Here is a 72089-nt window from a genome sequence, read left to right as displayed (position 1 = left end):
GACGCTGGGTGATTATAACGTGTCAGTGTAGGTTGATCCATTGTAACAAACATGCTGCTGTGGTGGGGAATACTGATAATGGGGGAGCAGTGAGGGGAGAGGAATATGAGAGATCTCTGTACCTTTCCCTCAATTTTGCTTTGAACTTAAAACTGCTCTATTAAAAGTCTTAAAAAAAAAAAAAAAGCCAAGAAATCAACCAATCCCATGCTTACCTTCTCCAGGGGATCTTCCCAACCCAGGGATCAAACCCAGGTCTCCTTCATCACAGGCAGATTCTTTACCAGCTGAGCCACCAGGGAACCCCAAGAATGCTGGAGTGGGTAGCCTATCCCTTCTCCAGGGGATCTTGCCAAACCAGGAATTAAACTAGAGTCTCCTGCATTGCAGGCAGATTTTTTACCACTGAGCTACCAGGGAAGCCCTTAAAACTGCTCTAAAAAGTCTTTAAAAAGAAAGTAAAAAATCCAACCAGTCTCATGCTCATCGCTTTCCCCTCTAAAATAAAGCAATTGCACAAAATAATGTTAGAAAAATGTTGAAAGTATCCTTAAATAGTGGTCCTGAAGCCTCGGCATATTCTCTGTTCATCACTCCTATTTGCTTGTTCTGTGAAAGTTAGCTGCTGCCACTGCTAAGTAGCTTCAGTCGTGTCCGACTCTGTGCGACCTCTTAGACGGCAGCCCACCAGGCTCCCCCATCCCTGAGATTCTCCAGGCAAGAACACTGGAGTGGGTTGCCATTTCCTTCTCCAGTGCATGAAAGTGAAAAGTGAAAGTGAAGTCGCTCAGTTGTGTCTGACTCTTTGTGACCCCATGGACTACAGCCTACCAGGCTGCTCTGTCCATGGGATTTTCCAGGCAAGAGTACTGGAGTGAGGTGCCATTGCCTTCTCCACTGTGAAAGTTAGACTGGTTCCTAATTCATGTAAAGAGTTAAAAAGAAAAAGCTAAACTAATAATTGGTACATTATGTAACTTCTTAGTTATTATTGTAAGTATTATATACTTAAGTATATATTGTAAGTATTATATACTTCTTATTGTGTAACTTCTTAGAGGCTTTTAAGGACAACTTGACAGGGCCTATCAAACCTTGAATAGACTATCTTTGACTCAGAAATCCCTTTTGTAGAAACCTGCCCCTACTAATAATCATACTAAGTGGATAAATATAAGTGGGCTACGATTTCACTATAGCATGGTTTGGAATAGGAGCAAATTGGAGACACTTTACATGTCTATCGGTAGGGGAATGGTTACATAATTAAGGCACATCTACATTAACAAATATTGTGCAGCTGTTGAAAGTATAAAATTACGTGTCTCTGAGATAGTTGTGTGTGAAAGAAGCAGGCTACAGAACAATATGATCCCAGTTCTGTAAAAATAACTCCCTCCCTTCTCTCTCGGTTTCTCTCCTTCGTTTTTTTTTTTTTTGTAAATGCATAGAAAACGCCCTGATGGATACACATCAAACTATTATCAGTGGTTACCACCTGGAGAGAGGTGGGTGGAGAGACGGCAAGTGAGAACTTTCATCTTTTTAAAGCGAGAAAATGCAGAAAGGAAAACAGTCAAGGAAGACAAAATGATATTAGGTTAGCCATTAAACAAAGTCAAGGGCTATTGATAATGTTCTAAGCCATACCCTTTGAGCTGTTTTGCAGATACTGAAACCCCCACCAGGTGGAAGAAGTTACTACCACATGTAAAATAGCGGGAGGCAGGGAGCTCAGCTAAGTGCTCTGTGATGACCTAGGGGGTGGAATGGGGGTTGACGGGTGGAAGGGAGGCTCCAGAGGAAGGGGATATTTGTATGCTGCTGCTGCTGCTAAGTTGCTTCAGTCGTGTCCAACTCTTAGCGACCCCATGGACTGCAGCCCACCAGGCTGCTCCGTCCATGGGACTCTCCAGGCAAGAACACTGGAGTGGGTTGCCATTTTCCTTCTCCAATGCATGAAAATGGAAAGTGAAAGTGAAGTCGCTCAGTCGTGTCCGACTCTTAGCGACCCCATGGACTGCAGCCCACCAGGCTCCTCCATCCATGGGATTTTCCAGGCAACAGTACTGGAGTGGGGTGCCATTGCCTTCTCCAGATTCTAATTCTCTCTGTTGTACAACAGAAAGTAACACAATATTGTAAAGCAATTATACTCCAATTAAAAAATAAACTTTGTACAAGCCTTTCGGTGTATGTGTTTAGTGTCTGAGTTGTGCCAACTCTTTGTGACTCTTTGGACTGTAGCATGCCTAGTTTCCTCTGTCCATGGGGTTTTTCAGGCAAGAATACTGGAGTGGGTTGCCATTTCTTCCTCCAGGGAATCTTCCTGACCCAGAAATCGAACCTGTGTCTCCTGGGTCTCCTGCATTGCAAGCAGAATTTTTACCCATTAAGCCATCAGGGAAGCCCATACTGTTTAATTTTTTTCTCAATGAACGTATTGTTTTGTAATTAAAAATGTTTTTTCAGTTTTCTTGAGATGAAATTGGCACATACCATTGTACTAGTTAGATGGTTGGATGGCATCACTGACTCAATGGACATGAGTTTGAGCAAACTCTGGGAGACGGGGAAGCCACTGAACTGAACTGTACAACATAATGATTTGATATATGTTTGTACTGCAAAATGACCACAACAGTAAGTTTAGTTAACATCTACCACCTCCTATAGTTGCAAATTGTTCTCCTTGTGATGAGAACTTTTACAATTACTCTTTTAGCAACGTTCAAGTATACAATAGCATATTACTAAGTATAGTCACCATGCTCTACCTTACATCCCAAGGACTTACTTATTTCATAACTAAAAGTTTGTACCTTTTGACCCCCCCACCCATTTCTACTGTGTGGATCATGACAAACTGTGGAAAATCCTTAAGAGATGAGAATACCAGACTGTCCTCCTGAGAAATCTATATGCAGGTCAAGAAGAAACAGTTAGAACTGGACATGGAACAACGGACTGGTTCCAAATTGGGAAAGGAGTACGTCAAGGATGTATATTGTCATCCTGCTTATTTAACTTATATGCAGAGTACATAATGCGAAATGCTGGGCTGGATAAAGCACAAGCTGGAATCAAAATTGCTGGGAGAAATGTCAAAACCTCAGATACGCAGATGATACCACCCTTATGGCAGAAAGTGAGGAAGAACTAAAGAGCCTCTTGATGAAAGTGAAAGAGGAGAGTGAAAAGCTGACTTAAAACTCAGCATTCAGAAAACTAAGATCATGGCGTCTGGTCCCATCACTTCATGGCAGATAGATGGGGAAACAATAGAAACAGTGGCAGACTTTATTTTCTTGGGCTCCAAAATCAGTGCAGATGGTGACTGCAGCCATGAAATTAAAAGACACTTGTTCTTTGGAAGAAAAACTATGACCAACCTAGACAGCATATTAAAAACAGCAGAGACATTACTTTGCCAACAAAGGTCCATCTAGTCAAAGCTATGGTTTTTCCAGTAGTCCTGTATAGATGTGAGAGTTGGACCATAAAGCAAGCTGAGCACCGAATAATTGATGCTTTTGAACTGTGGTGTTGGAGAAGACTCTTGAGAGTCCCATGGACTTCAAGGAGATTAAACCAGTCCATCCTAAAGGAAATCAGTCCTAAATATTCATTGGAAGGACTGATGCTGAAGCTGAAGCTCTAATACTTTGGCCACCTGATGAAAAGAACTGACTCTTTAGAAAAGACCCTGATGCTGGGAAAGATTGAAGGCAGGAGGAGAAGGGAACAACAGAGGATGAGATGGTTGGATGGCATCACTGACTCAATGGTCGTAAGTTTGAGTAAGCTCCAGGAGTTGTTAGACAGGCAGTGCGTGGGGTTGCAAAGAGTTGGACACCACTGAGCGACTGAACTGACTGACCCATTTCTATCTCCCCACCCTACCCCTACCTCACCTCTGATTGTTTCAAGAAAGAAAGGAAGAGGAGAAAAGAAAGGCAAAAGGAAAGGAAGAAAAGGAAAAAAGGAGAGGAGGAAATGAAGAAGGAAGAGAAGGACAGAGGGAGAAAACAGGTGTCTGCACTGCAGAGGCAGAAACCACGTAATCAATGTTCAGAATTGGTCAGGACTTACTTGGAAGTTGGTAAATAACCCACCTGCCAATGCAGGAGATGGAAGAGACAGGAGTTTGATCCCTGGTTGGAAAGATACCCTAGAAGAGGGCATGGCAACCCACTCCAGTATTCTTGCCTGGAAAATCCCATGGACAGAGGAGCCTGCCGTGGTACAGCCCATGGGGCAGCAGAAAGTCAGACACGACTGAGTACGCACACATAGACATATTTGGAAGAATGATTCCTTCTAGTGCACTCTCTGAGTTCAGGTAGGGCCAGATTTGACACCCGAGACGATTATTTTTTACTTTTAAAGACAGAGCAGAAGATTCCTCAACTTCACTTGATTGAGAATGGACTGATGTTGAAGCTGAAACTCCAATGCTTTGGCCACATGATGCGAAGAGCTGACTCATTTGAAAAGACCCTGGTGCTGGGAAAGATTGAGGGCAGGAGGAGAAGGGGACAACAGAGGATGGGATGGTTGGATGGCATCACCGACTCAACGGACATGAGTTTGGGTGAACTCCGCGAGTTGGTGATGGACAAGGAGGCCTGGCGTGCTGCAGTTCATGGGGTCGCAAAGAGTCAGACACAATTGAGCGACTGAACTGAACGTGCTTCCCAGGTGGCTCAGTAGGAAAGAACCCGCCTGCCAATGCGGGAGACTCTAGAGACTCTGGTTCAATCCCTGAGTCACGAAGATCCTCTGAAGGAGGAAATGGCAACCCACTCCAGTATTCTTGCCTGGAGAATCCCATGGACAGAGGAGCCTTGTGGACTTCAGTCTGCAGGATTGCAAAGAGTTGGACATGACTGAAGCAACTGAGCATGCACGCATATCCCTAATGTAGAAACTGAACAGCTGATCATCGAATACTAACACACACGTTTTTAGCTTTCAATCACCCAACTTGAAGTTAAGAGAGGAGCAGTGGCTTGGATGGGGGATGCCCTTCTACACTCCTATTTCTATGATTCTGTTTTTAGAGCCCATCACTGTGAAGTTTAAGAACATGAAGAACAAGAGGTCTGTTCCCAGGCTGTACCTCCACGGCCTGGGAATCATATAGAACTCGAAGCTCAGCTCTGTCACCTACCAGCTTCTGGGCAATGTAATTAACCTTCCTGAGCCTCAGTTTCTTTCTTTGGAAATGGTTGTAATCATCCTACCTTGCAGGCCTGTTGTAAGGACTGTTTTAAGAATAGATGAAACCTGAAGAATTGATTAAAAACCTTGTTCCTAGCAGGTGCTCCATCATGATCGTATTTAATCCGACCTCCTAAAATAACCCAGAAAGCTAGTGGAGCCCAGTGGAGATAAGAACACCTATTGCTTTACTTCTAGGTCAGGCCTCTTTACATTACAAAAGGCTTTTTGTGAGTCTTTTAACACAATAACTTTGGGTCTATTAAGACTTTACCTGACTTTGCAATGCTGCTGCCTCCTCCCTTGTTGAGATCTACTTTGTAGCTCAGGAGAGACTTGTAGGCACAAATTCCAGGATGTGAAGGGTTATTCCCCACGTGAAGATTGTGGGCAGTTTATTCCTTCATCCTCAACTGGAAAGGGTCACGCTAGAGGAAATGGGATTACATTTCACCAGGAAGGAATTAGATTAGAGGGGAAGAAGAACTTCCTGACTGATGATTTCCTTCCCTGCAGTCTTTAAAAATAGAATAGTTCCCCATTTGTCAGTGTTTAAGATGCAGGAAGTTAGAATAGATAGCTTCTCGAGATCTTTTTCAATGTTAGCATTACTGCTGTCACAGGGCTGTATTGCTAAGAGGAATGTACAAATACGAATTGACGACAACTTAGAGGGATGTTCCCCCCCCACCAAAATAGGAAATGCTTACTCAAAAGGCTTCCCTTTGTCTCTCAAAAGGCTTAGAAAACTATACAAAACTGCTTTAGCAAGCTAAATTAATAATTCAGGGAAAATCACTGAAAGAGATCTAGGAAACTATTTTATGATATTTACATTTATATATAGCACATTAAAATTTGTCACTATAGGTATTATTATTTCTGTATTATTAGATACTTGAATCAAACCTAAAAGGGCTGGAACTGGGTCTGAGATCTAACTCGTTGGACTGGGTGGTCTTGGGTGTAATTCGACGTCAACATGTGGGCAAATAAGAATGAACGTAAAGTAATACTGACATCTAGTGGATATCTTGTGTTACTGCCACTATTTTAGGTAGAGCTTAAACTCAAAGAGCTAACTTTATTATTTTTTTTTCAGTTTAATGCTATTTTTTATTTGTCATAAAAATATAAACTGGACAGCTTTTTGGATCTTTTAAAAATCGAGATTAATATTTTTGTATGAGTAACTGAGTCATTTATATCTTTAAATTTATATCAACATAAAGAATTCAGACTGTCCTTTTAGAAAATCAAATGCCTCTTAAAGCTTTAAAATCAAGAGGTTTCTTATCTCACTTTGGCTAATAATATAGAAAAAGAAATATAAAAATATGGAACGCTACACGAATTTGCGTGTCATCCTTGTGCAGGGGCCATGCTAACCTTCTCTGTATCGTTCCAATTTTAGTATATGTATATGTGCTGCCAAGCAAGCACAGAGCTAACTTTAGTATTCTACAAATCAGAGAGGACAAACCTAAAAGCCCTTTCTCCTTATTTTAAGAGTATATATATATATATATATATATAAGTTTGCAAACATTTGTTACTACTTAAAATTATCATTTTATGTTTTCTAATTTAATTTTACTGTGGTAATGGAACATGATCTATGTGACCATTTGGAATTTATTGAGACTCGAAAGCTAACTAAACTGTGCTAGCTTTTTGTCTTTGTTTTATGTGCATTTCTAAAGAACATATACTCTCTATTTTTGTTCGTTTGTTTCGCTTTGCTTTTTGCAGGATTCTGTATATACCTGCGAAGTCTAAATCCTGACTTGTTTGTTCGAGTTACTCAATTTATCATATTCTGATACAGATTAGATAAAATCTTCCTCCATGACTGTGGTTTGTCAATACCATATTACATTTTAATGAGTTTTTTGCTTTTTGTATATACTTTAAATGCACACAAGTTCATGGCTGTTGAATCTTCTTAGTGAAATGTTCTTTTTAATTGTGCATTTCTCTTTTTATCCACATTGTTGTCTTTTGCCTTAAATTCTGTTTTATCTAACATTAATATTGCTATAATCACTTAGGAAAAAATTTGCTTGTATTTTTAAAATCTCTTTTAATGTCTCTAACCTTTTAGTGTCCTTTCGTTTGAAGTATGTCTCTCATAAACCATATATGGCTAACTTAAAAAAAAACTGAGGGTCTTTGTATTTTAATAGTGAGTTCATTCTCTTTACATATATTGTGATGGTTGATCTATTTAATCTTACTTCCAGTACATAATTTACAGTTATTTATTGTTTATTTTTTATAGTTTCTTTTTCCTTAAGATCTATTGGATTGATTGTTTTTTTTAGTTTTTTGAATGTTGAGTTTTTTAAAAATTTTATTTATTTATTTTAATTGGAGGCTAATTACTTTACAATATTGTAGTGGTTTTTGCCAAACATCGACATGAATCAGCCATGGGTGTACATGTGTTCCCCATCCTGGACCCCCCTCCCACTTCCTTCCCATCCCATCCCCTGGGGTCATCCCAGTGCACCAGCCCTGAGCACCCTGTCTCATGCATCGAACCTGGACTGGTGATCCACTTCACATATGATAATATACATGTTTCAACGCTACCCTCTCAAATCATCATACCCTCGCTTTCTCCCACAGAGTCCAAAAGTCTGTTCTTTACATCTGTGTCTTTTTTGCTGTCTTGCATATAGGGTCATGGGAAATAGATGGGGAAACAGTGGAAACAGTGTCAGACTTTATTTTTGGGGGCTCCCAAATCACTGCAGATGGTGACTGCAGCCATGAAATTAAAAGACGCTTACTCCTTGGAAGGAAAGTTTGACCAACCTAGATAGCATATTCAAAAGCTATTACTTTGACATTACTTTGCCAACAAAGGTCTGTTTAGTCAAGGCTATGGTTTTTCCAGTGGTCATGTATGGATGTGAGAGTCAGACTGAAGAAAGCTGAGTGCCAAAGAATTGATGCTTTTGAACTGTGGTGTTGGAGAAGATTCTTGAGAGTCCCTTGGACTGCAAGGAGATCCAACCAGTCCATCCTAAAGGAGATCAGCCCTGGGTGTTCATTGGAAGGACTGATTCTAAAGCTGAAACTCCAATACTTTGGCCACCTCATGCAAAGAGTTGACTCATTGGAAAAGACTCTGATGCTGGGAGAGATTGGGGGCAGAAGGAAAAGGGGACGACAGAGGATGAGATGGCTGGATGGCATCACCGACTCAATGGACGTGAGTTTGAGGGAACTCCGGGAGTTGGTGATGGACAGGGAGACCTGGTGTGTTGTGGTTCATGGGGTCTCAAAGAGTCGGACACCACTGAGCGACTGAACTGAACTGAACTGAAATAGGGTCATCGTTACCATCTTTCTAAATTCCATATATATGTGTTAGTATGCGGTATTGGTGTTTTTCTTTCTTACTTATTTCACTCTTATAATAGGCTCCAGTTTCATCGACCTCATTAGAACTGATTCAAATGCATTCTTTTTAACGGCTGAGTAATACTCCATTGTATATATGTACCACAGCTTTCTTATCCATTCGTCTGCTGATGGACATCTAGGTTGCTTCCATGTCCTGGCTATTATAAACAGTTCTGCGATGAACATTGGGGTGCATGTGTCTATTTCAATTCTGGTTTCCTCAGTGTGTATGCCCAGCAGTGGGGTTGCTGGGTCATATGGCAGTTCTATTTCCAGTTTTTTAAAGAATCTCCACACTGTTCTCCATAGTGGCTATACTAGTTTTCATTCCCACCAACAGTGTAAGAGGGTTCCCTTTTCTCCACACCCTCTCCAGCATTTATTGTTTGTAGAATTTTTGCTAGCAGCCATTCTGACTGGTGTGAGATGGTACCTCACTGTGGCTTTGATTTGCATTTCTCTGATAATGAGTGATGTTGAGCATCTTTTCAAGTGTTTGTTAGCCATCTGTTTGTCTTCTTTGGAGAAATGTCTGTTTAGTTCTTTGGCCCATTTTTTGATTGGGTCTTTTATTTTTCTGGAGTTGAGCTGCAGGAGCTGCTTGTGTATTTTTGAGATTAATTCTTTGTCAGTTGCTTCATTTGCTGTTATTTTCTCCCATTCTGAAGGCTGTCTTTTCACTTTGCTTATAGTTTCCTTCGTTGTGCAGAAGCTTTTAAGTTTAATTAGATCCCATTTGTTTATTTTTGCTTTTATTTCCATTACTCTGGGAGGTGGGTCATAGAGGATCCTGCTGTGATTTATGGGATTGACATATTTTTTAAATTCTTCTCTCTACCGTTTTAGGATACATTGTATTCCTGTTTTTCTTTTACAAATTGTCTTTTAGCTATTTTTTATTAGGGAAAATCATTCAAATATACAAATAAATAGATAATGATCTGTATGCCCACCTCCCAGTTTTAGGAAGTTTTAACAACCCTAACATTCAGCTGGAACTGCTTTGGATTTATTAAATAAGAAAGAAAATTATAGATTCAGGTGAGGCCCCAGTGTACCCCTCAACCTCATTTTACTCTCTCTCCCTCTTGACAGTAAATCTCTACCATGAATATTGGTATTTCATTTGATATTTATTAATTTGATATTTATTAATTCCACATATGTTTTAAAATTTTATTCTATATTTTCTGGCTAAACAATATAGTTCAATAGTTTTAAATGTTTTTCTGGTTAGAACGTTTATATAAATAATATTACTTTCTTATCAACATTATGCTTTTGACATTCATTCACACTGATTCATATATATCTGGTTCATCCTTTTAATTTCCGTATTCCATTGACATCTCTGTCTATTTTTTTCCTTTTTCCAACCCATTCTCCTATTGATGGATAGTAAATTTTTTCCTCAGTTTCCCTTATTTCAAGCAACATTAGAATAGTGTTCTTTTATATTCCTCCATGTGCATATAAGAATGTCTTCAAAGCAACTTTGAATTTTTGTTTTCATATCCAGTATTCTTGCCTGGAGAATCCTATGGACAGAGGAACCTTGTGGGCTACAGTCCATGGGGTTGCAAGAGTCAGACACGACTGAGTGACTTTCACTTTCGCATCCCCTAATACATTCTTGACAAATGATGTCATTCCTTGCACATTTGAAAGATAATATTTAATCAGAAATCAATATAACATTGTAAAACAATTCAGTTAAACATTAAAATAAAATTTTAAAAATATAACATTTTTTTCATTTTAAGTTTGAATAGTGACAAATTATGTGATTTCTGGTTCATTGTAAATATTATTTTAAAATGCAGCTACTTGTTCAGTTGAAGGAAAGAAGGGAATTCCAGACAGAAGTTGCTGGCACATGTTGATATTTCTTTTTGGATAAAGCCTAATATTCAAGTCGATTTTTGTGGGTTGAAACTAGTAAAGAAAGAAAACAAAATTGCCTGAAGCAAAAGACCAAAACAGTCTTTTGATGATCCCACATCCGGAGAGATCCTACTCTTCAGAGAATGCAGAATGTACAAATAAATGAAAAGTATCTCTGGACAGGTAGAAAGCTCACTGTTGTGAGAACTTCCTTCCAAACAGAGATGAGCTTGGAATCTTGGAGAACTAAAGCAAAATCAATGGGTTTCTACCCTTCTGCCCAGAATGCTCCCCACTCACAATGGGGAAGCCATTGAGAAGACAAAAGAAAGGAAATTATTGTGGAGATTCATCTTGATTCAAAGGTGGGTGCCTTATTTATAGATACAGTGCCCTTCTTGCAGCTGAGTGGTTTACTTTCTGACAAGACACATTTAGGATCATCATTTGCTCAAATTTACTAGCAGACATTATGCAGAAATTATTTCTGGCTATAAAAACATGCCTGATTTATGTACATAGCAGAGCCCCATAAGAATAACTATTACAATGGCGATAGACAGTGTTTAAGTTCTAATAGTCTCCCTATGAGCATTTATGAACATCATTCATTTTAAAACAGACAGAGAAGAATTAGTGAATTGGAAGATGTCAGATAGAAGAAGAATTTTTTTATTTTGCTTTCCACACCAAAGAGTTTGCTTATAACACATCTCATCAAACATTTCAGCATGGGAAGTGGAAGAGCTGTGACTTAGTGGCATTTGGATTCCAGTGGGCTTGAGGGGGCATTTGTTTTTGTCTCTTCCTTATCTTGGGGGCAGCTGTCATTCAGAGCCCCAGTGTTTTCATCAGAAAAATGTGGATGCTATTTTAAAGCTCAAATAAGATATTTTGGGTTGTGCTTTGTGAATGGTAAAGTTGACAGGCACCATCATCAATATAAAGAAACACACAAAGCTCTTATATAGTAGTCTGAAATTAGACATTGTTCTTTTTTTCTCCTTGAACTCATATTTCCATTCCACTCCACAGAAATTTATCCTAATACATTTTTGATGTTTGAAAAATATTTTCTCAATTGCCTTATCATATTTCTCTACAATAAAATATGTCTCAAAAATGTTAAACTTTTTTTTTTACTCTGGGACCAAAAGACTCAGAAAATTAGAACATTTTATTCTGAGTTATTACAGCTATCATTAGTAGTACACAATTGGCCAAGGCATATAATTATTTTGGCAAATAGTTATTAAGCATAAATGTTAAATTTTTATTAGAAATGTATTTGATAAAATATACTTGACTGTTTCTTCAGTTTATATAGCCATCAAAAAAGAATAGTTATTGCTAGAAATATGTGAATTCAGCCTCAATTTTGCCCCTGATTTTTATTGTTATGGGTCTCCCTTGTGGCTCAGCTGGTAAAGAGTCCGCCTGCAATGCGGGAGACTTGGGTTCGATCCCTGGGTTGAGAAGATCCCCTGGAGAAGGGAAAGGCTACCAGTATTCTGGCCTGGAGAATTCCATGGACTGTATAGTCCATAGGGTCTCAAAGAGTTGAACACGACTGAGCAACTTTCACTTCACTTTATTGTTATAGTTGAAGCTGCTGAAAAATCTTGTTCACATTTTAAAAATGAATGGCAATGGAGTATTTTGCTAAAACTATGTCAATTATTTGAACCTATGATGAGTTATACTATAAAAATAATGTAATCATCTATCATAAAAGTTAATGATCTGGCAACTTGATTATGTCTGTATTCAATTTTATTGAATGCAAAGACTTGGAAACGACTTGCAAAATATTTTTTTATATGATATTATATTATAGTCAGTCACTTTCTCAGTTACTGGGAAATGTACCAAAAAGGTTAGCAGTCCAATGGAAAAACTATTAATTTTATTTGTTGCTCTTTCACCTAGAAGCGTCTTATTTGACTCAATACAGTCAGAAAGTTTTGGGAAAATAAATAGATTGTTAATTTCAATACAGCTCTGCTAATTGTGATTTTAGATAAAAAGCTATACTCTTATGTTTTAAAGATTTTCATCAAAATTTTAGAACTATAGATTTATCTAATTCAATTCATTGAAAATGACAACCTGAAATTTAATTTGCAAATCTATCAGCGAAATTAAACTTTCTGTCAGAAAGTGTGACTTCAAATTTTAAAATCAAATATGTGTTAATACACATTTGAAGGTTTATTGTAAAAGCCAATGAAAAATTAAAATGTACCTTGCAAAACAAAGTAATAGAAGAAAAGACAGGGTTAATGTGATGTGGTTCTAATAAAAATTGTTCCTTTTGCATCATAATATAAAATAGGACAATAATGAAGCCTTTCATTCCTTAATTGGAACTAACACAACATAATATGCAGCCAAGCTACATGGTATGTGTGAAGCAAATATAAAGAAAGATGTGATATTTCTTTCAGTAAAAAAGTGTGAGTGTGTGTGTATGTGTATATTAAACTCTGGTTTTTACCTTCTGGAAATAATTAATAATCATGTAAAAAAAATCAGAACTAACTTTAGTAATCTCAATAAACATTTAAACTTTCCCCTCTTGATTTAATAAAAAGGGTATATTTGCTGTAAATATATTGGAGCACATTTTAACAAGAATTAGAAGTAAACATTTTATAAGGTGATATCAGATCATCTTATATAAGCATATATAATTTTTATTATATAATTATGTAAGTGGTATAAATATTCAGAATAGAATTTGCTAAATATGCTTTAGCTATCTCATGGAACATTTATTCACTAATTTCTTTATTGCTTAATAGAAAACAGCTTTTACTCTGGTCCAAGAGCTCAGCTGGTAAAGAATCTGCCTGCAATGCAGGAGACCTGAGTTTGATCCCTGGGTTGGGAAGATCCCCTGGAGAAGGGAAAGGCTCCCCACTCCAGTATTCTGGCCTGGAGAATTCCATGGGCTGTATAGTCCATGGGGTTGCAAAGAGTTGGACATGGCTGAATGACTTTCACTTCACTTTCACTAAGTGCTCTACAAATACGCACTGATTTATTTCCCTCAGAACAACTCTGTCAGGTAGCTACAGTAATTATCCCCATTTTACAGTCAAAGAAACCAGGGCCAGGAGAGGTACCCTGATAGCCACTAAATTGCCATCCCTAAGGTTCATGGAGTATATCTGAAACATTAGGTGGTCCTGAATATTTTCCCAGTTTCTCTTAAATGAAGAAGCATCATTAACTTGTCCTGCTTCAGCTGTTCAAAGACTCATTCTTTTCAGATGTGATGGTACTTCCTACAATTTTGAGACTAGCTTATATGAGTTAATTACACTAAAATATGTAGAAAAGCCTTTTTGGCATTATTTCCTTCTAATGTTCTCCTTGAATTACTCTTATGGGACGTTTTCGCAAGAAGAATTGTTTGGCAGTAGAACTGAAGAGATGAAGTCATTAAATGACTGTTATCTCTCCATCTTCCCTGGTATCTCAGCTGGTAAAGAATCTGCCTGCAATGCAGGAGACCCCAGTTCAATTCCTAGGTTGGGAAGATCTGCTGGAGAAGGGATAGGCTAACCACTCCAGTATTCTTGGGCTTCCCTGGTGGCTCAGCTGGTAAAGAATGCACCTGCAATGCAGGAGATATCTCGCCCATCTTTGTACACCACAATTTAAATTCACAACATCCCAACATGGGCAAAAATATCCTATTCCTAACACCTGGCTTCTCTGTCTTAAAAGAAATACATACAAGCCAGAAAAAAGACTTTGATTTATGGTGCATAGGTCAATCATTAAAGAAGAAACCAATATTTTAAACTGCATTTTTGTTTGGTGCTCTAGAGGCTTCTACACCAGAAGCAAGTCACCATAATAAAATTTAGAGTGAGCAGGGTCATGTCGCTCTATCACTCAGGATAGGCAATTCATGGTATAGTAACAAACAACCCCCAAATTTCAGTAGCTTAAAACAATGAGGGTTAATTATCTCTAACCCTACCTGCCATCTTGGATCAGCTGGGGTTCCGCTGAACATTGTCCCCGCTCTGGTACCCAGGTTGCTTCCACTGGGGTGTTGCTTCCACTGGGGTGTTTCTACCTATTGTAGCAAAGGGAAAAGAGCTCTAGAGTAGTTCCCTCTGGTGATTCAAACTTCTGAGCATTGTAAATTGGAAAGGGTGTTGCTAAAATGGAAGGATGAGCCTAAGAGTGAATGAAGTAGGCATTCTTTTAGGTAGATCGCTTTTAGGAAGAATAGATATAGAGATGGGAAGTCTAAAGCTGATTTCTTTCTCCGTACCCTGTTACACATTGGAAGGATTTCACACACCCTCAGAAAATACAAAGTCTCTGATTTGAAGATCCACAGTTCAACGGAATATAAAAAGTGGAATTTCAGGGTTAGAACATGTGTGCCTTTAACTTTTAATATACTGAGAAGTGACTTTATGAGTTCATTCCAGTTTTCATATCTATTGGCAGTGAATGAGTATTCCCTTTGTACTACATCCTTGCCAATATTTAAAAAAAATTTTTGCCAATCTGATGGGTGTGACTTGTTATCTCTTTATTATATTAAAATTCACATTTTCCTCTTTGCTACTGACCTTGAGCATCTTTTTATACATCTGTTGGCCATTCAGTTTTTCTCTTCTGCAAATCACATGTTGTTTATTTTGTCCTTTTTTCTACTGTTTCCTTATGTGTGTATATATATTTATGTATACACATATACAGACACATACTTTTATCTCTATTACAAATATTTTCTCTAATCCCTTGTTTATTGTCTTTGTTTAAGGTATATTTTTCCTTATTTAGAATCAATACAGTAAAAGCTTCCAAACTTATATCTGCAGCCTAGACATCTCCCGTAGACTCTGGACTCATTTGTCTTCTGTTTATTCAGCATCTTCATGTGGATGTCTAATATGTGTCTTAGACCTACATTAGCCAAAATGGAATACCCTGTCTTCCCTCCATACCACCTCCATTTGAAGTCTTTCCCATTCCAGTTACAGGCAGTTCCATCCTTCCAGTTAGGCTGAAACTCTTGGAGCCATCATTCATTATTCTCATTCTCTCCCAATCCATACTGAATCTGCCAGCAAATTCTGTTGACTATACTTTGAAAGTACACCAGAATCTGGGGACTCTTTGCCATCTCTGCTGTGTTCATTATTTTCAAAGTCACCATCATCTCTGGCCTGGATAATCACAATAGCCCATAGCCCACAGCTTCTCTCCCTGCCTCCTTCCCTGTTCCTGCACTGCCCACCTCCAACCCCAGTCTATTCTTAAAATAAACTTTTGGGACAATAGAAAGATGGTTCATTTCAATAAAGCTTTGTTAACATGATCCTTCATGATAAAAGCACTAGAGAGACACTATGGTCCCCATCTCCCCCTGAGTAGAATCCAGCGTCCTATAACAGCTTCTGAAAACTCAGCAGGTCTGGCCCTGGCTACCTTCTGTTTATGCCCTGTTCTTTCCCCCTTGATTACTCTGCTTCAGCTCTGCTGCTCTCCTTTCTGTACTTCAAATATGCCGATCCTGTACCCACGTTAAGGCCTTTGCATTTGCTGTATCCTTTGCTTGATCAATTCCGTGTGACCTGTTCTCAGGCTTGAGTTCAGAACACTTTAATCACCATTACTCCGAGGCCTTTCCTGAGCACTCTGTTTTAATTGACCCTCCTACTCTCACTCCCTGACATTCCTTGTGTCCCTTTTCTGCTTTATTTTTCCTCCATAGGCCTACACCAGAGATATACTAAGTAATTAGACTTCCACTATTAAAGTCCAAGCTCCAGGAGTGCAGAAAAATTTGTCTTTTGTTCACTGTTATATCTTTAGTATCTAGAATGCAGAGTAGGAACTCAATAATTTTGGTGAAATGGATGAATAAAAAAATCTTTTGCTTGGATATGGACAAATGTAGATAAATATTTATTTTTATGGCTTCCACTTAGAGTGCACTTTAGCCTCATAGATTTGGTTTCAACATTTTTATCATTTTGCAATCCATTTTTTATATATGCACTCAACATCAGAGCACTAAAATATATTGAGCCAATTTAGGGAGAAGTAGGCAACAGTATAGTGATAGTAGGGAATTTCAGTACACTACTTTTAACAACAGGTAATCCAGACAGAAAGTCAGTAGGGAGGCCTTGGTAGGACCTAACAGACATTTGCAGGACATTCTACCTAATAGCGGCAGAAGACACATTCTTCTAAAGTGCACATGGAACATTCTTGAGAATAGGTGATATGTTAGATCACAAAACAAGTCTTAACAAATTTAAGATGACTGAAATCATAACAAGAACCTTTTCCAACCACTATGGTATGAAAACTGGAAATCAATGACAGGAGGAAACTGGAAAATTTACCAGTATACAGAAATTAAACAAAACACCCCTGAACAACCAAGTCAAAGAAGAAATCAAAAAGGGAGATTAAAAAAAAATATCTTGAATGAAAATGGAAACATCTCAAAACTCTTGAGATGCAGCAAAAGCAGTTCTAAGCGGGAGGTTCATAGCAATAAACATCTACACTAATGAAGTAGAAAGAGCTCAAATAAACAATCTAACTTTACATGATTATATATCATGATTAAGTGAAAGTTATTCTTGGGATGCAAGAAAGTTTTGACGTTCACATTATCATTAATAGAATATATCACAATGTCAGAATGAAATAAATATCATATGACCATCTTAATAATAAAGAAAAAGCATCTGAAAGAGTTCAACATCCTTTCATGATAAATATTCTCAACTCATTAGGTATAGAAAGAATGTATCTTAGTATAATAAAGGCCATAATGACAAACCCACCGTGACATCATACTCAGTGTGAAAGGTTTTTCTTCTAAGATCAAGAACAAGAAGAGACGTGCCCACTCTCACTACTTCCGTTCAACACAGTACAGGAAGTTCTACCCTGCTCAATTAGGAAAAAAAAAAAAAAAAGAAGTAATGGCATTGCTATTTTTCTCTTCTGTGTCTCTGCAAATCCTTCCTATATTCATTTACATGTCTTCAAGCATGTAAACCATATTCTCCACTAGAATTTATTTTCCATGAGGGACATGTCTTAATCATCACTTTATCCTGAAGGCCTGGCATAATGTGTGACACAGAGAAAGTGCTCAGTTATATTTGATGAGGGAGTAAATGAATGAAAAGGCAGCATGACCAAGCAGAAAACATACAGGTTTTGATATAAAATCAAATCTCTGCTAAGCCACTTGTGTGATCCTTACAAAATACCAAACCTCTCTGAATGCAGTTTTTCTTGCCTGTAGACTAGGAAGAGAGTACCCACCTTGTGATATTTGAATTTAGATACAAATATAGGACAAGAGACACCCACCTTTGTTAAGGGTTCATGGGAAAAAGATGGGAGTGTTGTAGTTGATTCAGTTATGAGTCAGAATGATGATGATTCGTGTGTGTGTGTGTGTGTGTGTGTGTGTGTGTGTGCGTGCACGCGCGCTCAGTCATGTCTGACTCCAGGGACTATACCCTACCAGGCTCCTCTGTCCATGGAATTTTCCAGGCAAGAATACTGGAATGTGTTGTCATTTCCTCCTTCAGGGGATCTTCCCGACCCAGGGACCAAGTTCATGTCTCTTGCATTGGCAGGCGGGTTCTTCGCTACCAGCGTCATCTGGGAAGCCCTGATGGTGTGTAGTGACTGCCAAACAAGAAGGCAGATACAGACGTGGTGATGTTAATCAGTCTAATGTCTTTAGTAGAATAGCCAGTGGGCTCAACTGGTCAGAACATGTTTCCTGAATTGTGTTCTATAGCGAGCATAAATTTTAAGAATGAAGTGAAAACTGAAGCACAGTCATAAAAGGGCTTCAAGCATGGTGAGGAGTCTGGAAACTATTACATGTCCGCAGAGGAACGGTTTTAGATCTGGTAGTGATGGTTGATTTTTGTGGAGGAACTAAGTAAAAGCATGCATGCTAAGTTGCTTCAGTCGTCCAACTCTTTGCAACCCTATAGACTAGGACCCGCCAGGCTCCTCTGTCCATGGGATTCTCCAGGCAAGAATCCTGCATCCGGTTGCCGTGCCCTCCTCTAGGGGATCTTCCCGAACCAAGGACTGAACCCACATCTCTTATGTCTGCTGCATTAGCAGGTGGGTTCTCTACCACGAGTGCCATGTGGGAAGCCCAAAGACATGATTGCTGCTGCTGCTGCGAAGTCGCTTCAGTCGTGTCCATCTCTGTGCAACCCCAGAGATGGCAGCCCACCAGGCTCCCCCGTCCCTGGGATTCTCCAGGCAAGAACACTGGAGTGGGTTGCCATTGCCTTCTCCAATGCATGAAAGTGAAAAGTGAAAGTGAAGTCGCTCAGTTGTGTCCGACTCCTAGTGACTCCATGGACTGCAGCCTACCAGGCTCCTCCATCCATGGATTTTCCAGGCAAGAGGACTGGAGTGGGGTGCCATTGCCTTCTCCAAAGGCATGATTACTGTTGGCTAATATTTTAAGAACGTTTCTGTAAAAAAGGAGAACGATCCTCTTCTCTACAGGGAATGCTTGACACTAGTTGGTGCCATGCACAGAAACACGCATTTTGACTTAATAGAGGGAAAAACTCTTTTACAAGAGGAGTACCTCATAAAACAGGGCCTTACCTGTTACCTGAAAGCATTCAGATGGCTGAGGCATGACTAGTCAGGGAAAACAGAGCAGGACTTCAGGCAGGGAAGGAATACTAGACCAAGTGACCTTGACAACCCCAACTCTAAGTTTCTGTGATTCCATGACTCACAAATTGGAAGCCACTAAATAATACCAGATGGTAATTGCTGAAGGCTGATTACTGCTTAGCCTGGGAAGAGTTTGTGGAGGAAGATAAAAATAATTAGATAAAGATTGACTCAGCTGGAGATTGGAATTTGTAAATAATAAAGGATGTATCCACTTTGACAAAGAAACAGATCATCAGAGCTTTGGAGTGGCTATTCATAATAAGCAGGTTCTTTTATGGGGCTTAATTTGAAGCACCTCGGACTGGAGTAACCTGACTCTAAATCTGTAACACTGTTACCACTTCTACTTCTGCTGTTACCCGAAGTCCTACCAGTCAAGGTTGCTTTTTGAATCCTAAAGAGTTTTGATTTGTCAGTGGATAGCAAAGTGAATTAAACCAGTAGTCAAAAACTTTTTATTTGTCGGACTGAAATTGCCTTTCAAATAAAATTTCATATGGGACCACAGCATATAAATTTTAAAAATTAAATGAAATGGGTATCAGAAAGCTCTACTGACAGAGATGGTCTTCATTTTTGCTATATTTTCTTCCCCAAAGAACCTCCCAAAGACCTTCCATCAAAATCTGGGGTTCTGCAGGGCAAAGTTTAGAAAACAATCCATAAAATTAACAATCCAAATTAAGTTAAAATTAACAATCCAATCAGTTAAGGAGGAGCTATATGGAGTATCTGACCTGCGGAGCGGGGAGAGGAGAACGAAAAGGACCAGGTGAAAATTTTTATGTTTTCTCATTTTGTGAGGCTAAGGCTCTGGGCTTACTAGTACAGAGAATGAGATGTTTCTTCGAAGTTTGCATCCCTTCTGGAATTGGCTAAGGTCATTCCAAGTTAATCATATCCAGCCCCTAGGAGATGTTTCAGAGCAAAGCGCAGAATACGTACATCAGACAGATCCTAGCAGGGAACAGATTACACATGCAAATTAGAATACTTTGAGGAAGATTAATAAAGGAACACATACAACAGTATGAGTATTAGGGAAACCATAAGTGCTGTGTGGGAGTTAGTGGCAGCAGAGCTCCAACCTTCAACCCATGAAGAAATGAAGACAGGGAGAGGTTTTGGAACCCAAAAGGAAAGAGAGTCTTGTCAAGAAGTCGCACTAGAAAGAAGCTGTTACCGTTAGTCAGGAACACAGCTGGAAAGATGACTTTGCAAAGCAACCAGGCTAATAAATATCCTTACTTTTCTCCTTCCCTCCAGTTTCTTATTGAGACATCCTTAATGGCCACCCCCACCTGGAAGCCAGAGTTCAAAAGGAGGCCTATTAATGTGGTCTATGTAGGTGAGCATCTTGGGCAGAAGAGAGGGCTGGAAAGGGTGGAGAATAGACCCTATGGGGCAAGTGGAAGCTATCAGAACAATAAAAACCTTTGGAGAATGAAATATAATGACCAATAAACATGTTTCAAGCTTCCCCAATGGCTCAGCAGGTTAAGAATCCACCTGCAATGCAGAAGACACAGGAGATGCATGTTTGATTCCTGGGTTGGAAAGATCCCCTGGAAAAGGAAATGGCAACCCACTCTGTATTCTTGCTTGGGAAATCCCATGGACAGAGAAGCCTTGTGGGCTACAGTCCAAAGGGTTGCAAAGAGTCAGACATGACTGATGATTGAGCACAGCACAAACATGTTTCAAATGCTGGCTAATGCAAAATTATGTACTAGATATGGAGTGGAAGAGGAAATGAGTCTTCATTTTTCTAAAGTCTCCAGCAATGATTCAGATTAAATAACTGCCGAGCCTGGGGTGTTGAAACAGTAGAATCCAGCTTCTACAATTCTAGTATGATTTGAGCATGTCATTCTCTGTCTTTATTAATCAATAGAGCCTGGCAACCACCAACTAATTCCACATGCTTCATAGTTTCTATTTTCTGTGTAAACCTCAAAAAGTACAAGTATTGCACAGATTATCTTTCTACTGTATCCCATTCAAATTTACCACAGATGAAAGTCTTAGTAACTGCAGTGCTTTAGCATGTGAGGGGCTACTGATAGATTATTTCAACTCACATGTATTATAGTCTAGTCAAGGCTATGGTTTTTCCTGTGGTCATGTATGGATGTGAGAGTTGGACTGTGAAGAAGGCTGAGCACCGAAGAATTGATGCTTTTGAACTGTGGTGTTGGAGAAGACTCTTGAGAGTCCCTTGGACTGCAAGGAGATCCAACCAGTCCATTCTGAAGGAGATCAGCCCTGGGATTTCTTTGGAGGGAATGATGCTAAAGCTGAAGCTCCAGTACTTTGGCCACCTCATGCGAAGAGTTGACTCATTGGAAAAGACTCTGATGCTGGGAGGGATTGGGGGTAGGAGGAGAAGGGACGACAGAGGATGAGATGGCTGGATGGCATCACTGACTCGATGGATGTGAGTCTGAGTGAACTCCGGGAGTTGGTGATGGACAGGGAGGCCTGGCGTGCTGCGATTCATGGGGTCACAAAGAGTCGGACATGACTGAGTGACTGAACTGAACTGAAGTGTATAATTATTTATGCTATACATGCATATATACACATTTATTCATTTATCCAGTTTACTTAAGTTATAGAAAATTTACATAATTGGATTTAAATAAAAAATAAGTTTGGAAAAGTCCTATTACTATTATGGAAAATTAAACCATGGTTTTAAATCTTCTTACAAAGACAACATAAGTCAGATTATATGAAGAAATACAAATATATGTGAATAAATCTATAAATATGTTAATATGTATGAATTTATTACTTTGTTTTCAAAGTTGTAAGTTTTGGGGAGTATTCTTAACTTTAAAAAGTATTTATTTTTGGCTACTCTGGGTCTTTGTTGCTGTGTGTGGGCTTTTACTAGTTGCAGGAGTCAGGGCTACTACTCTCGAGTTGCAGCACACGGTCTCTAGAGGGAGGGCTCAGCAGCTGGGGGCACAGGCTTAGTTGACCCGTGGTATGTGGGATTTTCCCAGACCAGGATTAGAACCTGTGTGCAACTGCATTGGCAGTGGGTTCTTAACCACGGGACCACCGAGGAAGTCCATCGTATTAATTTTCTTTTTTACTTAAAAAACTCCGGAGGGGAAGATTGTAGATTCCACAAGCAGTTGTAAGAAATAATTCAGAGATTCAGTGTATGCTTTGCCTAGTTCCCCCCAATGGTAACATCTACAGGAGCTACACTATGAAATCACCAGCAGGATATTGACATTGATACAGACACAATACAGAAAATTCCATCCCTACAAGGATCACTTCTATTGCCCTTTTATAGTCATACCCATCTTTCTCCCAGACTTTCTTCTCCAGACTCCTGGCAACCAATAATCTGTTCTCCATTTCTATAATTTTGTTATTTCAAGATTGTGATATGAATGGAAACAGTATGTAAACTTGTGAGACTGGATTTTTTTTACTCAGCCAATTCCAAGTTGTTGAGTGTGTCAGCAGTTTATTTAATTTTATTGCAAAGTAATATGTCATAGCATGGGCATTCTATAGTTTGTTTGGCTATTTACCTTAAAGGACACCTGAGTTGTTTCTGGTTTGGGGATGTTATGAATAAAGGTATTTAAAACGTTATTGTATAAGACTTTGTGTAAACATATCTTTTCATTTCTCTGGGATAAATGCCCAGGGGTGCAACTGCTAGATCATATAATAGCTATCAGTTAGATTTTTAAGAAAATGCCAAACCATCTTCCAGAGCAGCTATATCATATTTTACATCCCATCTACAATGCATATGTTTCTCAGCTCCCTTCCAAAATTTAGTGATGGCACTACTTTTTTATGTTAGCCATTCTGGTAAGCATATACTAGGGCAGAGCATCTTTTCATGTTCTCATTTACCATCTATATATTCTCTTTGATGAAACATCTCAATGTTTTTTTCATGTCATTTGCCCATTTCTTTTTTTCTTAATCTTGCTGGTCTGGAGACCACATTTTTAATTCTTCGCTCACCTCCTTTCTTTTTCCTTTTTTTTTTTTTTTTTTTAACAATTTATCTATTTATTTATTTTTGGTTGTGCTGGCTCTTCTTTGCTGCTCTCAAGCTTTCTCTAGTTGCCCTGAGAGGGGACTTTTCTCCCGTGCAGTAAGCAGGTTTCCCATTGCAGTGACTTCTCCTCATTGCAGAGGACAGTCTCCAGGTACATGAGTTTCACGAGTTGCAGTTTGCAGGCTCCGTGGCCGTGGCTTATGGGCCCTAGAGCACGCCAGCTTCGGTAGTTGCCGCGTGCACCCTTGCCCATTTCTGATGGAGTTGAGTGATTTTAACAGTTGCAATTTTAGGGTTCTTTATATATTCAGAATAATAGTCTTTTGTCAAATATGTGGTTTGCAAATATTTTATTCAGTTCTATATCTGTCTTTTGATCCCCATAATAGGATCTTTGACAGAGCAAAAGTTTTTGTTTTGATTAAGTCCAATTTATTAACTTTTCTTCTATGATGCTTTTGGTGTCAAGTCTTAAGAATTCTTTGCCTAGCCCTGGACACCAAATACTTTCTTCCATGTTTTTTCCTAAACGTTTTATAATTTTATAAAATTGTAAAAACATAATTAAATCTAAACCTGTGATCCATTTTGAGTTAATTTTTGCATTAAACGTGAGGTTTAAGTTCATTTTTAAACCTGTGGATGATCAGTTGATTTAGCACCATTTGTTGAAAAGGCTATTATTCCTCCATTGAATTAATGTTACAACTTTGTAAAAAATCAGTTGAGCATATTTATGTGAGGCTATTTATAAGCTTTCTATTCTGTCCCATTGATCTATGTATCTATTTCTCTGTCATACAGCCTTGACCATTTTATGACTTGAAATCAGGTAAGTCAACTTCTCCCATTTCATTCCTTTAAAAGATTGCTTTAGCTATTCTTTTTTTTGCCTTTCTATATAAATTTTATAATAATTTTGTATATACAAAGAATCTTATTGAAATTTCAATAGGAATTTCACTAAAAATGTATCAGTTTGGGGAGAATGGATATGTTGAGTCTTCTAATCCTTTAACTGGTATATCTCTCCATTTAATCTTTGATTGCTTTCTTTTCATTCTGTAGTTTCCAATATAAGAGTTATGCACATGTTTTGTTAGACTTAAATTGAACTATTTCCCTTTTTTGAGTGATTATAAATAGTATTGATATTTTATATTAGTGTCCATGTGTTTATTGCTCAAATATAGAAAGAAAATTTTTTTTTTGTACGTTCATTTTGTCTACTGTGACCTTGCTGAATTCCCTTATTAATTCTAGGTGTTTTGGGTTTTTTTTTTGTAGATTCCTTAGGATTTTTTATGTAGAAAATTACATAATTTTCAGTTTTTATTTCTTACTTTCTGATCTGTATCTTTTAATTTCCTTTCTTGCTTTCTTACATTAGCTTGAACTTCTAGTACAATGTTGAATAAAAGTGATAAGAGCAGATATCTTAGCCTTGTTCTCATTCTTGGGGTAAAAAGCATTTAGTTTTTTACCATTAAGTATGATTTAATTGCATGTTTTTTTGTAGATGCTCTTTATTAAGTTAAGGAAGCCTCCCTCTATTCCTAGTTTTCTTTTTTTGTAAATTTTTAATTATTATTATTTTTTTTACTTTACAATATTGTATTGGTTTTGCTATACATCAAAATGCACTCGCCACTGGTGTACACGTGTTCCCCATCCTGAACCCCCCTCCCACCTCCCTCCCCATACCATCCCTCTGGGTCAGCCCAGTGCACCAGCCCCAAGCTTCCTGTGTCCTGCATCGAACCTGGACTGGCAATTCATTTCTCATATGATATTATACATGTTTTAATGCCATTCTCCCAAATCATCCCCTGCTCCCACAGAGTCCAAAAGACTGTTCTATACATCTGTGTCTCCTTTGCTGTCTCACATACAGGGTTGTCGTTACCATCTTTCTAAATTTCATATATATGCGTTAGTATACTGTATTGGTGTTTTTCTTTCTGGCTTACTTCGCTCTGTATAATAGGTTCCAGTTTCATCCACTAGATGAACATCCATTAGAACTGATTCAAATGTATTCTTTTTAATGGCTGAGTAATAGTCCATTGTGTATATGTACCACAGCTTTCTTATCCATTCATCTGCTGATGGACATCTAGGTTGCTTCCATGTCCTGGCTATTATAAACAGTGCTGCAATGAACATTGGGGTACACGTGTCTCTTTCAATTCTGATTTCCTCAGTGTGTATGCCCAGCAGTGGGATTGCTGGGTTGTATGGCAGTTCTATTTCCAGTTTTTTAAGGAATCTCCACACTGTTCTCCATAGTGGCTGTACTAGTTTGCATTCCCACCAACAGTGTAAGAGGGTTCCCTTTTCTCCACATCCTCTCCAGCATTTATTGCTTGTAGACTTTTGGATTGCAGCCATTCTGACTGGTGTGAAATGGTACCTCATAGTGGTTTTGATTTGCATTTCTCTGATAATGAGTGATGTTGAGCATCTTTTCATGTGTTTGTTAGCCATCTGTATGTGTTCTTTGGAGAAATGTCTATTTAGTTCTTTGGCCCATTTTTTGATTGGGTCATTTATTTTTCTGGAATTGAGCTGCAGGAGTTGCTTGTATATTTTTGAGATTAGGTGTTTGACAGTTGCTTCATTTGCTATTATTTTCTCCCATTCTGAAGGCTGTCTTTTCACCTTGCTTATAGTTTCTTTTGTTGTGCAGAAGCTCTTAATTTTAATTGGATCCCATTTGTTTATTTTTGCTTTTATTTCCAATATTCTGGGAGGTGGGTCATAGAGGATCCTGCTGTGATGATGTATGTTGGAGAGTGTTTTGCCTATGTTCTCTTCTAAGAGTTTTGTAGTTTCTGGTCTTATGTTTGGATCTTTAATCCATTTTGAGTTTATTTTTGTGTATGGTGTTAGAAAGTGTTCTAGTTTCATTCTTTTACAAGCGGTTGACCAGTTTTCCCAGCACCACTTGTTAAAGAGATTGTCTTTTCTCCATTGTATATTCTTGCCTCCTTTGTTAAAGATAAGGTGTCCATATGTGCGTGGGTTTATCTCTGGGCTTTCTATTTTGTTCCATTGATCTATATTTCTGTCTTTGTGCCAGTACCATACTGTCTTGATGACTGTGGCTTTGTAGTAGAGCCTGAAGTCAGGCAGGTTGATTCCTCCAGTTCCATTCTTCTTTCTCAAGATTGCTTTGGCTATTCGAGGCTTTCTGTATTTCCATACAAATTGTGAAATTATTTGTTCTAGCTCTGTGAAAAATACCGTTGGTAGCTTGATAGGGATTGCATTGAATCTATAGATTGCTTTGGGTAGTATACTCATTTTCACTATATTGATTCTTCCGATCCATGAACATGGTATATTTCTCCATCTATTAGTGTCCTCTTTGATTTCTTTCATCAGTGTTTTATAGTTTTCTATATATAGGTCTATAGTTTCTTCAGGTAGATATATTCCTAAGTATTTTATTCTTTCCGTTGCAATGGTGAATGGAATTGTTTCCTTAATTTCTCTTTCTATTTTCTCATTATTAGTGTATAGGAATGCAAAAGATTTCTGTGTGTTGATTTTATATCCTGCAACTTTCCTATATTCATTGATTAGATGTAGTAATTTTCTGGTGGAGTCTTTAGGGTTTTCTATGTAGAGGATCATGTCATCTGCAAACAGTGAGAGTTTTATTTCTTTTCCAATTTGGATTCCTTTTATTTCTTTTTCTGCTCTGATTGCTGTGGCCAAAACTTCCAAAACTATGTTGAATAGTAGTGGTGAGAGTGAGCACCCTTGTCTTGTTCCTGACTTTAGGGGAAATGCTTTCAATTTTTCACCATTGAGGATAATGTTTGCTGTGGGTTTGTCATATATAGTTTTTATTATGTTGAGGTATGTTCCTTCTATTCCTGCTTTCTGGAGAGTTTTTATCATAAATGGATGTTGAATTTTATCAAAGGCTTTCTATGCATCTACTGAGATAATCATATGGCTTTTATTTTTCAATTTGTTAATGTGGTGTATTACATTGATTGATTTGTGGATATTGAAGAATCCTTGCATCCCTGGGATAAAGCCCACTTGGTCATGGTGTATGATCTTTTTAATGTGTTGTTGGATTCTGATTGCTAGAATTTTATTAAGGATTTTTGCATCTATGTTCATCAGTGATATTGGCCTGTAGTTTTCTTTTTTTGTGGCATCTTTGTCAGGTTTTGGTATTAGGGTGATGGTGGCCTTGTAGAATAAGTTTGGAAGTTTACCTTCCTCTACAATTTTCTGGAAGGGTTTGAGTAGGATAGGTGTCAGGTTTTCTGTAAATTTTTGGTAGAATTCAGCTGTGAAGCCGTCTGGACCTGGGCATTTATTTGCTGGAAGATTTCTGAGTACAGTTTCTATTTCTGTGCTTGTGATGGGTCTGTTAAGATTTTCTATTTCTTCCTGGTTCAGTTTTGGAAAGTTGTACTTTTCTAAGAATTTGTCCATTTCTTCCACGTTGTCCATTTTATTGGCATATAATTGCTGATAGTAGTTTCTTATGATCCTTTGTATTTGTGTGTTGTCTGTTGTGATCTCTCCATTTTCATTTCTAATTTTGTTGATTTGATTTTTCTCCCTTTGTTCCTTGATGAGTTTGGCTAATGGTTTGTGAATTTTATTTATCCTTTCAAAGAACCAGCTTTTGGCTTTGTTGATTTTTGCTATGGTCTGCTTTGTTTCTTTTGCATTTATTTCTGCCCTAATTTTTAAGATTTCTTTCCTTCTACTAACCCTGGGGTTCTTCATTTCTTCCTTTTCTAGTTGCTTTAGGTGTAGAGTTAGGTTATTTATTTGACTTTTTTCTTGTTTCTTAAGGTATACCTATATTGCTATGAACTTTCCCCTTAGCACTGCTTTTACAGTGTCCCATAGGTTTTGGGTTGTTGTGTTTTCATTTTCATTCATTTCTATGCATATTTTGATTTCTTTTTTGATTTCTTCTGTGATTTGTTGGTTATTCAGCAGCGTGTTGTTCAGCCTCCATATGTTGCAATTTTTAGTATTTTTTCTCCTATATTTGAGATCTAATCTTACTGCATTGTGGTCAGAAAAGATGCTTGGAATGATTTCAATTTTTTTGAATTTACCAAGGCTAGATTTATGGCCCAGGATGTGATCTATCCTGGAGAAGGTTCCATGTGCGCTTGAGAAAAAGGTGAAATTCATTGTTTTGGGATGAAATGTCCTATAGATATCAATTAGGTCTAACTGGTCTATTGTATCATTTAAAGTTTGTGTTTCTTTGTTAATTTTCTGTTTAATTGATCAATCCATAGGTGTGAGTGGGGTATTAAAGTCTCCCACTATTATTGTGTTATTGTTAATTTCCCTTTCATACTTGTTAGCATCTGTCTTACATATTGCAGTGCTCCTATGTTGGGTGCATATATATTTATAATTGTTGTATCTTCTTGGATTGATCCTTTGATCAGTATGTAGTGTCCTTCTTTGTCTCTTTTTTCAGCCATTGTTTTAAAGTCTATTTTATTTGATATGAGTATTGCTACTCCTGCTTTCTTTTGATCTCTATTTGCATGGAATATCTTTTCCAAGCCCTTCACTTTCAGTCTGTATGTGTCCCCTGTTTTGAGGTGGGTCTCTTGTAGACAACATATATAGGGGTCTTGTTTTTGTATCCATTCAGCCAGTCTTTGTCTTTTGGTTGGGACATTCAACCCATTTACATTTAAGGTAATTATTGATAAGTATGATCCCATTGCCATTTACTTTATTGTTTTGGGTTCGAGTTTATACACCATTTTTGTGTCTCCTGTAGAGAATATCCTTTAGCATTTGTTGGAGAGCTGGTTTGGTGGTGCTGAATTCTCTCAGCTTTTGCTTGTCTATAAAGCTTTTGGTTTCTCCTTCATACTTGAATGAGATCCTTGCTGGGTACAGTAATCTGGACTGTAGGTTATTTTCTTTCATCATTTTAAGTAGGTCTTGCCATTCCCTCCTGGCCTGAAGTCTCTATTGAAAGATCAGCTGTTATCCTTATGGGAATCCCCTTGTGTGTTATTTGTTGTTTTTCCCTTGCTGCTTTTAATATTTGTTCCTTGTGTTTGATCTTTGTTAATTTGATTAATATGTGTCTTGGAGTGTTTCGCCTTGGGTTTATCCTGTTTGGGACTCTCTGGGTTTCTTGGACTTGGGTGATTATTTCCTTCCCCATTTTAGAGAAGTTTTCAACTGTTATCTCCACAAGTATTTTCTCACAGTCTTTCTTTTTGTTTTCTTCTTCTGGGACTCCTATGGTTCGAATGTTGTGGCGTTTAATATTGTCCTGGAGGTCTCTGAGATTGTCCTCATTTCTTTTAATTCGTTTTTCTTTTTTCTACTCTGATTCATTTATTTCTACCATTCTACCTTCTATTTCACTAATCCTATCTTCTGCCTCCGTTATTCTACTATTTGTTGCCTCCAGAGTGTTTTTGATCTTATTTATTGCATTATTCATTATATATTGACTCTTTTTTATTTCTTCTAGGTCCTTGTTAAACCTTTCTTGCATTTTCTCAATCCTTGCCTCCAGGCTATTTATCTGTGATTCCATTTTTATTTCAAGATTTTGGATCATTTTCACTATCATTATTCGGAATTCTTTATCAGGTAGATTCCTTATCTCTTCCTCTTTTGTTTGGTTTGGTGGGCATTTATCCTGTTCCTTTACCTTCTGGGTATTCCTCTGTCTCTTCATCTTATTTATATTGCTGAGTTTGGGGTGGCCTTTCTGTATTCTGGCACTTTGTGGAGTTCTCTTTATTATGGAGTTTCCTCGCTGTGGGTGGGGTTATATCGGTGACTTGTCAAGGTTTCTTGGTTAGGGAAGCTTGTGTCTGCGTTCTGGTGGGTGGAGCTGGATTTCTTCTCTCTGGAGTGCAATGAAGTGTCTAGTAACAAATTATGAGATGTCAATGGATTTGGAGTAACTTTGGGCAGCCTGTATATTGAAGCTCAGGGCTGTGTTCCTGTGTTGCTGGAGAATTTGCGTGGTATGTCTTGCTCTGGAACTTGTTGGCCCTTGGGTGGTCTTGGTTTCAGTGTGGGTATGGAGGCATTTGATGAGCTCCTATCGCTTAATGTTCCCTGGAGTCAGGTGTTCTATGATGTTCTCAGGATTTGGACTTAAGCCTCCTGCTTCTGGTTTTCAGTCTTATTTTTACAGTAGTCTCAAGACTTCTCCTATACAGCACCATTGATAAAACATCTAGGTTAAAGATGAAAAGTTTCTCCACAGTGAGGGACACCCAGAGAGGTTCACAAAGTTACATGAAGAAGAGAAGAGGGAGGAGGGAGTTAGAGGTGACCCAAATGAGATGAGGTGGGATCAAAAGAGGAGAGAGCAAGCTAGCCAGTAATCACTTCCTTATGTGCGCTCCACAGTCTGGACCGATCAGAGATGTTCATGGAGTTATACAGAGAAGAGAAGAGGGAGGAAGGAGGCAGAGGTGGCCAGGAGGATAAAAGGGGGAAATCAAAAGGAGAGAGACAGATCCAGCCAGTAATCAGTTCCCTAAGTGTCGTCCACCGTCTGGAATACAGAGATTCAGAGAGTTGGGTAGAGAAGAGAAGGGGGAGGGAGGAGACAGAGGCGACCTAGTGTAGAGAAAGGAGAGTCCAAAGGGGGAGAGAGCTGTCAAGCCAGTAATCTTGCTCCCAAGTAAAAATAGGTACTGAAGATTGGGTTCTTAAAGGTACAAAATTGATAACAAATACCAAAAAGCAAAGATTAAAATTCTAGAGTAGAGGTTGGATTTTCAAAAATACAATATTAAAGAAAAGAAGAAGAAAAAAAAACAAAGTCACAAAAATTATTAAAATATATATATATATATGAAGTTTGCTTTAAAAAAGTCTTTTTTTGAAAAGTAATAGTAGGTTATAAAAATGAAAATTAAAGGAGTAATAGAGGACTGAAAAAATTTTTTTAAAGTTATAAAAAAAGAAAAGAATGATCATAAAAATGGTAAAAAATATATCTAGGACTTTCTCTGGTGTGGCTGTGGACAGTGTGGGGTCAGTTCATTTTCGGATAGTTTCTTCGTCCAGCTTATATTTCCCAAGATCTATAGGCCCCTTCCTATGTAGTCAGTACTAACTACAGGGTTTTAATCTATTGCACCTGTCACTTCCAAGGCAGTTCCCTCGGTTTTAGCTTCTGTTTGCTGGTCTGTTCAGTGTCTGATTTCTACCCTGACACAAGGGGGCGGTGGTGGACACTTTTTTAGGCTCACTTGTTCAGTTGCGCTGTGGGGAGGGAGGGACGCTGCAAACAAATAACACTGGCGTGTGCTCACAGTGCCTCAGCCACACTGGGCCTACCCCCGCTCACAGCGCGTGCACCCTTCCTGCCCACACAGCTCAGGCTCTAGGTTGCTCCGCCGGGAACCATCCGGGAACCATCCGAGGCCGGCCCTGGGCTGCATGCACCTCCCAGGTCTAAGCCGCTCAGGTTCAGGCACTTGGGTAGTCCTCAGAGGCGCAGACTCTGTTGAGCCGGCCTTTTGTGCCCTTCCCAGCTCCGAGCAGCTTGGGTGATGAGGTGTTTGGCGAGTGTGATCACTGTGACTTATCGCCTCCCCGCCACTTGGTTTTCTAGGTGTACAACCGGCACACCTTCTCAGGCGGATGACTGTCCAGAACCCCAAGAAGTCTTAGTAAGCAAAGAAGCCTGCTTGCAGTTTGGTAGGTAATGTCTCTCTGGGGCTGCAATTGCCCCCTTCCGGCTCTGGCTGCCTGTCACTGGAGGGGGAAGGTCTGCAGCCGGCTAGTTCTGTTCACATAGCCCTTTGTTCTGTGCACGGGCCTGGTGGTGTCTTAGGGCTTTTCGCATGGTAGCTATCCGGCAGTCTGGTTTGCTAGCCCAAATGAGTTTGCTCTGATTACCCTCGGGGGCATTCAGGCCCGATCCTTACTCTAAGCGATGCAGCCCGCGCCTCCCTGCCTAGTCCCCGCTTGCTAGTTGGCGGGTGCAGGCTTCTGCGCTGCTTCTCCGCTGGGGGACTTACTGTTGGGCTCGTAATCTGTGGGTTTTAATTATTTACTTAGTTTTCCTCCCTATTATGTTGCCCTCTGTGCTTCGAAGGCTCAGCATAGACTCGGCAGTGAGAGTGTTTCCTGGTGTTTGGAAACGTCTCTCTTTTTAAGACTCCCTTCCTGGGACGGCCCTACGTCTTTTGTCTCTTTTTTTGTCTTTTATATTTTTCCTACCTCCTTTCGAAGACAATGGGCTGCTTTTCTGGGTGCCTGATGTTCTCTGCTGGCATTCAGAAGTTGTTTTGTGGATTTTACTCAGCGTTTAAATGTTCTTTTGATGAATTTTTGGGGGAGAAAGTGGTCTCCCCATCCTGTTCCTCCACCATCTTAGGACCGCCTCCCTATTCTTAGTTTTGTATGAGATTTTTATTTTTATCACAAATGAATGTTGAATATTGTCACATGATTTCTCTCTACAAGTTGACTTGTTTAATTTTCTATTTTAGCCTGTTAATATGGTAGTTGATTAATTTTTGAACATTGAATCACCCTTGTATTTTGGTATAAACTCCACTTGCCATGGTATATAATCCTTTCACATGTGAATTCTGTTTGCTTACATTTGTTAAGGATCTTTTGTGTTTATGTTCATGAGGGATATTGGTTTTTGTTTTTTTTTTAGGTGAGGCAGTCTGTCTGGTTTTTGCATGAGGGTAGTTCTAAATCTATAAAATCAATTAGGAGTGGTTCTTCTATTTTCTGGAAGAGACTGTATAGAAGTGACATTAATACTGCTTTTCTTGTTTTGGCAGAGTTCTCCAGTAAAACTATCTGAGCCTGGAGACTTCATTTTTGGGAATTTAAAAATTATATATTCAATTTCCTTAAGGGTTATAAGGTTTTTTGGGCTTCCCTGGTGGCTCAGCTGGTAAAGAATCCACCTGTACTGTGGGAGACCTGGGTTTGATCCCTGGTTTGGGAAGATCCCCTGGAGAAGGGAACGGCTACCCACTCCAGTATTCTGGCCATGACTGAGCTACTTTCATTTATAAGGTTATTCAAATGATCTGTTTCACACTGGATAAGATATAGCAGTTTATGCTTTTCTGAGAATTGGTCAACTTCATCTAAGTTGTAAAATTTTTGTGTGTAGGGATGTTCATGTGTGTGTTAAAGTTGCTCAGTCGTGTCCGACTCTTTGTGACCCCACAGACTATATACAGTCCATGGAATTCTCCAGGCCAGAATACTGGAGTGGGTAACCTTTCCCCTCTCCAGGGGAATCTTCCCAACCCAGGGGTTGAACCCAGGTCTCACACATAGTATTCCCTCTTCTTAATGTTTTTGGAGTCTGTAATGATACCCCTGTTTCTTGATATTGGTAATTCTTTTTTTTTTTTTTTTTCCTTTGTCAGTCTTACTAGAGGTTTGTCAATTTTCTTTTCTAATTACCAGCTTTTTAAAAGTTGATTTTTAAAAATATTTGTTGTTCTGAATTCAATTTCACTGAATTCTCCTCTCATCATTGACTCTAGTATATGTTGGTGTGTTTTTCTCTGGGTTTATTCAGGTAAGGTTTGCTTGGCTTTTTGAATCTGAAGATTTATATATTTTGCCAAATTTGGAAAGTTTGCAGCCATTATTTCTTCCAGTAATTTTTTCAATCTCACCCTCTTTCTCCACTCCTATGATTATTATTAAATAAAATACAGATTTTTTTTTAATGGACCCATGGTTCTTGAATCTCTGCATTTTTTTCAGATTGGTGATTTCTTTTACTCTAAGTTTAGTAATTCTTTCCTCTGTTCCCTGAATTCTGTTGAGTCAGTCCTTTGTGTTGTCTATTTTAATTATTGTGTTTTTAGTTCTAAAATTTCTATGTAGTTCTTCTTACATCTTCTTTTTGTTTGTTAAATTTATTTATTTGCTGAAACTCTCTTTTCATTGGTTTCAAGTACCTTCACATTTCTTCAGTCAAGGATTTTTACCATACTGTTTTAAAGTCTTTGTTAGAGAATTCAAATTTCTCTGTCACCTTGGTGCTGTCATCAATCAATTGTATAGTTTCATTCCTCTTGAGGTCTTTTCTTTAATTCTTGGTATGATGCTGTGACTTTATTTTATTGAAACCTGGACATTTGGGGTATTCTGTTATGAGGTTCCAAATCTTATGTAAAGTTTCTGTTTTAATTGACTTTTTGTGATACCACTCCATCAGGGAAAATGAGAGTGCACTTTGCCTGGTCCTCCCAGGTGGGGATAAAAGTACAGCTTCCGCACTTGATTTCCACTGACCCCTCAGGGGGCCTGACTGCTGAATGAGGACGAGAGTTCTGGTTTCCCATTCCGTGCTGATAACACCCTGCATCACGTTGTTTCTTTTGATAGCTAGGTCCCTAGTTAGTTTACTTTCCGTTGTCTACCTTTAAAAGCCATCTTTTGTATGTCGTTTGTACTTAGTGAAAAGAATAGGGAAAAGTGTGTCTAATCCATCTTCATAAAAGCTGAAATCTATTTTTAGCTTTGTCTGTAATTATGTTTCTTCTTTATTTTATGATCAATCATGCCATAAATCTGCATATTTTGTTAGGTTTTCCTAAGAGCCAGTTTTTGGTTTATCCAGCTTTTCAGTTTTCTTCTTTTCTGTATCATTGATTTCTGCTTTATCTTTATTGTAATATACCTTAACATTTTCTTTGAGATATTCTATTTTTTAATTTCATAAGTTTACAGCCAGTTGATTAATTTTCATTATGTTTCATTATCTGGAATCAGTAATTGAGGCTATATATTCCTCTCCATGTAACACCTTTGCCTTGTCTCACAAGTTTTAAAATGTAATGTTTTAATTTTTATTCAGTTAACAATTGCTTTAAAATTTCCTTTTTTATCTTATTGTTAGCTTATACATTTTCTGGTTTGTTTTTAAATTTCCAGATATATAGGGGTGTTTCTATGGGGTCGAGAAGAGTTGGACATGACTGAGCGACTTCACTTTCACTTTCACTTTCACTTTTTACTTGCATGCATTGAAGAAGGAAATGGCAACCCACTCCAGTATTCTTGCCTGGAGAATCCCAGGGACGGGGGAGCTTGGTGGGCTGCCATCTATGGGGTCGCACAGAGTCGGACATAATTGAAGCGACTTAGCAGCAGCAGCAGCAGCATGATCCACTTCAGACTTCCTTGCATTATAGTCCAAGAATATGCATCTCTTATGCTTATTGTTTGAAGTTGATAAGACCTTTTCTCTAGACAGTAAATACCACAGACTTAACCAACAGAAGCCCTAATTGCAATTTTGCTGACACTTGTGGCATCTTCCCCAGAGAAGATTAGAATGCTCCCAGGCGCATGATAGGAGGGCATTGTTTCTGACAATGCTTTATGGTCCAGCCTGATCGGAAATGGACAGCAGGATAGTCAGTAGCTTTGCCTGAAGACTGCATACATTCTAGGTCCCTCTGTCACGATATTAACATACATATCTGGACATCCTGCTGAACATCACTGGGATCCCTTATATCGATGACATCATGCTAATCAAGTCAGATGAGCAGGCCAGCGCACTAGAACACTTGGTAAGAAACAAGCGTTCTAGGGGATGCGAGATAAACACCCTGAAGACTTGGGGACTGGTCACATTGGTGTCTGAGTCTGTTTTCAGGAGAACATGAACTGCAACAGATTTTCTCATTAATTCTGAAGATCCTGAACTATTGATGTCATATTTAATGAGACTAAAAGAACATGCTACCTTTTCATTTGTCATTTTCTTATTGCTGATTTTGTGTTTGGAGCCAGTGAAATCCTAAAGCCTCCCTTCAGACTGCAGAATATAATACTGCATGAAACACGCTAAATGAATGAGCAGCCCATTTCTGTGAAATGGCTCCTTTTCCTTATTTTATATGATCCCTGTTACCCTATATCTGGCTTCCCTGGTAGCTCAGTTGGTAAAGAATCCGCCTGCAATGCAGGAGATCCTGGTTCGATTCCTGGGTCGGGAAGATCTGCTGGAGAAGGGACAGGCTACCCATTCCAGTATTCTTGGGCTTCTTTAATGGCTCAGCTGGCAAAGAATCTGCCTGCAGTGTGGGAGACCTGGGTTCGATCCCTGGGTCGGGAGGATCTCCTGGAGAAGGGAACAGCTACCCACGCCAGTGTTCTGGTCTGGAGAATTTCATGGATTGTGTCGTCCACGGGGTCCCAAAGAGTTGGACTGACTGAGCGGCTTTCACCTTCACCCTGTGTCTAGCCATTACCATGGACCAGTGAATCTGAACTACCTGCAGATCAAGTTCTTCTATCTACTTGTTTTTTTGGCTGCACTGGGTCTTTGTTGCTTTGCACAGGCTTTCTCTAGTTGCAGCAAGTGGGAGCTCCCTTCATTGTGGTGTGTGGGCTTCTCATCGTGGTGGCTTCTCTTACTGTGGAACACAGGCTCTAGGCATACAGCTTCAGTAGTTGCCGCAAATTGCAGCTTGTGGGATCTAGAGCATGGGCTCAGTTGTGGTGCATGGGTTAGTCGCTCCGTGGCATGTGGGATCTTCCTGTACCAGTGATCGAAATTGTGTCCTCTGCACTGACAGGCAGATTCTTATCCACTGCACCACCAGGGAAATTCTCAACTTCTTTCTTATCCAATAAACTAGCTATAATGTCTTTTTGTTCCTGTATCATGATTTTGAATTAATGCTAAATTATTCTTAAACACTTAGCTCACTTGGCGCTTTCTATAGAGATATTTATAGAGACATCTTTTTGTGTAGACATTCAGAAATCAGATTGTCTTAGTTTACCAAATGTAATCCATTTTTGTCTAGGACTTGGGACTACTTTAATTTTGTTTTATTTGAGCTTGGTGTTTGTGATAGCCATGAAAATGCACTTTAAAGATCTCTAACTGTAGGGAGCTTAATTGACCAAGTGCCTTTGTTGCTGGACTCTGAAATTCATTCCTGCATTTGCATCAAGGCAAATTCCATGGACCTCTCACAGCCAGTGACTGATCAAAGCAAGGATACTAAGGCTGGTTTCTGGTTTCTGGTTTCTGGTTTCTGGATGATCTGAGACTCTTGATGGCTAATTTTTGGTTTAAGTTCTCTAGAGAACTTTGGTGACAGTTCTCTAGAGAAACAGAACCAATAGGATGTGTACACATATGTGTGTATGTATATATATATATAGAAAGAGAGAGAGAGAGAGGTGAGTGTGTGTGGGGGGGTGGTTTCCCCGGGCTTCAGTGGTGAAGAATCTGCCTGCCAAGCAGGAGACATGAGTTCGATCCCTAGGTAGGGAAGATCCCCCGGAGGAGGACATGACAATCCACTCCAGTATTCTTGCCTGGAGAACCCCATGGACAGAGGAGCTGGTGGGCTAAAGTCCATGGGGTCACGAAGAGTAGGACAGGACTTAGTGACTAAACAACAACAACAATACAGAGAGAGATGTATACACACACACAAAATCCACACTCACAGGTAGTGTGTATATGTGTGTGGTGTGTGTATGTTTTGTAGCTGGAGTTTGGAGGCACTCTCTCTAGAACTTCTTCCTTGGAAGACTTCAGTCCTTTTTCTCTTATGGCCTTCAACTGATTGGATGAGGCTCACCCATATTGTGGAGGATAAACTGCTTCACTCACAATCTATGATTTAAATGCTAATATTATCTTAAAAATATCTTCACCACAACATCTAGATGGATGTTTGATATAACATGTGGGTGACCAAATATCTAGCCAAGTGACATAAAGTAAATCACTAAAATACAGGCTTTACCTATATTTTCAACAAATAGGATGAGATGATGATAGCATTTAACTAAAGGGTAAATTTCTGGATTTCAAACTGAACAATTTTCTCCTTCCACTAATGAAAGAAAATACAATTTAAATTTTTACTTCCTTTAAATGTATTCAGTGGAGACATAGGACTCTCAGGCTACAAAGCCTGCCCTAGAATTAGAAACTGGTCTACAATGTTATGATGATGGTGTACATACATATTTAAGTTTTAAAAGTACAGAAAGGAACAGAGAATAATAGTACACATGCTTTAATTGGTGCTGGGCTTCCTGACAGTAGGAAAAGAGAAGGTGAAAATCTATAGACATTTCAGTGCACAGGAGCTCTTTTTTTAGTATTTTCCAAGTTTCCAACAGAAAGACCTTTGGAGGAGCAAGAAATATAAAAACAAGTGAGGAAATAAAGTACAAATTTTTAAGAGAAATAACTTAGTCCATTTGAAAAGTGATCTTCCCTTTGATGTTACTGAGATTTCTTTGCTAATCTACATTCCAAATAACCAGAAGCAGAATGCCATTAAATTTCCAAAGTTCATTTGTGCCAGCCACCATTTGTTTGAGAGAGTTGATTAATATTTCTTTCTGAATGCTGAGTTGGGAAACTTCTTTATTTTTCAGTGGGGAAGTTGTACCAGATGGCTTGTGGGATATGAGTTCCCCGACCAGGGATTGAAACCAGGCCCAGGCAGTGAAAGCACTGAGTCTCAGATACTGAACTGCCAGGGGATTCCTGGGAAACGTGTATTACAATGACCTGATCAGCGATTTTCAAGTTAAAAAAATATATCTGATGCCTTCTCAGTCTAGGTTGACTCTGTCCGAATTGGGAGATAGAATAGGCAATTTGGAAACACCTTTCAGGAGATTCTGTTCAACTGAAAGTGCTGTCTTATGGAATAGTAAATAATTAATATTTAAATCTTACATTCCACATTTCTGTTTTTCAAGACCAGATTCCATGGACCTAGGGAAAATATAAAGCTAAATAGGTAAAGAGAATGATAGATCAATGTACTTGTCAAATTTGTCCAGCATAATTCAACTATTGTTTTAATTTGCAAAAAAGAAAAACAGACACACATTTATTACTCTGCTGTTCCTTGGCGAAGTGGCCTGGATGCTGATGATGATTATAATTATTATTATTATTTTGAGCAAGATAAGAAAGTGATCATGATCTTCTTGAGTTATAATGAAGGCCAATAATGAAGGTTGCTCAGTTGTGTCCGACTCTTTGCGACCCCATGGACTGTAGCCTACCAGGCTCCTCTGTCCATGGGATTTTCCAGGCAAGAATACTGGAATGGGTTGTCATTTCCTTCTCCAGGAGATTTTCCTGGCCCAGGGATTGAACCCGGGTCTCCCACAGTGTAGGCAAACACTTTACCATCTGAGCCACCAGGGAAGTCCCTCTTGAATTATACTATCATCTAAATTCCAAAGCTCTCACAAAATTGAGCAAACAGAGCCTGTACTTGCATACTAGGAAAAGGAAACATATTGCTGCTGGAAGCCACAGGCCAGGTCAAAAATAAATGTTTATATCACATGGTAAAATAAAAGAGGGATTCTACCCCAAGACCACCTTGATAAAGACCCACAGTTACTGCAGCTGCAAGGGAGAGTCCAGTCAAGGCAGCTCAGAATAAACAGCAGCCTAAAAAGCAAATGTGTTAGCACATTATCTCAAACCCTGCCCCACCTCATAGCCATCTGCTCGCCAGAGATGGTCTAGAATTTCTTGAAAGGGAGAGATACACTAGCAGGGCTGCCGGTCCCCCTCCCCTACAGATCCCCAAAAAGGGAGGGGCAGCAGCATGGGCCAGACTGGGACTCTGGCCTTCTTAGGATGAATAAGTAAGGCATACAGACAGAGTCCCCAAATAACGCATAATTAGATTTATCTGTGGAAAATGGATTTTGTGAGATAAAATTGTTCTTACATTTTAACTTTGGCCCTAAAATGACAGAACTCAGATACCAAAGTTGGATGATACACCAAGATGTGTATTTTCAAGGTAAATGTCCAAGAACCAGTTAGACAACTGACCTACAATAAAGATATAAAGAGTTAATAGCATGGAGCAGGGGTTGGCAACATTTTCCTGTAAAGAGCCAGATGGCTGTGCAAATATTTTAGGTTTGTGGGCTATATGGTCTCTGTTGCAACTATTCAACTCTGTTGCAACACAAAAGCAGCCAAAGCCAGTATTTAAACAAGTGAATGTGGCTGTGTTCCAATAAAACTTTATTTAAAAGTAAAAGACAGGCTGGATTCAGCCCACGAGCTGTAGTTTGTCCACTGCTGGCATTGAGGAAGAGAGGGTTTATGAAGAGGTTCTTTTGGTGACAATTCTCCCAAGCACCATGAGAATCTCATCCTGAGCCTGGGAGGTGGGGAGGAGGCTTCAGGAGGACTATGTGGAGTGCTTGATGCATCCCTTGACTGTATGGGGCATGTTGTTCTCAAGACTGGACATTAGATGCACTCTATACCATCGGTAGAACAAACATCCATAAGTACTTCTCACATACCTGCCTAAGCTGGTCTGAGTTCAAAAGGATCACCTGGGAAGGTAAGAGGACTCCAACCGAGACTATTTCTCTTAGAGCAGAACAAAACCTGGAACAGTATGGGAAGTGGCCCCAGAGAAATTATTGTGACTTGACATTCTCATCTCTAAATTGAGACTGTATTTGAACAGAGGACTATTTTATGCCAAGAGTGAGCCAATAAGTTATGAAGCTGAAATTTCATGCAGTGGCAAAGGAAAAAACCTCCTCCAGTGGGAAAAAAAAAATTGAATGGGATTGTTGAGGCAAAAACAGACAGCATTTCTTATTTGTTTTACAAATATTTTATAACAGAAAACTTCAAAAGCACAGTCCAAAGAGAAGAGCAGAGTCTGATGACCTCTCAGGCCCTCATAATACAGCACTTGTTAACTCTGGTTCAATCTTGTTGCAGCTATAATGCCCATCTACTCTCTTTAATCCATCTCCGTATCCCATACACAGAATTACTTAGAAAAACATCCAATGTCTGTATTTCCTTTAAATTGAAAGTAAGATCCAGAGGTTTGATTTGATTCGGGTCCATTTATTTGGTGAGGACTGTCTCCGGGTTACAGTGAGCACTCCTATAGCGCTTCCAGGACAGTAATTTCTGCTTCTCTCTCAGCAATGTTAATATTGATCAGAATTTAGGACAGTTTGACTCATCTATTATAGTTCTTTATCAGCTTTTAAAAAAAATCAGTTTTAGCAACCATTGATGATTTCCCAGAGCCATAATTCTATTAGGGAAAATGACATTTTGAGTACCTCTCATTGGTTGTGCATTGGTTATATGTATACTTGCTAGAACAATGGGATCCCCTGGATTGGAGACTCATTAGTCTTTTCACAAGAGTCCTTTTTATTCCTTAGCTTTGGAATTTTGCTGTATTTTTGTTTGTTTGGAGGCCTATGAGCTTCTTAGCTATAGAAACAAAATTCACTTCTGCTCAATTGTCACCTACTTCATGAAAAGGAAGCCTGCTTCTCTAATCTACTTTGGTAAGATCTGCATACTTCTATAGGTATAACCTTCAGAGAACTGGTTGGTCCTCTGCTTTGAAAGATCCTTCAGTGCCAAGTACAGAGTACCTTCCCAGTCTGCCCGGTAAGATTACGTGTTGTTGTTGAGAGGTTTTCACCTTTTTTGTGAAATGGTTTTGCAGATAATGTAATGTCTTGGTACCATAACCACTGTCTTTTGATTCTGAAAAATTTTCACATTTGAGAAGAAAGTAGACAATCTTCCTCAATCCGTGCCTTGGTTGTTAATTGAGGGAATGGTGGGTTTCTGTGCATCTGAATGAGTGCATTCACTGCTTCTCATTCCTTCCGTGTTGTTGAGTCATTAAGTCGTGTCCTGCTCTTCTGCGACCCCATGGGATGTAGCCCGCCAGGTTCCTCTGTCCATGGGATTTCCCAGGCAAGAATATTGGGGTGGGTTGCTGTTTCTTTCTCCAGGGGATCTTCCTGACCCAGGGATTGAATGCGTGTCTCTTGTGTCCCTTGCTTGGCAGGCAGATTCTATACCACTGAGCCATCTGGGAAGCCCAATTCCATCCGGCTCCTTCTTATTCTGCCCTCAGTGGTGGTGTCCAAACCACGGAAGATATTTGATAGTTTTCACATCTCTTTTTCATCACAATCTATGTGGGACTTACAATGTGCTTACGAGGAAATATAAGTACTGTATGCACAGGGCCAAAAAACTAGAGGCTGTATCTATAAATTTGCCAACTTAAAGTATGGTGGGAGGAGAGGGTAGGACAAACAGAGAGTAGCAATGACATATATACAGTATCATGTGTGAAACAGGAGACTGGGGGAAACTGCTGTATAATAGAGGGAGTCCAGTTTGGTGCTCTGCGATGACCAAATGGATAAAATGGGTGGGGGCGGGGAAGAGGGAGACTGAAAAGGGAAGGGATAATTATGACTGATTCACAGAAGAGACCACCACAACACTGCAAAGCAATTATCCACCAATAAAAAAAAATAAGTATACATCTTGGGTCTAAAAAATTAAGTGGTATTTTGTCCATATTCCTGGAGGGAGAAGGCCAAACTCTTAAATAATCTCAATGTCGTAAGCAAGTGGGCCTCCAATGGAAAATCCCAGGTAAAAAGACACTTTTTCTATGCTTCTACCACTTCTGAGTTGACCCAGAAAAGCAGGTGTGATGGGTATTGTGATTTTTTCATTGATTCCATATTCTATGTGTAAACAATTATTTCCAACTCGTCCCTTTAACCGAAGCAAAAGCTTTTGGACTTTTTTCTCCTTCCATACATCTCCACTCTGCCACAAGAAATTAATATCAGCTGTCTTTTCAAAACATTGATCAATTTTTCCTTTGTGAACAAGTCTGTTCACACTGTACCTTTCCCAAGAAAGAAATAGGCAATTGGTTGCTTTGTACGATACATATGCTTATATTGTCCCCGAAAAGAATTTTCCAGTGACGAAGCATACTTTTCCATTAGTCTAGAATCTTGATCTAGTTGTTGGTTTTCCGGCCAGAATAAGAGGGAAGCTAGGAAATAAGGTTCTGGATACCGATACGACATTCCTGTTTGTTGTAAGAGTTCTCGAAGCTGATCTTTCAGTTTTTTAATTGGCTTCACTATTTTGGAGGTCGGTTTAATACAGTAGAGAATGATGTTGGCCAGGATGAAATTTTGCTTTTCCTTTATCAGGATTTTGACAGTGCATTGTTCAAAGAGAAAAGTATATTTGTCCATTATATCTTCCATGGTGTGTACAGCGTCTTCTTGAGCTTTGATAAGATATTCCAAGAGTCCAGAAAACTTGTCTGCTTTTAAAACTTCCAGGCTTCTCCGATACAGCTCTACCTGAAGCGGTACACTAAGCTTTGAACCAAAATCTTTGTTCTGTAATTCTTCTGAGGGGCCGAATATATCTGCATACTTCTTAAAATACCCAGCCACCTTTCTCCGAGTTTTGGCCTCTTCATTTTGTTTAATGTTGTTCCTAGGTTTTAGAAGGACAAAGTATTCATCAAAAAAATCAAAGGACTTTTTCAAAGAAAATTTCAAATTTGTTAGGTAAGAAATAAAGTTCTTGAGGACTAATTTAAATTCATTGTTTGCTTCTCCAGGAATATCTTTACTTCCTGATATAAAATTGATCATATCTCTTTTAGACAGTTCATTTTTATTGTCAAAAAAAGGAATGAACTGGAGAATCTGGATTGTGTAGAGCCCAACTTCTATCTCCCCTAGATAGCCAGCTGTATTGTAAGTATCATACCGCCTTTTTGACTTCTGATAAAATCTTTCCTTACCTTCATACTCTCTATCCTCACTTTGCTGTTGAGATTCCTTGAATGCATTTGAGGCCTGTACTGCTAAATCCAAAAGGTCAGATAGCTCCCCAACAGAAATGCTCCTGTTTCTTTCATTATCGTCCATCCACCATCTTATTTTACTTTTGAAGACTTGACCCAGTGTATCTGAGATATAAGAATTGTCAGGTTCTATCTTTTTTGCTTGATTTGCCCAGTGTAGAGCACTGTCAAAGTCCTTCTCTTTAATGTAGAAATGTCTTGTCAAGGCTTGGCAAATGAATGCATTTGGGTTGAACCGACGAATACCTCCACGTAATACATTTTTAACTGCCACGTTCCCTTCTTCTTTATGTAATGCTTCAATGAACGGGGAGAACAAAGTTCCCATTTCACCTTCATTTTCATTGCGCTGTCTTGTCAGCAGCAGTGTTTGCACATCTTCTAAAAATTGCTTCTTCCTATTCCAGTATCATAGAACAAATTTTCTGTTAGCATGTCCAGCGTAATTTGACTCTTATCCAAGTCATAGCTTATCTTCAATTCTTCCAGTGAACGAATGGCAATCAAAGGGTGAATAATGCGTACTCCACAGTAGTTCCCACATTCTACCACCTCTGTTTTTATTAGAATTGTAGAGTAGGTGCCCATTTTGTCTTCAAATTTTTCTGTTCCCCAGAAAGCTTTCTTGCTTGTGATTCCTAGGAACTTTTCACACTGTGATAGTGAAATGGTGGTATCTGGCACATATGAGTTAAGAAGGGCCAGAAAGGAAAAAAGCTTTGCTTCCTTGGTGGAAATATTTTGTTCTTTCAGGATATTCCTGACCACATCTTCTATGTACTTTTTATTAAAGTTGGTTTTCATAATCATGAAGGAATAAAAATCTTGAAAGTTTTTATGTTGGTCTTCAATTTCTTTCAATTTAAGCTCAAAAGCTCTCTGTTCTTTGGGAGACAGTTGTTGTATTAGGGCAATACTGTCTGAGATCTTTGCACTTTTTTCAGGATTCTGTGATCTCCTGCAATTTAGAATGATCACTAGAGGTTTCTCATATCGAATATACCTATTAGCTACAGCTGTATGAATAGAAGCTTGCAGAAGATAGACATTATCCTGTTCTTCAAAATCATCAACAAGCAGTAATATAGGTAAGTATTCCTGATTATTTGTTGTCCCATAGGTTATTAAATTAGTCACTTGTTCTCCAATTTCAGAAAAATCCACTGTCTTGTTTTTTAGCACAGCACATCTGAATTTCTTCCTTAGTTCCCAGAGAATATGCATAGCCAACGTAGTCCCACCACAGCCTGGATGATGATACAGATGAATAATTTTGACACATGTCGACTTAGAAGAATCTGCCCCTCTTTGAATCATTTCTTCAAGTTTTTCATATTTATCCCTTTTCACAAAAGGGGAAGAATAGTTTTCAGAAGAAAAGTAGAAATTCCACCATGTTACTTTGCCTCCTCGATAAAAATCTTCCTCTTTCAATGCTTTGAATTCAAGTAATTTTTTTTTGTCTTTCTCTAATATTGTATCTTCACATTCATTTTCACAGAGAATTTCCAGAGCAGTCATGATATCTTCTTCTTTTTTCAGAAGGACAGTAGATGAACCGATAGATGGTAAAAATCTCTTGGAAGATTGAGTCACAGATTTTAGCTTAAGAATAGTTCCATTTATCTCTTCAAGACTTAAAGAAGAAACACATTGGTTTGATAATTCATCTTGCTGTGTTGTTAATCTTGCTTCAAGTAGATCTTTCCATCCCTGACATATGCGTGAATCTACACAAATACACAATATATTTTCCATTCCTTTGAGATCTTGGTAGAAAGCACAGAAAGTCTCAATGAGGGGGTCTCTTGGGTCATCAACGGAGGAGAGTAATAGAAATACCACCAAAAACTTCCCTCTTGGCATTATGTCTTCTTGGGTAAGAAATGAAATCAGTTTCCTGACTTCAGATGCTTTTTCTCTTTGCCAGGAACTTGCATCTAAGGGTTTATACTCTTCACTGTCAAGATCTAACCGGCCATTGCAGAAAATCCAGCTGAGTTGTTGATAAAGATTCAGACTAGTAATCTTCTCAGTTGTGGTTTTCCCCTCCACATACAAACTTGGGAAGTGAAGATTTACTACTCGGGTTTCTTTGTATGCTTTGACCACACCCTTGCTCACAGATTCAGGATCAAACTCCAACACAGCAAACCATTTAATTTCCTTTAGGAAATCTAAGTGTTTGATTTGTGTAGGGTGGCATTTATTTATTACAAGAATGTACCAGTCGTAGTATGAATTATCTAACAAATCCTGATTTCCTGTCAACAATTTAACAAGCTTTGGCCCCTCGCTTTCTTTTTTATTTGTTTTCACTCTGCATTTCTCTTCTGCCTCTTTCCTAGATTCTGCAAGTCTTTTCAAATCTAATTTAAATGCTTTGAAATCCATATTACTTTTCATGATGTCCTTAGAACTGGCCCCATCTCGCACAAAGACTGAGAAGTTTGGACTTTGTTTCCATATTGTGTTGCTGCAATTTTGCATTTTAATCTGGAAATAATCAACTTCACATTCAGAATATTTTGGAACAACATCCACTTCAATAACAAATCTGTCAGATAGAGTACTGTTTGGCAGTAAAACTTCTACAAATCTTGGCTCTCGAATGCAGTTCTTTGCTTTTGGACCTGATGGTCTTCAAATATTGGTGGATCATCAGATTGAAGTGGTCAATGAGGGCTTCCTTGGTGATGGTGGTAAATTCCACGCCAACAATTGTTCCATGAGGTTTGTCCTTGACTCCAAAATGAATGGTGCCATTGGTACGTGAGTTCATACAAGCAGAAGCAAATCGGAACACCTCATTGCTAAATTTCATTTTAGCATCCTCTTCCGTGCCTGTTTCTGTGTTTGTGAAGGCTTTGAATTCATGTATTGGATCAATGAGATTGAGTGGTCCTGTTTCAGGCTGTAGTTTAAAATTCAATTTGTAACGATATGGATCACTGAATTCATCAAAAGGGTATGCCATGCATGTCGGTTCTGTGGATGGCTGCTTTTTCTTTGTGTCATCTATTTCATCTTCCATGAACTCATTTTTCAGTGACTTAGAACCTTTAGTAACTGTACTCACTGTAGAGTCATTAACCTTATCTGATTTCTTTTTATTCTTTTGTTTTGAAGTCCCTCCATCTTTCTGCTGTGTTTTAGGAACACTTTTACTGCCTTTTCCGCTCTTACATGTCTGGAAAGGATCTCCAGAGGATGTCTCCAGCAACTCTTTGAAGAGCTGTTCTATTTGGATAGCTGGTCCAAATGTTATGCCCATAGCAACAAGGTGATCTTTAGTTAAGTACTTCAAGATTGCACCACTCACATCTTGTGCAGTCAAAATTGCTCTGTGTTTTTGTTCAATTTTATGACTTTCTAACCACTGATTTACATCCTCTTTTGTCCAGTCATCTGTATTTTCTGGTAAGTTAAGTTGTGCTGCCATTCTGATACCTATGTATAGAAAAAGAAAAATTATTTAGTATTTTATAAAGAAATTTAAAAAATAATCAGTTTTTCAATTGACAATATGTGTGTGTCCTAGAAAATTGAAAATGGTGCAAAAGGATATACATGCCCTCTAATGACCCTATTGAGAGGAAATTACCATTATCAGTTTCTTCTATATCCTTCCAGAGAAATACTACCAAATAGAAATGCGTGAGCACTTTTTTCCATTCAAATGGCAACATACCATGCACAATTCTCTTTGCCTTGCTTTATTCATTAACTGCATCTTGGGGATACATATATACATACACACACATATATATGTGTATATATATGTGTGTGTGTGTGTGTGTGTGTGTGTGTGTGTATATATATATATAAAGAGAGAGAGAGAGAGAGAGAAGTTTCATCCTCCTTAATGGTTATTTTCTATAATGCGTGTTAGCTCTATTGTTTATAAATATTCAGTTCTGCTGTAGGAAATAAGAGAAACAAAAAAGGCTATATAAAACTAAAGAGAGATGGACATGTAAAATGAGAAGCATTTATGAAGCAAGATATAGAAGCAAGTAGTTTGTGAAACATGTTATAATAGACATAGATAAAGTAAATAGAGCTGCTGCTGCTGCTAAGTTGCTTTAGGCATGTCCGACTCTGTCCGACCCACAGACGGCAGCCCATGTGAGTGTTAAACATAGTTAGGAAGAGACTGAAGGGCCAAATAGGTATTAAATATTCATGAAGCACTTTATATGTTTAAAATTTTAATTGGGTCACCTACTGTTGACACCCATTCTGATCTTTTGTGTCCTGTAATTAAGAAACATAAACAAAATCCTGAGTGGTTTATCAGGCTGGTTGATGAGTTAGAGCTGCAGTCAGGCGTACATGCCCCTCTGCAGCTCTCTGATTGGTGCAAGTGGATGTCACTGACAAGGTATCTTGTATTTGTTGATTTCCCTTGGAAAGACCTTAACTTTCATTCTCAAAACCACACAGTGGAGAATGCTGACACTGCAGAGAGGGAGAGAGAGGATATATGAACTTGTATAACTCAGGTCATAAGACCCTTCCACTCTTCTTATATCGTATCCCAAGTGTGTTACCCATCTCTTCCCCCCTGCTTTTTGTTGTGTATTTAATTGATTTAATAAAGATGTGCCTCAAACACCTTAGATTGATCTGTGAGCCATTCAGTTTCATGACTTCTGGGATAGCTTGCTGGGCAGTGAATTTAGAGGTTACTATTACATTCATGTAAATTTTCACATAATAGTTGGTAATAGCTGATTCCTGGGCAGTAGCAAATGGCATTACTATTAAGTGGCATTACTATTCAGTATACAAATGGCAAGCTGCTATTTGGAAAACCATTGGCAATCCGGGTTACAGAAATATAGCAATGCTTAGGGGAAAAACAATTAGGCAATAGTAGTTAGCTTTAAGTACAACCCCAAAGGGCTCAAAAATGTGAGCTTTAAGTACAGCTTAAATAGTCAGCTTTAAGTACAATCCAAAAATGGCTCCAAAAATGTGAGCCATTCCTATAAAATCACTATGGGAGAATCAAATCAACAAAGAAGAAAAGTCTGGGGGATAGTGGAAAATAGACTATATAGGTACACTTCCATGAAATAATTAGTACACAGGCATATTGCCTACAAGAGGCAGATACAAACTCAGGTTAGTATTTACTTTCCCTTCCAGACATAAAGCTGCCAGACCAATGGCCCAAGGTTAAAGATATTATTCTCTGGTTAGCAATTCCTGTATTTGTATTCAGTGAATAAAAGATACACCTTATCTTTTGCTATATCAACACAAAACCCGCCAAAGATATGCACAATTGATGGAAATTCTTACAATATTATGACAACCAGAAACCACAGAGATGTAATGCCTTGTAAAAAAGGTTAATTAGGTGAAATTTCTTTCAGTAATTTGGCCTGCAGATACTGAGTAGCTCAAATTTAAAATAAGCTGGGGAAAGAGAGAAAGAGAAGAGGTGGGAAATTGTTTTAAGTGCACTAATTTTTAAAGTAAGCCCTTTTGTGGGACTATATCAAACTCAAAAACTATGCATCGAAGGACACAATGAATAGAATGAAAAAGTGACTTATGGAGTGGGAGAAAATATTTGTAAAGCATAGAGCTGATGAGGGGTTAATCTAGAATACGTTAAAAAAAATCTCCTACAACTCAACAACAACAAAACAAATAACCCAATTAAAAGTGAGCAAAAGACTGAAACATTTCTCCAAAGATGATATACAAATGACCAACAAGCACATGAAAAGATGTTCAACATCACTAATCGTTCATTTCAGTTCAGTTCAGTTCAGTCACTCAGTAATGAATCCCATGAATCGCAGCATGCCAGGCCTCTCTGTCCATCACCAACTCCTGGAGTTCACTCAAACTCATGTCCATTGAGTCAGTGATGCCATCCAACCATCTCATCCTCTGTCGTCCCTTTCTCCTCCTGCCCCCAATCCCTCCCAGCATCAGAGTCTTTGCCAATGAGTCAACTCTTCACGTGAGTTGGCCAAAGTACTGGAGTTTCAGCTTTAGCATCATTAGAGAAATACGAACCTAAAACACAATACTGTATCATTTCACATCTATTATGATGCTGCTGCTGCTGTTGCTAAGTTGCTTCAGTCGTGTCCGACTCTGTGCAACCCTATTATGATGACTATTAAAAACCTCCAGAAAATAACATGAATTAGTGAGGACAAGGTGGAGAAATTAAAGGAAACTTTGTGCACTACTGGTGGGAATATGAAAAGATGCAACCTACACAACCTACCTTAAGAGAATGGTGAAGGAAGTTCTCTAAACAGAAAATAATACGAGAAGGAACCTTGGTATATTAGGAAGGAGAAAAGAACATAGTAAGCAAAAAGCTAGTAAATATAATAGACTTCTCTTTGGTTTTTAAAACTTATGTTTGATTTTTAAACCACTGTCTGATATGGTTCTAAATGTATTTAGTGAAAATATTTAAGATCATTATACATGACAGGGTTAGGGGATACGAAGATTTCTATGCTTCACTCAAACTGGGAAAAAAAACCCACTATTGAACTATCATAAGTTATGTATACATAATGTAACATCTACAGAAACCAATAAAAAAGTTATATCAAGTTTCCGTCACACATACAAATTTGACAACTCAAATGAAATGGAACAATTCCTCAAAAAACAAACTTCTGTAGTCCATTTAATATGAAACAGATTATTTGAATGGTCCCATAACTTAAAAGAAAGCTAGATTTTTAATTTTAAAGATCTCCCTACAAAGAAAAATTTCCAGGTCTATATAGATTTACTGAAGAATTCTACCAAACATTTAAAGAATTAACACTGATTTTATATAATCTCTTCTAGAACACAGTAAAAGAGGGAATTCTTCTCAATTCAGTTTGTGAAGCTGGTAGTACCCTACTAGCTAAGCCTCTGCAAACCCAGCCTTGAGGTGAGCTTCAGTGAACCAAGACTCCTGCCTCACCCTAGTAACAAGAAGGTTACCGGAGACCCCAGGCTCAAGGTAGTCTCCTGCAGAATCAGGTTCCTGCCTTACTCCAGGACTGGGCCCGCTCCTATGAACCTAGGCTCTCTGTTTGCCCAGGTGCTGGGCTGGGCTCTATGAACACAGACTCCAGACTGGTTCCTTTGGAGTCAGGCTCCTGGCCTGCCCCAGATTCCAGACTGGCTCCTGAGGACCTAGGCACATGGCCAGCCCCAGTGTCAGGCTGCACCTCATGGACCCAACCTTCAGGCCAGTGTCAGCGGCCCCAGGCTATAGGCCAAATTCTCTTGCATCAGTCCATCACCAGGACTTCAGGGGCCAGGGTTACCCCATGGACCCAAATGCCAGCCCACCCTTATAAACCCAAGCACTAGTCTAGCCCAGCCACTGACCCGGGCACCAGGCCTGCCCACTTGAGGACGCCAGCATCAAGCTCATCTTCAGAATCTACCAGACAATTCACCTACAGTCTCTGGACAAGGTGACTGGAGAAGGCCTTTTCCTGCCTAAGCCCAATCTGTGAAGACTGGAAGAGGTGCTTACTTCTTCAAATGTGTAGACAATAATGCAAGGCCACAAGAATTAGGAATAATCAATGAAGCATGACACCATCAAAGGAAACTAATAAAGCTCCAATAAATGACCCTAAAGAAATGAAACTCAATGAACTACCTGATAAATACTTTCAAATAATCTTCATACAAAATCCTGTCAACTACAATAAAACACAGACAAACAAAATTAGTAAAACAATGAATGAACAAAATGAGAGGTTCAACAAAGAAACAGTGACCATTAAAAACAAACAGAAATCCTAGCATTGCAGAACACAATGATTAAATTGAAGAATTCAATAGAAAGCTTCAATAGCGGACTCATCCAAGCAAAAGAATCAGTGAACTTGTGAAGACAATACATTTGAAATTTTCCATTCAGAAGAGCAAAAAAAAAAGAAAAAGAAAAAAGAATGATAAAGTGAAAAAAAAGCCTATGTGCATTATCGGATACCATCAAATGTAACAATCCATTCATTGTTGGAATCCAAAGAGAAGAGAGGAAGAAAAAGGCAGAAGGTTTATTTAATGAAATCATGGCTGATATGACCCAGCAATCCCACTGCTGGGCATACACACTGAGGAAACCAGAATTGAAATAGACATGTGTACCCCAATGTTCATTGCAGCACTGTTTACAATAAGCTAGGACATGGAAGCAACCTAGATGTCCACTGGCAGATGAATGGATAAGAAACTTGTGCTACATATACACAATGGAGTATTACTCAACTATAAAAAAGAACGCATTTGAGTCAGTTCTAATGAGGTGGATGGAACTGGAGCCTACTACACAGAGTGAAGTAAGACAGAAAGAAAAACACCAATACAGAATATTAACACATATATATGGAATTTAGAAAGATGGTAATGACAACCCTATATGCAAGACAGTAAAAGAGACACAGATGTAAAGAACAGACTTTTGGACTCTGTGGGACTCTGAGGGTGGGATGATTTGAGAAAATAGCATTGAAACATGTATATTACCATATGTGAAATAGATCGCCAGTCCAATTTCAATGCATGAAACAGGGCACTGAAAGCCAGAGCACTGGGACAACCTGGAGGGATGGAGTGGGGAGAGAGACATGAGGGGGGGTTTGAGAAGGGGGGACACATGTACATCCATGGCTAATTCATGTCAATGTATGGCAAAAACCACCACAATATTGTAAAGTAATTAGCCTCCAATTAAAATTAAAAAAAAAAAAGTCATGTCTGTGAACTTCCCAATTGTTTGTGGGGGTGGTGGGGAGGGGTAGAGATTTGGACATTGAAGTTCCTGAAGCTCATAGATTTCCCCAAGAGTTCTGATACAAAAAGATCTTCTCTAAAACACATAATAAGACTAAATCAAAGACAAAGAATTTTAAATGCAGCAAGAGAAAAAAAATCCCACCTACATGGGAACCCACATAAGACTATCAACAGATTTCTCAGCAGAAATCTTACAGGCCAGTAGAGAGTGGGATGACATATTCAAAGTGCTAAAAGACAAGCGTTAACCATGAATACTTAAGAAACTTTCAAGTTGTCCTTCAGAAATGAAGGAGAGATAAGGACTTTCCCAGACCAAAACAAACAAACTGTAGAGTTAGTCACCACTAAACCTATCTTACAAGAAATGCTAAAGGGAGGCCTTTGAGTTGTAACAAAAATACGCTGACGAATGAAAAGAATATGGAAGTATGACACTTACTGTAATGGTGAAAATATAGTCAAATCCAGAACATGCTAGTACTGTAATGGTGGTAGATAAATCACTTTTAACTCTGATGTAAAAGTAAAAGACAAAAGTACTAAAAAATAACTGTGAGTAAAATAATGTGTTTATGGATACAATATGAATAAAAGATGTAAACTGTGGCATTAATAACACAAAATGTGGAGGGAGAAGTTAAAGTGTAGAGTTTTTGTATGTGGGTGAAGTTGTTATAAACTTAAAATAGACTGTTATATCTATAGGATAAATAATGTAAAGCTTCATGATTACTACAAGTAAAAAACCCATAGTAGATATACAAAGGGCTTCCCACGTGGTATTAGTGGTAAAGAACCTGTCTGCCAATGCAGGAGACTTAAGAGACTTGGGTTTGGTCCCTGGGTCAGGAAGATCCCTTGGAGGAGGGCATGGCAACCCACTCCAGTACTCTTGCCTGGAGAATCCCAGGGATGGGGGAACCTGGCAGGCTACAGTCCATAGGGTTGCAGAGTTGGACATGACTGAAGAACTTAGCACACAAGCATGCACAGATATACAAAACATAAAAAGAAAGGGGTCAAAGCATACCTCTACAACAAGTCATCAAATCACACAGGAGGACAGCAAGAGAGGAAGGAAGGAAGAAACAAAGGAATTACAAAACAGCCAGAAAACAACAAACAGAACGGCAACAGCAAATCCTGTGTGCATGTTTGCACAGTCACTCAGTCGTGTCTGACTCTTTGCAACCCCATGGGCTGTAGACCACTAGGCTCCTCTGTCCATGAGATATTCCAGGCAAGAATATTGGAGTAGGTTACCATTGCCTGCTCCAGGAGATCTTCCTGACCCTGGGATCAAATTCATGTCTCTTGCATCTCCTGGAGAGATTCTTTACCTCTTTACCTATCAATAATTACTTTTAAATATGAAAGAATTAAATTATCCAATCAAAAGATATAGTGTGTCTGAATGGATTAAAAAAAAAATCAGATCTGACAGTGATATGCTGTCTTTTCAAGAGACTCATTTTAGACTTAAGGACATACATGCAGTGAAAGTGAAGGGATGGAAAGACATATTCCAGGCAAATAGCAACAAGAAGAAGGCAGGAGTTGTTATAATTAGACAAGATGGACTTTAAGTCAAAATGGTCAAAAGAGACAAAGAAAGTTACTATATAATGATAAAGCAGTCAATTCATCAAGATGATAATATATAATGCACCAAAATTTAGGTACTTCAGTGTACCTAAAAATAAAGCAAGTATTAGTAAAACTAAATGGGAGGAATAGACATATACAATAATAGTAGGTGACTTCAATATCCCAGTTTTAACAATGGATAGATCATTCAGACAAAATATCTATCAGGAAACAGCATACCTAAACAACACCATAGGTCAGATGGATCTAACAGACATATTCAGTACATTCCATCCAAGAGCAACAGCATACACATTCTTTCAACGTACACATGGAACATTTTCCAGGATAGATCTTACATTAGTTCACATGAGAAGTCTTAACAAATTTAAGAAGCTTGAAGTCCACATCAAGTGTCTTTTCTGACCACAATGAAATGAAACTAGAAATCAATAATAGAAGGAAAATTGTATAATTCATAAATATGTGGAAGTTAAATAACATACTTCTGACCAACCATTTGGTCAAAGAATAAGTCAAAAGGGATATCAAAAAATATCTCGAGACAAATAAAAGTGGAAACACAACACACCAAAACTTATGAGATGCAGCACAAACAGTTCTAAGAGAATAGTTAATAGTGACAAAGGCCTACATTACGAAAGATCGCAAATAAGCAGCCCAATGTTATACCTCAAGGACAAACTCAACCTAAAGTTCACAGAAGGAATGAAATAATAAAATCAGAGAAGGAATAAGTGAAATAGAAACTAGAAGAACCATGGAAAAAGTCATATTTTCCCACTGCCAGACCTCTGGACTGGAAGGACTGATGTGGGGCTCAGAATCTCACTCCCATGAGAAAACCTGTGTAATATAATTATTCTCTTATCTGTGTGTCACCCACCTGGGGGGATAGGCTTTAGTTGTTATATCTTTAGTTGTAGAGGATCTTCTCTCGTAGGTTTCAGTGTTTTTCAATGACAGTTGTTCTGCAGATAGTTCTTCAGATGGTGATTTGGGTGTGTTCAGGAGGTGAGCTTAGGGTCCTTCTACTCCACTGTATTCAAAAGAAGATCTTTGCGTCAATACCAAGTTTCTTAAAAATAGTTTGTATCTCAAAGCAGCAGGGCATGAAGGAAATAACACTGCAAAGAGAAAAGAACCAGCCAAATCAGTGACGGAGCCATCAATCTTCTCTTGCTACTAAGAGCTATTGTTTTGTAACATAAACAAAATTGACAAACCTTGAGCTAGACTCAGAAACAAGTAGAGAAAACTCAAATATATAAAGTTACAAATGAAAGAGAGATGTTACAACTGATATCACAGAAATGCAGAGAATATTAAGAGACCACTGTGAACATTTATATGCCCCAAATTGGACAATGTAGAATAAACAAATAAATTCTTAGAAACATACAAACCATCAAGACTGAATCATGAATGAAGAATCTGAACAGACCAATGAGTAAGGAGTTTGAATTAGTAACTGAAACCTCCCAGACCAATAATGAGTAAGCAGTTTGGACTGGTAATTGAAACCTCACCAAAAAGGAAAAATCTCACACCTCATGGCTTCACCAGTGAATTCTGCCAAATATTTAAAGAAGAATTAATGTTAATTCTTCTTAAATTCTTCCAGAAAACGGAAAAGGAGGGAACAGTTATAAGTACGTTTTATGAGGCCAGCCTAATGATGATACCAAGGCCACTTAAGGACAATACAAGAAAAAGGAAATTACAGACCAATATCACTGATGAACATACATGTTAAGAATCATCAACAAAATACAAACAAATGTAACTCAACATTATAAGCATTATAAAGATCATATACCATAATCAAATGGGATTTATCTCTGGGATGGAAGAATGGTTCAAGATATGCAAATCAATAAATGCAACATACCACATTAAAAGAATGAAGGATAAAAACCATATGATCATCTCAATAGATCCAGAAAGAGTATTTGATGAAATTCTTTACTTGTACTATATGATAAAAATTCAACAAATTTGGTATAGAAGGGTTGGGGGTTATTACCTAAATGCAACAAAGGCCATATATGACAAGCGCATGGCTAACATCATACTCAGTAGTGAAAAACTGAATGCTTTTCCTCTAAGATCAAGACAAGAATTCCCACTCCCAGCACTTTCCTTCTATATAAAACTAAAAGTCCTAGCCAGAGCAATTAGCAGAAAAATAAATAAAGGCCTCCAAACAGGAAAAGGAAGCAGCAAAATTGTTTCTGTTTGCAAAGATATTATACACAGAAAACCTTGTGTGTGTGCTGAGCTGCTCAGCTGTGACTCTTTGAGACCCCATGGACTATAGGCCGCCAGACTCCTTTGTCTGTGGGCATTCTTCAAGCAAGAATAATGGAGTGGGTTGCCATGCTCTCCTCTAGGGGGTCTTCCTAACCCAGTGATTGGACCCAGGTCTCCTGCATTGGAGACGGATTCTTTACCATCTAAGCCTCCAGGGAAGCCCATAAAACCTTCAGTTCAGTTCAGTCACTCAGTCATGTCCGACTCTTTGCGACCCCATGAATCGCAGCATGCCAGGCCTCCCTGTCCATCCCCAACTCCTGGAGTTCACTCAGACTCACATCCATGGAGTCAGTGATGGCGTCCAGCCATCTCATCCTCTGTCGTCCCCTTCTCCTCCTGCCCCCAATCCCTCCCAGCATCAGAGTCTTTTCCAATGAGTCAACTCTTCGCATGAGGTGGCCAAAGTACTGCAGTTTCAGCTTTAGCATCATTCCTTCCAAAGAACACTCAGGACTGATCTCCTTCAGAATTGACTGGTTGGATCTCCTTGCAGTCCAAGGGACTCTCAAGAGTCTTCTCCAACGCCACAGTTCAAAAGCATCAATTCTTTGGTGCTCAGCTTTCTTCACAGTCCAACTCTCACACCCATACATGACCACTGGAAAAACCATAGCCTTGACTACACAGACCTTTGTTGGCAAAGTAGTGTCTCTGCTTTTCAATATGCTGTCTAGGTTGGTCATAACTTTCCTTCCAAGGAGTAAGTAAAACCTTAGAAGCTACCACCAAAAAAAAAGAGAAAGCCTTTAGAACAAAAAAAAAAAAAAAAAATTAGGAAAAGGTACAGGGTACAAAATCAGTATTAAAAAGCTACATTTCTATACACTAACACTAACTATAAACTATCTGAAAAAAATTAAAATGAGCTCACTTACAGTAGCACAAAAATTACTCAGGGATACATTTAAATAAGGAGGTGAAAGATCCATACACTGAACACTGTGAAACACTGATGAAAGAAACTGAAGAAGACACAAATAAATGGAAAGGTATCCTGTGTTACGAATTAGAAGAATATTAATAAAATGTTTATACTACCCAAATCAATTAGAGATTCAATGCAATAGTTATAAAATTTCCAATGAAATTTTTCACAAAAAGAAAAAAAAAGCCTAAAATTCATATGGAACTACAAAAGACCCATGAAAAAGTGATCTTGAGTAGAAAACACAAATTGCTTAAAGACTTAACTCTAAGACCTGAAACCAAAAAACTATAGATGAAAATAGAGGCAAATCTTCTTGACATCAGTCTGAGCAACAAGCTTTGGATATGACCCCAAAAACACAAACAATAGAAGCGGACACAGACAAATGGACTGCAAACTAAAAACTTCTGCACAGCAAAAGGAACAATGCACAGAAGGAAAAGGCCCCTATGGAATGAGAGAAAATACTGGCAAACCCTATCTCTTCAGTTCAGTTCAGTCGCTCAGTCATGTCCAGCTCTTTGCGATTCCATGGACTGCAGCACTTCAGGCTTCCCTGTCCTTCACCAACTCCTGGAGTTTGCTCAAACTCATGTCCATTGAGTCGGTGATGTCATCCAACCATCTCATTCTCTGTCGCCCCCTTCTCCTCCAAAATACACAAGGAGCTCAAACTACTCAATAGCAAGAAAACAAACAATCTAATTTGAAAAATAAACTAAGAACCCAAACAGACATTTCTCAAACGAAGACACGCAAATGGCCAACAGATATAGGAAAAAAGTGTTTAACATCACTAATCATCAGGGAAATCAAAATCACAATGAGGTAACCCCGTCACACTTATTAGATGGCTATTATTCAAAACAAAACTGATAGCGAGAGCTGGTGAGGATGTGAAGAAAACACTTGTACATTGCTAGTGGCGATGTAAACTGGTACAGCCATTATGGAAAACAGTATGGAGATTCCTCAAAAAATTAAAAACAGAATTACTCTGTGATCCAGCAATCTCACTTCTGACTATATGTCAGAAAGAAATGAAATAAATATTTTGAAGGGACAGTTGCACGCCCACATGCACTGTAGCAAATAAACATATTTACAATAGCTATGAGAAAGAAGGAAATCCTTCTATTTGTGACAATATAGATGAAACTGAAGGACATTATGCTAAGCGAAATAAGACAGAAAGAGAAAGACAATTACTGTATGAGCTCACTTATATGTGGAATCTAAGAAAACAACCACTTCCCCTTCAAAGTTGAACTCAGACAACAGAGGTTACCAGGTGCTGGAGTGGGGAAGGGGATGGAAAAACTGAAAGTGAGGGGAAGGAAAACCATATTCTGCACAAATTGAAACAAGAAAAGCTGGAGTAGCAATACTTTTATCAGATAAAATATACTTTAAAAGAAAGACTATAACAAATGACAAGAAATAAAGAACAGTGCATAAAGATAAATCAATACAACAAGAAGAGGTAACAATTGAAAATATAGATACACCCAACATGAAAACAAAGTGTTAGTCGCTCAGTCATGTCTGACTCTTTGCAACTCCATGGACTGTAGCCTGCCAGGGTCCTCTGTCCGTGGAATTCTCCAGGCAAGAATACTGGAGTGGGTAGCCATTCCCTTTTCCAGGGCATCTTCCTGACCCAAGGATCGAACCTGGGTCTCCTACATTGTAGGTGGATTCTTTTGTCAGAGTCACTAGAAAGCATTCCCTCTAAGATCAGGAATAAGACAAGGATGCCTACTCTTGCTACTTTTATTTAACATAGCATTGGAAATACTAGTGACGGCAATTAAACAAGAAAAAGAAACAAAAGTCATCCAAACTGGATATGAAGAAGTAAGACTGTCCTTGGAATTCTACCCACGTAACACTATGTATAGAAGATAACAACACTATGTATAGAAGATAACATAACACTATGTATGCTGCTGCTGCTGCGGCTGCTAAGTCACCTCAGTCGTGTCCGACTCTGTGCGACCCCATAGACGGCAGCCCACCAGGCTCCCCCGTCCCTGGGATTCTCCAGGCAAGAACACTGGAGTGGGTTGCCATTTCCTTCTCCAATGCAGGAAAGTGAGAAGTGAAAGTGAAGTCGCTCAGTCGTGTCCAACTCTTAGCAACCCCATGGACTGCAGCCCACCAGGCTCCTCCGTCCATGGGATTTTCCAGGCAACAGTGCTGGAGTGGGGTGCCATTGCCTTCTCCAATACTATGTATAGAAGAACCTAAAATGCCACCAAAAAAACTATTAGAACTAATAAATGAATTCAGTAAAATTGCAGGATGTAAAATTAATATACGGAAATCTGTTGTGTTTCTATATATTAACAACAGACTATCAGAAGAGAAATAAAACAATCACATTTATACTTGCATCAAAAATAATAAATGGGTAGGAATAAATCTAAGGAGGTAAAAGACCTGTACTCTGGGAACCATGTGACACTGATCCAACAAAACGGATGGAGAGATAGAGCGTGTCCATGTGCTGGAAGAATTTATGTTGTTAAAATGGCCATATGACCCAAGGCAATCAACAGATTCAATGCAATCCCTATCAAAATAGCAAAGGCATTTTTCACAGAGCTAGAACAAATAGTTCTAAAATTTGTATGGAACCATAAAAGACCCTGAAGTATTTTTCTCTAATATAGTAAGTAGGAAGAAGAAAACACAGACATTTGAATGTTTCCTACACCGAAATACATGATTTTCCCGTTGCATATGCAGATGAAATTTGCAAAAATAATTTTTCAATTCTATATACTTTACTAAAACTGTCCCTAAAATTTGGTTCTGAGCTTTTTAGCAACTAGTATTTAAAAAAGGAACTTGTTAATTGATTGTTAGTTGATTGATCAAACACATATATATTTATCAGCTGTAGGGTTAACTTTAGGGCTGGTTCGTTTTTCTAAAGGAAAAGGAAATTGAAGAGTAGGGTTTTAATCAGAACTGTATTTCCCTCACCCTCTGGTACTACCTTGTTCCTTACTTTGGAGAAAATCAGACATGAACCCAAGATTTCTATCAGGAAAGAGGAAGGCTGTTATAATTTCAAGTAGTTTGTCTTCCTGTAGTCTGTCTACAACTCGAGCACTATTTCTGTCTCTGTCTGTTTATAATACATATCATCTGACACTAATATCTGAAGATTTATCAGGGAGTTTTATTTTCTGGCAACTCCTTAGAGTAGATTTGTAGAAAGTACATTTTTAAAATTTCATTATATGTTCTTTTTGAAGATGCTGCTAATGCCATGGGGGAGTTAATCAATAAAAATACCTCTAAAGGAAAAGTGCCTTTAGTTTTCAACTGCATCTTTTATGGAATGTTGTGACTCCTTTTCAATTAATATAAAGCACACAGTGTCACAACAGTGAACAGTCTAGGCTAAAAAAAATTAGGCTTAAAATATTATTTTTTGGAATATATTTCAATTTTCTAATTGAGAAGTAGATTCCTTCCTACTCAATAAAATGATGCTATAGATAGTAATAATACTGTTAATAAGCCCAATAAATATTGTACTCACCCAGATTTTTCTTGCAAAGTTCTTCTACATAAATGACAGGAAAAACATGTATTTCGGTGTAGGAGGCATTCAAATGTCTGTGTTTTCTTCTTACTGCTAGGTTACAGAAAAATACTTTTTTTTTCTAGTCAGGTTTTTTTGCACTTTTCTCCTCTGCTTCCACTTCAGTCTGAGCTCTTATTGGCTCAGAAATGGCAGTATTTCTCAGTATGGGTGTGCCGAAACTGGAAGGTGGGGAGAAGGAAGTCTGCAGATTTGATTTCAGTTTCGTTTCTTGAGATCTGCAGTTACTGTGACTTTTTTCTCTCTCTGAAAGGAGTCCTTCAGTAAACCATTACTCATCCACCTTTCTGGTGTGTGTGGTTAGAATTCAAAGGTTAAAATCTACTCTTTGCTTGAGACTTTTGAGGGCTGCCAAGAGCCCAGAGCTTGAGTAGGACTTTAAGCTGGCATTTCACTGGTTTTCTTGGGTGCACTATCCACCTGTCTCTGTTTTCCCAAAGAGAATGTAAAGGAGTGGCTTCCACGGCCTTTTTGGAGCTCCTAGGGACTTCCCAGGTGGTACTAGTGGTAAAGAACCCACCTACAAAGCAGGAGACAAGAGATGTGGTTAGATCCCTAAGTGGAGAAGATCCCTTGGAGGAGGAAATGGCAGCCCACTCCAGTATTCTTGCCTGGAGAAGCTCATGGACAGAAGAGCCTGGTCAGTTACAGTCCATGGAGTCGCAAAGAGCTGGACGTGAATAAGCGACTCAGCATGTTCATGTTCACATGAATGCCAAAGTCCTCCAGGTTAGTTCTGCAGAGCGGACCAGGGTAGGGCAGGGCCCCCAGTGGCCACCCTGCTGGGATTCATCTTTTCTAACGTCTGACTCAGTGACAGGCACAGAACTGCCTGAGAGTGGCAAAGATAGTTAGCCTTTAAAAAATTAAAAGCAAGTGGCACGGCTTTCTTGGAGGCTCAGTGGTAAAGAATCCACCTGTCAATGCAGGAGACACAGTTTTGACCCCTGGTCTGGGAAGATTCCCCACACTGCAGAGCAACTAAGCCCGTGAGCTACAACTACTGAGCCCACATTCTGCAACCGCTGAAGCCCGCGTGCCCCAGAGCCTGCGCTCCGCAACAAGAGAGGCCACCACAATGAGAAGCCGGAGAGCCTCAACTAGAGAGAGTAGCCCCGGCTCATGGTGACTAGAGAACAGGTGCACAGCAATGAAGACCCAGTGTAACCAAAGACAAATAAAAATTCTAAAAAGCAAAAAAAAAAAAAAAAAAAAAATTAATAGCAAGTGTTAACATGTATTATGTGAACTCAATTAGCTCTTGGCTTCCACAGACTGGCTTCATATGTTTTTTAAGCATTTATTGGGCATAATGTATGTACGGACACTGTTGTGCTTTCTACCACTTATTTCCTCTTCACCACAATCCTCTGAGGTAGATGCTATTATTATTTCCATTTTACAGCCGAAGAAACTGAGGCACAAACTGTTACATAATCTCTCTCTCCCCTCTTGCCTCCCTCCTCCTTTCTCTCCAATATGTGCTACTGGTTTTGCTTCTCTAGAGAACCTTGCCTAACACAAAGAGGTTGCAAAAATTAACTGACGCTCTGCTCTCCATACTCAGTTTTATTCCCCTGGCTTGTCTCATTGCTCAGATTCCCTGTGAGGCCAGGTTTCAGTTCTTCAGCAATCCTTCTCATCTATCCTGTGTCTCTCTCCTCATGCTGCCTCTCTGACTACCCAGACAGTGCTTCTCCAATTCTTTATTAGACTGTTTCCCCCTTAAGGAGGAGGATTTCAAAATAGTTGTCCTCACCCTTGAAATTGTACTATTACAGATATACTGCATGAATGTATGTATATCTGTGCCCTATACATAAACAAGGGCATCAAAGGTCATCAGGGAACTGCAAATTCAAACAATGAAATACACACCTATTAGAATGGCTGAAATCCGCTAACACCACCAAAGGCTAGTGAGGATGTTAGAGCAATAGGAACTCTCGTTTATTGCTGGTGGGAATGCAAAATGGTGCAGCCATTTTGGAAGACAGCTTAATGGTCTCTTACAAAACTAAACCTTCCTTTACCATATGATCCAGCAATAACATTCCTTGGTATTTGCCCAGAGGAGTTGAAAACTTGTGTCTACAAAAACACCTGTACACAAAAGCTTATAGCAGCTTTGTGTATAAATGCCAAAGCTTGGAAGCAACCAAGATATCCTTTAGTATGGTGAATGGATAAATAAACTGGTACAACCAGACAATGGAATCTTCATTCAGTGCTGAAAAGAAGTGAGCTGTCAAGCAATAAAAAGATATGAAGGAAACTTAAATGCATATTACTTAGTGAAAGTAGTTAATCTGAGCAGGCTACATACTATATGATTCCAACTATATTGTATTCTGGAAAAGGCAAAACTTTGGAGACAGCAAAAAGATCAGTGTTTGCCAGGAGTTTGGGAGGAGTGAGGAATAAATTGGTGGAGCATAGGGGATTTTTATGACAACTAAATTATTCTATATGACACTATAATGGTTGATATATGCCATTACATACGTATTTGCCAAAACCCATGGAAGATACAACAGCAAGACTGAACCATAAGCTGAACTACGGAGTGTGGGTGATGATGTGTTAATGTAAGTTCATCAATTGTAACAAATGGGCTACCCCGGTGAGGGATGGTGATAGTGGGGGACGTTGTATCAATATATATGTGAGGGCAGAGGGTAGTTGGGAAATCTCTGTATCTTCTCAATTTTGCTATGAACCAAAAACTGCTCTAAAAATGTGGTCTATTTTAAAGAAAGGCCTGATTTTTTTTAAATTAATTTCTTTTTTTTTTTGCTTCTAAGAAGCAGTTTTTACTCCTTGGAGGTAAGTTGAGAATGCATGACCTAGATGTGCATGTACTGTTTGCCTGGATTCCTCCTTACTTCACCCACCCTGTTGGTTCAGTCCTGCTATTGCATATGAATTTCTTGGGCCAACTGTTTCCTCAAGCAGTCCTGTAGAAAACGGAACCAGTTATGTCTGTCCACCTGAGGGGGTAGACTCTGCCAGTGAATTCTGATGTTTTCCAGCTCCTCCTCTTCTTCTGAGCTTTAAGATCTCAGTCTGGTTCTTCAACCATCAGCCCTTTCCTGCTGGGAGTCAGCCTCTGAATAATTCTGGGATGTGACCTGTCTCACTGGTGGTCATGATCTATATTTGAGAGGAATTCTTTGCTATAGATTGGGGGAAGTTCCTTCTCCCTTCCAGGCCTTCTTTTAAACTCTGTTGGAGTGAGATTTTGTTATCTTTAAAAAATTATTTCAATAATTCAAAGACTGAGGATCCCTTTAAGAGTGTTCAAAGTTAAGCTCCCTGGATACTATCTGATCAGGGTTTCTCTTTTAACTCATTTGGGGTGCTTATGCACTAATAAAATTATTATAATTGAGCAAGCACAGAAAAATTGGTCATGATCTAGAAATGCTCTATAGAATAGCTCATGCTTTAATTCCATGCTCTTGTTTTTATATAAAATTTCTCTTAGGAACAAAACCTCCAAAAGTTTTACATTTGATCATGTTCCTCTTTCTCTCAGATGAAGGAAGTATTACAATACCGAGAAGCCTCTTAGCTCATGAGACAGGATTTTTGCAAGCATCCAGAATACATTACCCTTGTTGTCACTGATTCAGAGTAATTAGGACTGAGAGTCATTTGGGGGTGGGGAGTGTTTTTTGTTATTGTTTAAAAAGTTTTAGGGCTTCCCTTGTGGCTCAGTTGGTAAAGAATCAGCCTGCAGTGCAGGAGACCTGGGTTCAATCCTTGGGTTGGGAAGATCCCCTGGAGAGGGGAACAGTTACTCACTCTAGTATTCTGGCCTGGAGAATTCCATGGACTAAGCAAGAGAGTTCCAGAAAAACATCTACTTCTGCTTTATTGACTATGCCAAAGCCTTTGATTGTGTGGATCACAATAAACTGTGGAAAATTCTGAAAGAGATGGGAATACCAGACCACCTGACCTGCCTCTTGAGAAACCTATATGCAGGTCAGGAAGCAACAGTTAGAACTGGACATGAAACAACAGACTGGTTCCAAATAGGAAAAGGAGTACGTCAAGGCTGTATGTTGTCACACTGCTGATTTAACTTGTATGCAGAGTACATCATGAGAAACGCTGGGCTGGAAGAAGCACAAGCTGGAATCAAGATTGCTGGGAGAAATATCAATAACCTCAGATATGCAGATGACACCATCCTTATGGAAGAAAGTGAAGAGGAACTAAAAAGCCTCTTGATGAAAGTGAAAGAGGAGAGTGAAAAAGTTGGCTTAAAGCTCAACACTCAGAAAACTAAGATCATGGCATCTGGTCCCATCACTTCATGGGACATAGATGGGGAAACAGTGGAAACAGTGTCAGACTTTATTTTTGGGGGCTCCAAAATCACTGCAGATGGTGACTGTAGCCATGAAATTAAAAGACGCTTACTCCTTGGAAGGAAAGTTATGACCAACCTAGATAGCATATTCAAAAGCAGAGACATTACTTTGCCAACAAAGGTCCATCTAGTCAAAGCTATGGTTTTTCCTGTGGTCATGTATGGATGTGAGAGTTGGATTGTGAAGAAAGCTGAGTGCTAAAGAATTGATGCTTTTGAACTGTGGTGTTGAAGAAGACTCTTGAGAGTCCCTTGGACTGCAAGGAGATCCAACCAGTCCATTCTGAGGGAGATCAGCCCTGGGATTTCTTTGGAAGGAATGATGCTAAAGCTGAAGCTCCAGTACTTTGGCCACCTCATGCGAAGAGTTGACTCATTGGCAAAGACTCTGATGCTGGGAGGGATTGGGGGCAGGAGGAGAAGGGGACGACAGAGGATGAGATGGCTGGATGGCATCACCGACTCAATGGACGTGAGTTTGGGTGAACTCCGGGAGTTGGTGATGGACAGGGAGGCCTGGCGTGCTGCGATTCATGGAGTCACAAAGAGTCAGACACGACTGAGCGACTGAACTGAACTGAAAAACTTTTAAAAACATATATTCGTTTGTTCTTGGCCGTGCTGAGTCTTTGCTGCGGCGCGTGGGCTTTCTTAGTCGTGGTGCGCAGGTTTCTCACTGCGTGGCTTCTCTTGTTGGGAGCATGGTCTCTAGGGCACGAGGGCCTAGCAGCTGTGTCTCGCCGGCTCTAGAGTGTGGGCTCAGTAGTTGCGGCGCACGGGCTTAGTTACCCCACGGCATGTGGAGTCTCCCTGGACCAGGGATCAAACCCGTGTTCCCTGCATTGGCAGGTAGATTCTTAACCACTGGACCACCAGGGAAGTCCTAGTATTTTTAAGACAGTAATATTTATAGTATATTTTTCTAATTAAAAGACTAATATGTGTCCAATTAAAAAATCAGAAACATCTAGGAAAAAAAAGATCTACCTGACTTCTATCCCTTGTTCACAGTTATTAACATTTTGGGTATACAAGCTCACTCTTTTATAATCTCTCAGCAAAATATTTGCCAACAGAAGCATGTCATAATATTTTGTTCTCCCACTCATCAAACTATAGCTTCTGTTTCCTCACATCATGAACTAGAGTTTCACAGCACAATTTCTTTGGAAAATTTTAAATACAGAGTCAACAGGACAGCATAATGAAAACGGTATCCGTCACTCAGCTTCAGAGCGATTGACTTTCTGCTGTTTTCTCTCTCTTTTTTTACATTCAGTTACTCTTATTTCAGCTATACTTGGTGAGTGAAGTTGCTCAGTCGTGTCTGACTCTTTGCGACCCCGTGGACTGTAGCCCACCAGGCTCCTCCGTCCATGGGATTCTCCAGGCAAGAATACTGGAGTGGGTTGCCATTTGCCCTGAGATAAAACTGGAGTGCACATATATTAAATGTAAAATTTTAACAAACCACCCCAATCTAGACACAGAACATTTCTGTCACCCCCTGTCCCTTCTCAGTCACTACTAACCCCCTCCAGAGTAAACCAGTCTTAGGTGGCGCTAGTGGTAAAGAACCCTCTTGCCAATGCAGAAGATATAAGAGACATGGGTTTGATCCCTGGGTCGGGAAGATCCCCTGGAGGAGGGCATGGCAACCCACTCTAGTTCTCTTGCCTGGAGAGTCCCATGGGCAGAGGAGCCTGGAAGGCTACAGTCCACAGGTCACAGAGTCAGACACTACTGAAGTGACTTGGCACACTCACACACACACACACACACACACAGAGATTAGCTTAACCTTATCTGAGAATTGAAATACTAGAATCATATAGAATATACTCCTCTGTGACTGGCTTCTTTATTCAGTATAATGTCATTGAGATTGGTCTGAATGTTGCCTGCCTCCATAGCTTCTTTCTTTTTATTGTTGAATAGTATTCTGTTTTATTAAAATGCCACATTTGTTTATCCAATTTTCTTTTAATAGACATTTGAGCTATTTCCATTTTTGGCAGTCACGCAGAAAGCTGCTATGACTATTTCTGCACAAGTCTTATGCAGACATGTATGTTCACTTCTCTTAGGTAAACAGCCCTGGCAAGGAATTGCTCGATCAAATATCAATAGCTGCGTGTTTAACTTTTTAAGAAACTGTCAAGCCTTCATCCAAACTCGTACCAGAAGCAATACTCTTCAAGGCATGGTGAGTCTTCACATCAGATCCCTCTCTCAGTCAAAGTGAAATCAGGAACTGGTGTAATCTCACCTGGTAAGTTTAGGAATAAAGAAATAATGATACTCAGCATATCTGTATCAAGAGTCTGAGACTGCCAAATATCACAATTTTACCCTACCACATCTGTGAGTAAAAAGTGTTTTAGTTTAACTGGTACCCAAACTATATGTACCCAACTATATATAACTGCCTAATATGTTCTCACTGTCTTGCTGCTGCTGCTGCTGCTATTGCTAAGTCGCTTCAGTCGTGTCCGACTCTGTGTGACCCCATAGATGGCAGCCCACCAGCCTCGCCATCCGTGGGATTCTCCAGGCAAGAACACTGGAGTGGGTTGCCATTTCCTTCTCCAATGTGTGAAAGTGAAGTCGCTCAATTGTGTCTGACTCTTTGCGACCCCATGGACTGCAGCCTACCAGGCTCCTAGGTCCATGGGGTTTTCCAGGCAAGAGTACTGGAGTGGGGTGCCATCGCCTTCTCCATCTCACTGTCTTAGGAAGGGTCAAATGTGACACTCAATGTTTATATTTTTACAATAGCTACAAGAAGCATCATTTCAGAACTTATAAGATGAGCCAGCAAAGTCAATCTGCTTTATATATATTGAGTGGACAGATGGAAAGTTAATACAAGTAGTTGAAAGAACAAAATAAAATGACATTATGGATATTATGTCCTACCAGGCAGCTCTTGCTCCTTTGCACACCATGAATATCTTTTAAATAATAGGAGACCATGTGGATATTTCCTATTAACTCTTTATTTCTTACTAATTTCTTCTTTGTGGATGGACTTATAAATTGTGTGCTTGTGTGCCATGACTCATTTGAATGCCGCTTTCCATCTTTCTAAGACTGTAAGAACAAAATTAATCTTCCCATGGCTATTTATATCCAATGCATGTGTTCAGTCTTTTGGACACATGAGGCTCCTTGAAGAGTCGACCGCATTTAGGAACTGGCTTATATCCTATGAGCAATAGATAATCATTGCCAACTGTCCACTGGAAATGCCCCGTTTTCCCACAGAGACTAGGTATGTTTGGACAACATACCTAGTTGTTGGAATAGAGACTGTTCCACATATTGTTAAAAAAAAAAAAAAAAAGAATGGTTAAACTCAGAGCGCACAGGTACACTTTATTTACTCAAGAGGCTTCCCTGGTGGCTCAGATGGTAAAGCATCTGCCTGTGATGCAGGAGACTCGGGTTCAATCCCTGGGTTGGGAAGATCCCCTGGAGAAGGAAATGGCAACCCACTCCAGTACTCTTGCCTGGAAAATTCCATGGACTGAAGAGCCTGGTAGGCTACAGTCCATGGGGTCGCAAAGAGTCGGACACGACTGAGAGACTTCACTTCACTCAGCTTTAAGCAGAGACCTCTGATGTCTCTTAAAAAATACCTCCCTGGCGGTCCGGTGGTTAGAACTCTGCACTTTCACTGGTGGGGTCTGGGTTCTATCCCTGGTCAGGGAGCTAAGATCTCCAAAGCTGCACGGTGCAGCCAAAAAAATTTTTTCTTCCCCTTTGTTCCATGTCTCTTTTTGGTAACTTAAAATACTATTCACATGATTTAAAATCCCACATTGGGTGTGCATTTCTTATCATAGTTATTTCCACACTAATATACCAGTTATTCCTTCAGAGTGATATCAAACTGACTGTAAGTTTTTGTCTAATCCAGTCTGTGTTTATTTAGTCAAGTGTTTTGAGGAAATATTGAGAGTATTGTTAATGCTGGGAAATAGAATGATTGTTTGCTAAAGAATTTGCTGATCCAAATAGTCTGTATTTACCTATCCTTCAGAGGTATTGTGATGTGGTTTCACAGTGATTAGTAGAAGCCAACCATGTTTAAAGATATTCTGGCTCTTAGATAGCTCATGCATATTTGGTATTCAGGAATGATATTTATTTTTTCAAATAAAAATGAAAAAATAAAACATTCAAATGGTTTGAAGAAACATTCTGGGGTATAATTTTTTTTTCAATTTATATTTAACTTAGGTATGAGTAATGAACTAAAAAAAAAAAAAAAAACAACTATCTATCCAGTTGTTCACTTCCTTGTTTCCAGTGTGATAATTAGTTTTCCAACTATTGGAAAAATATTGTTTCTACTTGAAATCATATAAACTGATGTACCTATAACATATCTAAATGTGAAGGTGAGTATTGGAAAAGGGGTAAACAATAGGGTTTGAGAAAACTAAGGTTATATGTTTAGGAGAAGGAGATTGAAATAGACTATTAGTGAATAAAGGACTTTAAACAAAGACTGAAATGGAGTGATAAAGATAGTAACTTAAATTCAAGAAGGTCTTGGCAAACTTGGTAAAACACACCCATCTTAGATCAACAAAGCAATATCCATTTAGTGCTTAACAAAAATAAATTGCCTTCATGACTGAATAAACAAAATGTGGTATATTCATACAATGGAATTTATGTGACAATAAAGAAATGAAATCATGATAACGTAACATGGATGAACCTCAAAAACATTATGCAAAACGAAAGGAGCCATTTACAAATGAACATACATTGTGTGATTCCAGTTATATGAAATGTCCAAAATGGGCAAATCCGTAGAGACAGAGAATAGATTGGTGGTTGCCAAGGGCTAGAGGATAGGGGAAATGGTGACTGACTGCTAACGGGTACAGGATTTTTAAGGGTGTGATGAGAATGTTCTAAAACTGTGCACAACTCTATGGATATACCAAAAACCACTGACCTGTATAACTTAAAAAGAATTTTATAGTATGTGAATGATCTCATTCTAATAAGAGCCTACTAAGTGCCAGATATGTATCAGTAACTTATACTATTCAATTTAATCCTTACCAGATGCTTGCAAACAAAGTTTATTCTCACTTAACAAATGAGAAGACAGAGTTCTAACTCACCTGGGTCACTCGCTCAGTGGAGGACTGGCACTGCTGGGCTTGCATGCTAAGCCTGTCTTCTAAGGACAAGCCTTTTCCATTGGCTGTCCTGCTTCACCCTGTTTCCAGAGTTTTCTACTTTAGATCCTCGGTGAGCTCAACTCAGGGGGTCTCTGCATTGTCCTCTGCTCTTTTAACTGCTCTGGCTGTTCCAGCCAGACAGACCTTACTCTGGAGATGCTCCTATCATTCTCCGCAGACCTGCCCTGCCCAGGCCTGAGGCACTATCTTCTCTTAGCCAGTGTCTCACAGTAAGCTCCTCTGGGTGCCCCCAAAGACTGTAAAGAAAAGTTCTAGGTTTTCTCTCCTGTTTGAGCCAATGATTATAGCATTTGCCTCTGGCCCAGAACACTACAAGAAACAGCCCATGAAGGATTTCCTGCTTACAGGCTATTACTTGCCCGGAGAACCGTGTATGCGCACACTGGCATGTGTATATGTGTCTGTAATGTGGGGATGGTGGGAGTGATCTTTTTTTTTTTTCATCACCTAACAGGGAGACAGGCTCTTTCTTGCTTTCTCCTTCATTGTTTGAATTCTCCCAGGAATTCTATCCAGGGAGATGGGATAGAGTGACTGACATCTGTTCTTCCCAAGCCAGTTTTTTTTTTTTTTTTTTAATTCTTTGAGTTATCTCAAAGCTTCCCCCATTATTCAAAAATGAAGACCCTTTATAACATCAACAAATTTCTCAACTGCCCACTCTTATGATGGGAGCTGAGAAGATACATACTGATTTGAAGCTACTGTATATTTGGTAATGCTTTCACATGAATTTTGCACTCTGTCAATTATATGAGCAACTTATATCACTGATCCATATTTGGTCTGGAGTGATATATTGTACTTAATTCAAGGTGACAATAATTTGAGCAAAAAGGTCTTACAGTGCTTTGATATAACTCCTTGGCCCATCACTGTCTTCAACCTTTTTTTCAGCGATGGTTTGTTAATGTTTATACAGAACTTTAGTCTAGTTCACTGTTCTGAGGCTTACAAAGTCTTTTCATGAACATTACCCGATCATATTTACGTTCTGGAGTGTTGGCATATTTTTTAAACATGAGAGAGCTTTATGTTTGGCAAGACCACACAGTGTAAGTAAAGGGGGTGGGGGGAGTTGTGATCAGGAAAACTATTTCATAATTGAATTATGTCTTCTCTCAGCTAATCTGTTTCACCGTTCATTGTGCGTATAGGGCAATCGGACCAGAACCAGTGTTGTCTTGTTTG

General features: G+C 39.0%; 1 protein-coding gene and 1 pseudogene across 1 annotated transcript; both read right to left on the bottom strand.

Annotated features, from left to right (window-relative positions):
* Positions 1-6554: 6554 nt before the first annotated feature.
* Positions 6555-6652, bottom strand: LOC113891968 (annotated as a pseudogene).
* A 33429-nt stretch (positions 6653-40081) lies between these two features.
* SAMD9 (sterile alpha motif domain containing 9) lies at positions 40082-71013 on the bottom strand. Its single transcript, XM_027540174.1, is given in 7 exon segments — positions 40082-43030; positions 43033-44409; positions 44412-46646; positions 46649-46666; positions 46669-47469; positions 55313-55465; positions 70818-71013. Coding segments are annotated over 5 exon segments (4734 nt in total). The 5' UTR covers positions 47462-47469; positions 55313-55465; positions 70818-71013; the 3' UTR covers positions 40082-42719.
* Positions 71014-72089: the final 1076 nt, after the last annotated feature.

Source organism: Bos indicus x Bos taurus, chromosome 4 (assembly GCF_003369695.1).
Source record: "Bos indicus x Bos taurus breed Angus x Brahman F1 hybrid chromosome 4, Bos_hybrid_MaternalHap_v2.0, whole genome shotgun sequence".
Classification (NCBI taxonomy): Eukaryota; Metazoa; Chordata; class Mammalia; order Artiodactyla; family Bovidae; genus Bos; species Bos indicus x Bos taurus.
Note: the sequence above shows the minus strand (reverse complement) of the source record. Positions and strands in the feature narration are given on the sequence as shown.